This window comes from Ranitomeya imitator, chromosome 3 (assembly GCF_032444005.1).
Source record: "Ranitomeya imitator isolate aRanImi1 chromosome 3, aRanImi1.pri, whole genome shotgun sequence".
NCBI lineage: Eukaryota > Metazoa > Chordata > Amphibia > Anura > Dendrobatidae > Ranitomeya > Ranitomeya imitator.
Genome location: NC_091284.1, coordinates 544,325,741 through 544,397,829, shown reverse-complemented (window position 1 = coordinate 544,397,829; position 72,089 = coordinate 544,325,741).

Genomic DNA, 72,089 nt, shown 5'->3' with positions numbered 1-72,089 from the left:
TCAGGGTTACCACCCTACGTAACTTGCCCCGTATATAAGCACTTCTGCAGGCACCCCACTGGGAGCCCCATCCTGGCCATAGATTGAATTAAATTAAACTGTCACACTCCATTATCATTATGTGTACACCTTACTGTGCCCCCGCAGTAGAATGTAGTAATAAATGTATGTGAATCCTACTGATGTGTCTATTCTATTAAAAATATTCATTTAATATATATATATATATATATATATATATAAGGTCTAGAACCCATACAGATTAACACACCAACCACAAATGGTGTAATGTACCCTAATAACTTCGGGTGAATTATAATACAATATAAAAACTTTCACTAGAAATAGAAATCTACCTTTATTATACCAATAAAATGTGAGAATGCATTCTGATTAAAAAACAACCACACACTTAATAAGTTAATGTATTAGTAAAAAAACAAAGAAAATGTTTATATAAAAATTTATTTTTGGGAAAAAATTTTAAAAAACATTTTTGAATTTTTTGAAAAAAATTTTTGACATTTTTTTTAAATCATTTTAAAAACATTTTTATAATTTTCTAAAAATAAAATTGAAATTTTTTTTAAAAAATTTTTCTAATAATTTTTTAAATAATTTTTCAAAAGATTTTATAAAAACAAATCTAGAAAAGAAGTACCTGGAAGTCTGATTACAGGCTCATTGCAAACACAATGCCTTCCGTTCTCAATATTAAATATTTAATATTTAATATATAGGAAGAGGGGAGAAAATTAATAGTCAAAGTGGCGATGAACTGTTGGATGTCACCTCATGATAATCAGAATGCATGCAATTCAAGTTTGCAGTTTAACCCTTTAGGGTATAAACTGTCTAAGGAAAAAATCCATTGGGATTCTATTCTTGACATTTTCATGAGGAAGTCTCCCCCTCTTTTATCCGGACGCACAGTTTGTATACCACAAAAGTGCATGCCTTTTAGGGATTGCCCGTGTTTGTCCCTAAAATGTCGCGAGAGTGGGTGTCCTGTGAACCCTTTTTGTATGTTTTTGAAATGCTCCTGTATGCATACTTTTAATTGTCACTTTGTACGCCCAACATACAATTTCCTACATGGACATTGAATTAGGTAGATTACTCTGGTGGTGTGGCAGGACATAGAATCTCTAATTGTAAATTGTTTGGTTCCATCCAAGTCCAAAAATGTTAATTGTCTTGTTTTTTTAAAACTAGTGTGCATACATCCATAGCACCCTTTACATGGTAAAAATCCTTCCTTTGAATAATTGGGCACTGTCACTCCCCCTGATTTCTTTGCAAGGACCATTCTAGTAGTGGGGGCTATTAGATGACCTAAGGATTGGGTCTTGCGGTATATAAATCTAGGATTGCTCGGGAGGTGCTCTCCTATCACTTTGTCCTTTTGTAGGACCGACCAGTGCTTACGTATAATGTTGGTAAATTTATTGTGCCTGGCATGAAACTGCGTTATAAATGGTAAATCAAAAATTTGCTGTTGTAGATTTACAACTCCTGTTGTGGTGGTCTTATTGTTGTTATTCTTCAACAAGCTATCCCTTGACAGTGAGGCCACCTCTTCACATGCTTTATCCAACACCTGTCTGGGGTACCCTTTTTCCAAAAATTGCTGTGTTAAATGGTTAGCTTCCTCCTTGTAGTCCAATGTACCAGCAGATTCATCTAGCAGTGGCTGGGCAATGGGCAGGATGAGGAGGAAACACAGATATAGGCCCAAATAATAAAGTAGGCAAAATGCAGTTCAAAATTGTTAACAGGACTAAACAGGTGGCATTGCTTTGTTCAGTGGAGGACAACTGTAATGAGTGGCAGACAGAGTTAGTAGGCCCAAATAATAAAGTAGGCTAAATGTAGTTCAAAATTGGTAACAGGACTAAACAGGCGGCATTGCTTTGTTCAGTGGAGGACAACTGTAATGAGTGGCAGACACAGTGAGTAGGCCCAAATAATAAAGTAGGCTAAATGCAGTTTAAAATTGGTAACAGGACTAAGCAGGCGGCATTGCTTTGTTTAGTGGAGGACAACGGTAATGAGTGGCAGACACAGTGAGTAGGCCCAAATAATAAAGTAGGCAAAATGCAGTTCAAAATTGGTAGCAGGACTAAACGGGCAGCATTGCTTTGTTCAGTGGAGGACAACTGTAATGAGTGGCAGACACAGTTAGTAGGCCTAAATAATAAAGTAGGCTAAATGCAGTTCAAAATTGGTAGCAGGACTAAAAGGCAGCATTGCTTTGTTCAGTGGAGGACAACTTTAATGAGTGGCAGACACAGTTAGTAGGCCCAAATAATAAAGTAGGCTAAATGCAGTTCAAAATTGGTAGCAGGACTAAACAGGTGGCATAGCTAGGTACAGGGGTGGGCTCCTCTGCTGAGTAGCAGACAGTGGCAGTAAGCGCAAAGTATTAAGTGGTCTAAATGGAGGCCAGGGCCCCTGTATATTTTAACTATCATCTATCATTTCAACAAATTTGTATTGGCAGTGCCATTGAAGGATTTAACAGCACAGACTACACAATGGTGGAGCAGGGAGAGGTAAGTATTGCAAGTGGTAGAGCACTGTTCGAGCTGGGGGGAACACTCTCTCGTGGGTGGCGGTACTGGCACAGGGCCCCTCATATTACAACGGTGTGTCTGACGTTGGTTGTGCACCACCACCATCAGAGACACTTCATTGTACTATGAGGGACCCTGTGCCAGTGCTGTCACCCAAGAGTGGGCCCACCCACCTGTCCAGGCAAATGGCACTCGCACGGGTGCTTGCGCCAGGTGGTGACCATGGGCCTGTGGGGGGAGTCAGCCCATTTAAGGAGGTATAAAAATGGCCTATTGTGGACATTTAGCAGCTGCAAATGGAGGAATTGGAGAAGTCAGTATGAGGAGGCCAAAAGCAAGACATTTTTCAGGCAAGCTACGTGTCAGCAGGGGAAGGTGGGGCAAAATAATTTGAAATCCATGATTAGTTCATTTTAATGAAGGTTAGATCATCCGGCTTTAAAAGCTGTTTTCCTACTCCCAGATAAGGGAGCCTTCGAGGCCTTGTGCAGCCAGACGATGACACTGGCTCAACATCTCCAGCCTTAGGTGCTATTGTGCTTTTGCCACTACCACCAGATGCACCACCACCACCATCAGTACCAGCTGGCAACCACCGCCCACGGGCTCTTCAACCAGACTTCCTCATTTTTTGGAAAATCTAACCAAAATTACAACCGTTATATGGTACTGTAAAACAAGGTAGAAGGTGTATATACACTTGTTGAGAATTTAAATCTCCTTTTTTTTGGAGACTGAACAAAAACTCAGGCCCAGTGTATAAATCAACAAAATGTAAGTGGCAGAAAGTGGCTGGCTGACATACGACAAACTAACAAACTAAAGAATATGAGATGTTGACTGTACGGTAACAGCAGACAAACTACTGAAACCATTATACAGTCATGGCCAAAAGTATTGACACCCCTGCAATTCTGTCAGGTAATACTCATTTTCTTCCTGAAAATGATTGCAAACAGAAATTATTTGGTATTATTATCTTCATTTAATTTGTCTTAAATGAAAAAAACACAAAAGAGAATAAAGCAAAAAGCAAAATATTGATCATTTCACACAAAACTCCAAAAAATGGGCCAGACAAAAGTATTGGCACCCTCAGCTTGGTTGCACAACCTTTAGCCAAAATAACTGCGACCAATCGCTTCTGGTAACCATCAATGAGATTCTTACAAAGCTCTGCTGGAATTTTAGACCATTCTTCTTTGGCAAACTGCTCCAGGTCCCTGATATTTGAAGGGTGCCTTCTCCAAACTGCCATTTTTAGATCTCTCCACAGGTGTTCTATGGGATTCATGTCTGGACTCATTGCTGGCCACCTTAGAAGTCTCCAGTGCTTTCTCTAAAACCATTTTCTAGTTCTTTTTGAAGTGTGTTTTGGGTCATTGTCCTGCTGGAAGAGACCCATGACCTCTGAGGGAGACCCAGCTTTCTCACCCTGGGCCCTACATTATGCTGCAAAATTTGTTTGTAGTCTTCAGACTTCATAATGCCATGCACACGGTCAAGCAGTCAAGTGCCAGAGGCAGCAAAGCAACCTCAAAACATCAGGGAACCTCTGCCATGTTTGACTGTAGGGACCGTGTTATTTTCTTTGAATGCCTCCTTTTTTCTCCTGTAAACTCAAAGTGGATGCCTTTGCCCAAAAAGCTCTACTTTTGTCTCATCTGACCAGAGAACATTCTTCCAAAATGTTTTAGGCTTTTTCAGGTAAGTTTTGGCAAACTCCAGTCTGGCTTTTTTATGTCTCAGGGTAAGAAGTGGGGTCTTCCTGAGTCTCCTACCATACAGTCCCTTTTCATTCAGATGCCGACGGATAGTACGGGTTGACACTGTTGTACCCTCGGACTGCAGGGCAGCTTGAACTTGTTTGGATGTTAGTCGAGGTTCTTTATCCAACATCCGCACAATCTTGGGTTGAAATCTCTTGTCAATTTTTCTTTTTTGTCCACATCTAGGGAGGTTCGCCACAGTGCCATGAGCTTTAAAATTCTTGATGACACTGAGCATGGTAGACACAGGAATATTCAGGTGTTTGGAGATGAACTTGTAGCTTTGAGATTGCTCATGCTTCCTCACAATTTGGTTTCTCAAGTCCTCAGACAGTTCTTTGGTCTTCTTTCTTTTCTCCATGCTCAATGTGGTACACACAAGGACACAGGACAGAGGTTTAGTCAACTTTAATCCATGTCAACTGGCTGCAAGTGTGATTTAGTTATTGCCAACACCTGTTAGGTGAAACATGTAAGTTACAGGTGCTGTTAATTACACAAATTAGAGAAGCATCACATGATTTTTCGAACAGTGCCAATACTTTTATCCACCCCCTTTTTATGTTTGGTGTGGAATTATATCCAATTTGGCTTTAAGACAATACTTTTTGTGTTTTTTCATTTAAGACAAATTAAATGAAGATAATAATACCAAATAATTTGTGTTTGCAATCATTTTCAGGAAGAAAATGAGTATTATCTGACAGAATTGCAAGGGTGTCAACACTTTTGGCCATGACTGTAATAATAAAAATTAATACTTACCAATATAAACCCATTATTGGTCGATGAAATGTGATGATTTTGGGGTTTAGATGTCATGCTTGCTTTGTAAAAATTAACATGTTTCCTGATCTTTGACAGCCATGACCTACTGTCAGTGGCGTAACTACAAAGGTTTGGCCCCAGTGCGAACTTTCAAATGGGGCCCCCATGCCAAAATATTTTCCATTTTCCTTTGTTTTTCCATAACAATTGGGTAGTCTCAATAGATTCAGGCCAGGTAAAACCCTGCTATTCTGTTTGTTACCACTATACGCGTGTTGGGTTTCGGTCATTTTTGACCGGACCTAATAAAGTCTTGATTTTTAGCTAATTTCAGCGTTTTAATTGAATAATTTTTGCATTATTATATTGTATGTGAACCTGGTTGTTTATAAACAAATGAAAAATGGAAAGAAAAACTTACTTTTTATGTTTTGTGTAAAAACATTTAACATGGCTTTATTGGAATATTTATGCACATTGCATATTTGCACATACAAAAATAATTATTTATCCAACTGTAAACTATAACTAATAACAATAAGCTAAATGTAATTATATTATTTTCCAACAAAAAAACAAAAAAAATTTAACAGTTCAGTTTTTTTTTATGTAAAATGATAAATAAGTCACGCGGTGCAAAAATTACTCTTTGCAATTGTTACAAGTACAATTGACATGTTTTTTGCATCAATATTTTTCACATCTGTAACATATCACATTTGATTTGTGATTTGGACAGAAGTCACATCGTTTCCGTTTTAGGCTGTTTGCGTTGCTGGTGGCATCCGTGGGTATTGTAGCAGTGCTGGTGGAAGCTGTTAGTTCACTTTCTTTATCTTGCTGTTGGATCCTGTGAACAGTGGCTGCGGCTTCATCAACTCTGGGTGTTACCTTTTGTTCTTCAATATATGGCCTAACCAGTGATTTTTCCAACTCCTCTATAAAAAGTCTTCTCTTAAATAGCTTATTTTTTTTCCAATTTGGGTCTATTTCCTTCCATAGCACGAATGCATTGTATGCTGACACATCAAGCATATTGTAAAAAATCACCATTGGCCACCGATTTGTTTTGCGCTTACAGGTGGAAGTGCCTATCAGTTGATCTAGAGTATCAACAGCCTCTTTTGTAGCATTATAATGTAAAATGATGTCCGGTTTTCTGTCGTCTCTATTACTGATTTCACTATCATGATGAATTGTGCTCATCAGAATTACCTGCTTGTGTTTCTTTGGAACATAAGAAACTACTGTGGTATCCTTAGTAAAATAAAACATAGAACTATAAATGTCTCTCTTAGGCTAAGTTCACATTTGCGTTGTGCGGTGCAGCGTCGGCGACGCAACGCACAACGCAAATGTGAACGCATGCACAACGCAGCATTTTGTGACGCATACGTTCATTTTTTCATGATTTTTGGCGCAGAAAAAACTGCATCATGCAGCGTCCTCTGCACCCTGACAGTTGCGCCAAAGTGACGCATGCGTCACAAAACGCAAGAGCAACGCATGTCCATGCGCCCCCCACGTTAAATATAGGGGCGCATGACCCATGCATCACCGCGGCTGCCCCCGACGCAACGCTAATGTGAACGTAGCCTTACAGAGAATACCTTGCAGCAGTTCTGGCCTATTTTTTCTAATAGTACCTAACATGGTCATTTTTCTTTTCATCAACATCTGCCCCAATTGATATGATGTAAAAAAATTGTCGCATGTGACATTTTAACCTTTGAGTCCCTAGGTCAAATCCAAGACTACTTGCATACCTTGATTTTTTTGGCTTTCTCCAGCTCGTTTTCCTATGTATTCCTGTGCATTTAGAGCGTACGCACCTTTGCTGTCGCACAGAGTCCATATTTTGATGCTGTACTTTGCAGGCTTACTTGGAATATACTGCCTGAATGAACACCAACTTCTGAACGAGACCAATTGCTCATCTACAGTCACATTGTCACCAGGATTATAAAATAGTGGTAGAATTTCTACCCATTTCTACCCACATGAACAGCAGGGTAAAACTAATTGGCACATAACTATACTGGAAGGTAATCCATCAGCAGTATTATAATGAGAAAATGTATGTATGTGTAAATCTGCATGGACCAAAAGGGCCTAAATAAATTGATAAATAGTAGTAGATGTAATATATAGTCCAAAATGAGATTATAGCTCCTTTATTTTACTCATAAAATGGCTGGAGATCCCTATAAAAGGCTATCGGTCATTTTTAACTTAACAGTACAAGTATATAAAAAAATTGTGGAGCAAAAAGTAAACAAAAAAAAAGTACCCATAGTGTTAGGGGTCGAGTTGATGCCTCTGCACAGGGGGAATCTCAGGCCATCTCCGCTGCAGTCTCCCATTCTTCTCCTGCCGCAGTGGAGCCTGCCCAGCAGAGACGTCAGTCCCAGCATCTCGCTCAGTCTGACTCTGTACAAAGAGCATCTGCTTACCGGTGCCCAACACTGCCATTGTAGCCAGTGCTGGGCACCAATAAGCAGATGCTTCTAGGACTAAGTCCTGCTTTTCTCGTTCTGAGCATGCCCAGAGTAAGATCTCTCAGTGGAGATCGAGGGTCACATGTTCAGATACTTCAGCTAAATCCATTGGTCCTCCAGGAAGGTCCTGTAGGTGCTCAGGCTCTGTAGCAGCCTCTCATTGGTCCTTCTAGGAAGGTCCTGTACTTGCTGCAACTATTTAAGGCTCGCATGGCCGCATGGCCATGTGCTAGTATCTTTCTAAGTTATTTGCTTTGCACCAGTGTGGTCATGTAAGATTATGTTCAGGGACCTGGCTGAAATAAGCCCCTAGAATGCTGGCACCTCCGGCGAGGAGATTGTGTGTTTGTATGTATTTGGGGACCTGGCTATAATAAGCCCCTAGAATGCTGGCACCTCCGGCGAGGAGTTTTGTGTGCATGCATGACCACTGACTGCTCTCTGTTGGGCAGTTAGCCTGTGCCTCTGTGAAGTCTAACAGGGTGCAGTGCTTTGCTTTCACAGCTACTCTGTGAAATAACAGAGCTAGTTCATACCGCCATATAGTGCCGCCATTGCTATCAGCAGGATCTCCTGCACGGTGGACCCCGGGCTGCGAGCGCATCAATTACAATAAAACATCTATATTTACTCGGTGCATTCCGCTAGCCCTAACAGAATACTAGCGCCAGGGTCTGGCTAGTAAATGGCAGACATACAGCAGTCCTTGCGGTATATCCAGCAGCTGGAGGGTAGGTTGGCGGCTCTCGAGAGCACAACCTCAGCTGTGGATGTTACCGCAGTTGCTGTACAGGCTGCTAGCATGGCTGCAGCAACATTGTCCACTGCCACCCCTGTTCCGACATTATCTCGCCTCCCGCTGCCAGAAAAATTTTCTGGAGATAGTAAATCTTGTAGGGGTTTCGTGAGTCAGTGCTCTATTTACCTCGAGCTCCTGGCTGCACCATTTCCCACAAAGCGGGCAAATGTGGGATTTATTGTGTCTCGCTTGTCGGACAGGGCGCTGGAATGGGCAACGCCTATGTGGGAGCGTGGCGATCATGTGGTGCAGAGTGCTCTGCTGTTCCTGAGCACTCTGAAACAGGTCTTTTTAGGACCTCGAGTCACCCATGACACGGTGCTCCAACTACTGGCATTGACTCAGGGTTTGTCCTTGGTCAGCCATTTTGCCGTCCACTTCCGTACCTTAGCATCTGAGCTGGAGTGGTCGGATAAAGCCCTTATCCCCATATTTTGAAGGGGGCTGGCTGATCACTTGAAGGACGCTTTGGCCACTAGGGAGATTCCTGCCACACTGGAGGACTTAATAGCTGTCTCCACTCGTATTGACCTCTGTTTTAACGAGCGGAGGCTAGAATGAGCCCAGTGTAGGCAGAGGTTTCAGCTGGCTCCCACCTTCGCCAAACCTCTGGAATCTCCAGTCCTGGTCCCTGAGTCACATGAGGCCATGGAAGAGTCATGAGCGGGTTCTAAGTCCCGGACCGCTAGTGCCCTCAAGGTCTGTCATGTTTGCCAGCAGTCAGGACATCTTGCCACCAGATGTCTCCAGCGGTCGAGGAAACATCAGCGTCTAGTGGTAGTGGGTGGAGGTACACTAGACACGGCGACGTTTGCCTCCAAATTGTCCTTTAAGGGGACAATTACTATAGGCTCATTCCCCCACTCGGTAGAGCTCTGTGTGGATTCTGGAGGGGAAAGCAATTTTATGTATTCTGCCTTCGCCCAACATCACGCAATACCCCTGGTAATGCTAGCTCAACCATTAACGGTACGAGTGGTGAATGGGTTGACACTGCCCTCACAGATAACACACCAGACCATCCCTTTTACTCTGTCCATGCCGCCATCCCATCAGGAGATTATATCTCTGTTCGTCATTTCTGAGGGAATTGATGAGGTTTTGTTGGGGATACCCTGGCTACGGTACCACTGTCCTCATATCGAGTGGTCCTCAGGCAGAATTCTGGGATGGGGTGAATCTTGTGGGGGTAGGTGTAATTTATTACAATAAATTAAAGTAGCTGGAATCCAAGAGCCATCAAGCAATGAATTTACAATAGAGTGACACAAAAAGGACAACAAAATCTTAGGCAGCATTTTATTTATCTATTTCGTTTAGTTTAGCCCACTTTATATGAATTCCTAGTCAAGTCAGATGAATTAATTTTTGGTACTATGGGCAAAACATCTTTAAGAAAATAAAATTATGTCCTATTTTTGCTGTACTGATCCATTAGAACAGGGGTCCTCAAACTACGGCCTGCAGGCCACAAGCAGCTCACCGAGGACATTTATCTAGCCCCATGGCCCGCCCAACATTGAACTTCACTACAGTTCAATGCCGGTGGGCCCTGTAATCGCAGGCAGAACAATGAGGCGGTGAGGAAAGGTGATGCGCGGCCCTTCGTATGCAGCACAGACCACGTGATTGTCATCATGTCATCATGTCATCACGCCGCCTGCGCGGCCTGATGATGTCACGCTGCATATGCCAGAAGAAGATGGAGTCAAGCCTCTTCAGAGCAGCGGTGGGACATAGGTGAGTACTATTATTATTTTCTTTTAAATGCTGGGTCCGGTCTATCATGCCAATTGGGGACTTATTCTGCCTATTGGGACATTTACCTGCCTATTGGGGACATTTACCTGACTGGTGGGGAGTCGGGACATATACCTGCCTATTGGGGACCTATACAGCTTATTGGGAGCATTTACCTTTCTTTTGGTGACATTTACCTGTCTATTGGGGACTATGCTGCTTACTGGGGACCTATGCTGCCTATTGGGGACATTTACCTGCTTATTGGGGACATTTACCTGCCTATTGGGGACTATAATCGAACAAAAATAAAAGATAACATTATATGAAAAACTGGGAAAATAGTGGGTCACAAAAGAATCCAACACCTGAGAAACCTAGATGGTATCCCCAGTGCATACAGTATATGGATAAATGCAGGACTAGCTGCATAGTTCAATAAGACAAAACAAAGCACCAAAAACACAGCTTTTATAGTCCAAGGAGATAAATAGAGTATAATTTATTTGTAATTCTATAACAAACAGGTAAAAGGCATAGCGGGAAACATTGCATAGAAAAAGCAGCACACATAGATGAGGGCAGTTTAACAGCACAGGGAGTCAGTCAAGGCAATACATAACAAACAATTCCACCAGTAGTAATGAAAATCAAGCATGGTCAATATCCGTCTCACACAGCCTACAGTGGGCTCCCATCACAACCTATGCACTATCATATCAGTGAGAGACGAATCACTAGAAGAGGAATTAATCATAGACATACTGTCAGTACAGACTCCAAACCCCGCGCCATCCACCTCCCACCACGACACGCATTTCGGAGTGATTCCTTCCTCAGGGGGCGTGTTAGGGTGGGCAGTGGACAGCGCGGGGTTTGGAGTCTGTACTGACGGTATGTCTATGATTAATTCCTCTTCTAGTGATTCGTCTCTCACTGATATGATAGTGCATAGGTCGATTAAGGCTGGATGAGGGCTCTGTTAGCTGCTGGTCCACCTGCAGAATCCCAGTGAGGTCCAAAATCAAAATTGTAGATGAAGAGATATTTTCAGGTGATACATGAAGCACTGTCGAGAGTCCTCCAGTGACCAATCAAGTTGAAAAACTTGAGTATTTGAAATTGGAAATATTTTTAAAATGTATTGCTATGCGTTTCAGAGCAGTACTTGCTCCTTCATCAAGCAAAATATAAATATCATATTTTGCCTGACGAAGGAGCAAGTACTGCTCTGAAAGTACTGCTCTGCTTTAAAAATATTTTCAAATACTCAAGCTTTTCTTCTTGATAGGACACTGGAGGACTCTGGGCAGCGTTTCATGTATAACCTGAAAATATATTTTCCTCTACAGCTAAAGTCACATGAATATCAATGTAGATTTGGATACCCAAGCAAACATGGCAATTTCTTAATTGAACTTCATGGGCGTTCGGAAAATTTATTACAGATTTCAGTAAAAGAAGTTATTGAAACTTATTTGTGACTCTAAATGTAGGTTTCTACTACCTCTGTGGATTTTAATAGAAGATAGACGAGGCATGCCGTGCTATGTCTTCATTTCATTAGCGTCACCTCAAGCCTCTGATGCCTTACAGTGACTTTTATCTGGGGTCTAAGGGGTATCGTTTCTCCTTATGGAGAGTGACATACCATCTCTGGCTTGTCAAGGTAAGGAGGCTTATTCGCCATGCAATGCTCCTCTGGGAAATATAATATGCAAACTGCCTCTTCTGAGAAAAAGAGGACTTAAACTCTATAGCGCCACCTGTTGGAAGTAGCGATCCTACAAGTCACAATCAACCCTTTAACGAGTCGCGCAATATGACTTAGGATAAAAGCCAAATCAGTATCTCAATTCACAGACACGGTGTTTCGGGCTGTTGGCCCTCGTCACTGCGAAGCATGAGAACTAATTTGGCTAGGTGAGAGGCTCTGGACTGGGGTCTAAGGGGTATCGTTTCTCCTTGTGGAGAGTGACAGACCATCTCTGGCTTGTTAAGGTAAGGAGGCTTATTCGCCGTGCAATGCTCCTCTGTTTTATGCGTGACATATTATGTAATGGAAAAATATATATGTTATGGCTATTACAATCATAGAAAATGTTATTGCTATGGTATTCCATCACTTTCTTATCAATAAGAATGGGTATATTTCCCAATCCTAAACTTTTAGGGGCTGCACTGTGGGTGCTACAAAAAACTGGTCACATATAATTTTTATCTGCACAAAATATACATCTTAAAACACATGGACACTAACCTGTCATCATTTTAACATGAGCATCATATGCCCTGGGCATGCCCTACAAGTACTAGTTACTGTAGTATAGTCCTATGTACTTGCATACAGTGTCATTGTTTTATAAATGCTTACATAAAAAAATTATTTCATTCAAATGTAGAACCATATTTACTCCATCACATCTTTGTGCCAACAAATGTCATAAATCTGTCGTGAATTGTATTATAAATTTAAAAGTAATACCATGGGTACAGTTATTTGCAGTATTGTGAAATTTGACGCAAATAGTTAACCCTTTACATGACCATTATTATTAGTAGGTTTCTAAAAAAAAGCAAGAACAATGCATGTTTCTAATATCATTTTCCATTGGTATAACTTTACTGTATATTTAAAATAAAACAAAAGTATGACAATGTTTCTATATATATTTATAAATTTATGATAATTAGCTTTTAAAGTAAAACTTTAACAGGTTTTCCCCTTTCAACAATATGTTGCATTTAAGCTCAGTTACAATGAAAAAGCGCATGGTACATAGTATACATAGTACATATTTTATAGTTTGGTATTATAATATTGTAGTATATTGTGAAATTGACAATCTTTTCTGGGCTTCAATGGAGGTTCCACTCAGAAGGCTCCCAGCTGCCATAACGATCAGCACCTCACGATCATGTTTTGCACCGTGCTGATGGCCATCAGAAATGTTGGCCGCCATGCTGAAGCCTACTAAATGCTGCTGTCACACATTTAGAAAATTAAATGGATTCAATCTAAGCTAGCTCCAATCGCAACAGTTATTGTCGGCGGTCAGTTTTGTAATACTGTCAGGAGCTGGCTATGTGACCCAACAACGCTGAATGATGAGAGCTCAGCTCATTAGCCTGCCCATGCAACAGAAATTACATGCAATACATAAATGCAGCCAAGAGATCCCAATTTTAACATAAATTATTACATGGATTCTCTTTTGCCACATCAGTTCATGTCATAGTTCAGAAGAGCAACAGCAGTTCAAAAAACACAAAAAACGGCAAGTCCTCCAATCACAGTAACAAACACAGTGAAAAGTTAAAGCACTTTGCCTTAAAGAGGTGTACAGTTTTCTTTTATTGCAAATCTCCCATTAAAGAAGCATCCACAAGTTGTAAATAGGGTTCAGTTCAAGTGAGGAAAGGACTATGTCATTATTCTTTCATCTTTAAGGCCTTTTCTGGCTAGCCAAGCCTTAGAGTACTTCATTGTTTGCAACAGAGCATTATCCTGCATAAAAATCATGGTTTTATTGAAAGATTACGACTTTTTCCTGTACCGCTGCTTAAAGAATATATCTTCTAAAAATGGGCAGTAGGTTTAGGTGTTGAATTTCAGTCCATCATCAAGCCAAAAAGGTTCATCAGTAATAATACTAGCCCATAGCAGTACCCCACATCCACCTTGATCGTATCTTGGTCAACCAGGAGGTCTGTTCCTGTTACTGATGCAATTCATCTGATTTATCAGGAGTCACTCTCATCTTATCAGTCCATAAAACCTTTGTAAAATATCTCCTCAGATATTTCTTGGCCCAGTTGTGATGTTTCGGCTTATGTATCTTGTTCAAAAGGTTTCAGCTTTCCATACTTTGACCAATTCGTTGAGCAATGCACTTCTTGCACTCCTGAGAAGTTGCATTTCTGGAATATGACAGTAATGGAGGATAATGGGTTTCAGCTCAATCAAAGATGACTTTTGATTCTTCTCAAATCTTCAACAGTTAATGAGCTGCAGTGTTGATTGTTCCATGATCACTCCCCAATATCTTAGCTATTACATGAGTGCTGCATCCCACTGTGAGACTTTTAACATTTTTTACTTTTCATAGTAAGATCAAAAATCTTTTTGACCTATAAAAAAAGTGTAAAAGCCATTGAGGTGGGATGATTTTTACACTTTTTTGTCAATACAATGTCAATGAAGTACCCTATTTATATGTACTGTTTATTTACATGTACTATGACTAGGGTTGAGCGACTTTTACTTTTTTAGGGTCGAGTCAGGTTTCGCGAAACCCGACTATCTCTAAAGTCGAGTCGAGTGAAATCGTCCGATTATGGCGAAAAGTCGGGGATTGACCGAAACACGAAACCCAATGCAAAGTCAATGGGATTTTTTTTTTTTATTGTTATTTTTTTTTCTCTCTCTCTCTCTCTCTCTCTCTTTCTCTCTCCCCTCCGTCCCTGAACAGAAAAACTGGTGTTACACATTTCAAATCGCTACAGCGCACAAGCGACAAGATGACGATAAGCGTCCACGCCCCTAAGACCTATGTCATCACTCTGCCCACGCTCCTTCATTGGCTGAAAAAATGGCGCCAAGCGCGTCATACGAAACGCGACTTTGGTGCGAAAGTCGCGTACCGCATGGTTGACCCCACACAGGGATCGGGTCGGGTTTCATGAAACCTGACTTTGCCAAAAGTCGGCGACTTTTGAAAATGAACGATCCGTTTCGCTCAACCCTAACTATGACTATTTACTTACTGCAAGGTATTTGCTCATTTTGTAAAAACAGTGAACCTGCGCTCAGATGTAGGTACACAGGTTAACTATATAGATTTCCTTATAGAGATTGTGGATATGTATAATTATGTTAATTACTATGTGCCAAAGAATAGTATTATATTGTGATGGCAATGTAGGTAAGATCCAATGATGGCCTTGTATTGCCTTAGTTTATTACTGGTTAAAACCATATATTTGTTAGGTGTTATTATGCATATTTTTTTATTTTCTATTCACACTTATGTTGTGGGCATAAACATACAAACAATCTAGTTGTGGTACTGGTCAATTTCAATACAGCAGCTGTTGTATGCACCAGGTCCTGCTCCTTCTTTGCTGGTGACCCCCACTGTAGTGCCCTAAGACTGCAACCAAAATAATTATTACAGGAATATTAAACACCTGTTGCATCTCTATTATGCTCACCTGTTTGGGGCCCCTGGTTTGTGAGTCCCGTTTGGATTCTTCTTTGTTGTTTTTAATTGTTTTATATTCACCTAATTCTTCTTGTTGTTACTTTCTAGTTTTTATTTTCTCTATTCATCTTACTCTGACCTTCAGGACATCATATAAGAGTGGACCGCCTTGAATATTGGAATCCTTACACATGTTATATCCTCTTCAATCAATGTCTTATTCAACATACATATATGGACTTTCTGTATTCTGTGGTACATTGCATTGATGTGTACTTCGCATTGGCATAAATCTATGCAGTGGCCTGAGTGGTCACTAAGTATTTTTGCTATCTAGCAACTTATATATGTTGGCCATGTGAAGCCCTCAGATTTTGTACGCCCGAATTGGATTTATCAATTTTGTGCTATATTTTTATTCATCTTGTTGATATCACCTTATATTATTTGTAAAATATTATACTGTCTCCGGTGCAGCCATGGTGCGCATGCACTGCGTGTGGTCCTCTTTGCTCCCCGTTGAAGCGGCATCATTAGAGTCACGTGCATGCGCTGTGGGTTTCCTTACCCATAGCGGCAGAGCGACACCTGACGCCGTCTCTGACGCGGGGCTGGGTCTACCATGCGCGCATGTGCCATTAACATGGCTGTGACTGGCCGGGACGCACCAGGTGATACGTCACATGCTGCACAGTCCGCCCTATTTGAAGGTTCCTGTCTTGCTCTGAGTTACCTCCCCTTGAAAAAGCTGACACTCGCGTAGGTGAAACGTGCGTCGGGGACATTTCCTGGTTGAATCCTACCCGGTGCACACTGTCCTGCTACATTTCACTGGTAAGCGCCGCTTTTGAATATTATCTGAGGCTGTGGCTGCTTTCCCTTTCTGATATAAAGCATGAGATATAGATATATGGCAGTTTGCACCGGAGGATACTCACTTTCCATTTAACCATCCTCTTGTACTATCTACCTACTTATTATGCACTTTAAGCTTGTTAAATTAATAAAATTTGTTAGATTTTGCACTACTTTTATGCTCCGTTGGTACTCCTTTATTCTAGGAATATTAAACATATAACAGTACCTCCAAAAAGGGGTACTTTTCAAGTACCACTCCACATCAAGTAGTGATCCACTCCTTCCCCATTATACACAGGTGCTGTTCTCCTGTTGCTAGGATTGTTTAGTATAAAGCACACAGTCACTGAATATTTGTCCAGTGGCACTGTAAAGTGCCATGTGCATCCATTATAAATATATTGTCTGTACTCTTTCTCAGTTGCACACAGCAGGAGTAGTAATTATCCACTATGGAGTTTAAGATTTAAAAGTCTATGCCTCCAGTTAATAGTGAGAGCCAAAATTAAGGTTTAACGCTGGTGTTTTTATCAAAAGAGGATTACCTTTGTATGTGACCGCAGTTGTATCCGCTTCTTCCAAAACTATCAAAACAGTGTTTATACAGCAGAGGCACCCCGGCTGGTGATGCATTCTTAGGGAGAAAGACGTACAGCAGAGAGGCAGTGGACGTGTACAGCCATCGGAGCTTGGTGACGTCACTATTTCAGCTTGCAATTAGATTCCACTTTGGAGTTCAGAATGAATCTTGATTACTGATTGATGCATTTCATAAACACCAGCTTTCTTCCTCAGCATTAAGCAATCTACATTGGGTAAGGAACATATTTAGACCCTTTTAAATTTTTCACTCTTTGTTTCATTGCAGCCATTTGGTAAATTCAAAAAAATGCATTTTTTCACATTAATGTACACTCTGCACCAAATCATGACTGAAAAAAACAGAAATGCAGTAATTTTTGTTAATTTAATAAAAAAGAAAAACTGAAATATCACATGGTCATAAGTATTCAGACCCTTTGCTCAGACACTCATATTTAAGTCGCATGCTGTCCATTTCCTTGTGATCCTCCTTGAGAGGGTTCTACTCCTACATTGGAATTCAGCTATGTTTAATTAAACTAATAGGACTTTATTTGGAAAGGCACACATCTGTCTATATAACACCTCACAGCTCACAGTACATGTCATGAGAATCATGAGGTCAAAGGAACTGGCCAAGGAGCTCAGACACAGAATTGTGGCAAGGCACAGATCTGGCCAAGGTTACAACAGAATTTTTGCAGTACTCAATGTTCCAAAAAGCAGAGTGGCCTCCATAATCCTTAAATGGAAGAGGTTTGGTGTTCCTAGACTTGGCCATCCAGCCAAACTGAGCAATCGTGAGAGAAGAGCCTTAGTGAGAGAGGTAAAGAAGAACCCCAAGATCACTGTGGCTGAGCTACAGAGATGCAGTAGGGAGATGGGAGAAAGTTCCACAAAGGCAACTATCACTGCAGCCCTCCACCAGTCAGGCCTTTATGGCAGAGTATCCCTACGGAAGCCTCTCCTCAGTGCAAGACATATGAAAGCCCGTATAGAGTTTGCTAAAAAAAATACATGAAGGACACCCAGACTATGAGAAATGAGATTCTATGGTATGATGAGATGAAGATAGACCTTTTTGGTGATAGTTCTAAGCAGTATGTGTGAAGAAAACCAAGCACTGCTCATCACCTGCCCAATACAATCCCCAGTGAAACTTGGTGGTAGCAGCATCATGCTATGGAGGTGTTTGAATGCGGCCAAGTACAGAGATATCCTGGATTAAAGCCTTTTTCAGAGTGCTCTGAACCTCAGACTAGGCCGAAGGTTCACCTTCCAACAAGACAATTACCATAAGCACACAGCTAAAATAACAAATGAGTGGCTTCAGAACAACTCTTTGACCATTCTTGACTGGCCCAGCCAGAGCCCTGACCTAAACCCAATTGAACATCTCTGGAGACAACTGAAAAAGGCTGTCCGCCAACGTTCACCATCCAACCTGATGGAACTGGAGAGGATCTGCAGGGAAGAATGGCAGAGGATCCCCAAATCCAGGTGTGAAAAACTTGTTGAATTGTTCCAAAAAGACTCATGGCTGTACTAGCTCAAAGGGTGCTTCTACTCTATACTGAGCAAAGGGTTTGAATTAGTGATGAGCAAAGATACTTGTTACTCGAGATTTCCCGAGCACGCTCGGGTGTCCTCCGAGTATTTTTTAGTTTTCATTGCCTCAGCTGAATGATTTACAGCTTTTAGCCAGCATAAGTACATGTGGAGGTTGCCTGGTTGCAAGGGAATCCCCACATGTAATCAAGCAAGCTAGTATCTGTAAATCATCCAGCTGCGGAGGAAAAAAACGAAATCTCCGAGCACTAAAAATACTCGGAGGACACCAAAGTGTGCTTGGGAAATCTCGAGTAACGAGTATATTCGCTCATCACTAGTCTGAATACTTATGACCATCAAGATGGGGTGCAGAGTGTACATTAACCCCTTTCTGACATCAGACGTACTATCCCGTCGAGGTGGGGTGGGCCCCTATGACCACCGATGGGATAGTACGTCATACGCGATCGGCCGCGCTCACGGGGGGAGTGCGGCCGATCGCGGCCGGGTGTCAGCTGCCTATCACAGCTGACATCCGGCACTATGTGCCAGGAGCGGTCACGGACCGCCCCCGGCACATTAACCCCCGGCACACCGCGATCAAACATGATCGCGATGTGCCGGTGGTGCAGGGAAGCATCGCGCAGGGAGGGGGCTCCCTGCGGGCTTCCCTGAGACCCCCGCAGCAACGAAATGTGATCGCGTTGCTGCGAGGGTCTCCATACCTCCCTCCCTGCTCCAGGCCCGAATCCAAGATGGCCGCGGCATCCGGGTCCTGCAGGGAGGTAGGTGGCTTCACAGAGCCTGCTCAGAGCAGGCACTGTGAAGCCTGCAGTGCTGTAAGTCAGATCTGTGATGTCCCCCCATGGGACAAAGTAAAAAAGTAAAAAAAAAATTTTCCAAATGTGTAAAAAAAAATAAAAAAAATATTCCTAAATAATGAAAAAATAAATAAATATTATTCCCATAAATACATTTCTTTATCTAAATAAAAAAAACAAAACAATAAAAGAACACATATTTAGTATTGCCGCGTCCGTAACGGCCCGGCCTATAAAACTGTCCCACTAGTTAACCCCTTCAGTAAACACCGTAAGAGAAAAAAAAAAACGAGGCAAAAAAACAACGCTTTATTATCATCCTGCCGAACAAAAAGTGGAATAACACGCGATCAAAAAGACAGATATAAATAACCATGGTACCGCTGAAAGCGTCATCTTGTCCCGCAAAAAAATGAGCTGCCATACAGCATCATCAGCAAAAAAATTAAAAAAGTTATAGTCCTGAGAATAAAGCGATGCAAAAATAATTATTTTTTCTATAAAATAGTTTTTATCGTATAAAAGCGCCAAAACATAAAAAAAGATATAAATGAGGTATCGCTGTAATCATACTGACCCGAAGAATAAAACTGCTTTATCAATTTTACCAAACGCGGAACGGTATAAACGCCTCCCCCAAAAGAAATTCATGAATAGCTGGTTTTTGGTCATTCTGCCTCACAAAAATCGGAATAAAAAGCGATCAAAAAATTTCACATGCCCGAAAATGTTACCAATAAAAACGCCAACTCGTCCCGCAAAAAACAAGACCTCACATGACTCTGTGGACCAAAATTTGGAAAAATTATAGCTCTCAAAATGTGGTAACACAAAAAATATTTTTTGCAATAAAAAGCGTCTTTCAGTGTGTGACGGCTGCCAATCATAAAAATCCGCTAAAAAACCCGCTATAAAAGTAAATCAAACCCCCTTTCATCACCCCCTTAGTTAGGAAAAAATTAAAAAAATGTATTTATTTCCATTTTCCCATTAGGGCTAGGGTTAGGGCTAGGGTTAGGGTTAGGGCTAGGGTTAGGGCTAGGGTTAGGGCTAGGGTTAGGGCTAGGGTTAGGGTTAGGGCTAGGGTTAGGGTTAGGGCTAGGGCTAGGGTTAGGGTTAGGGCTACAGTTAGGGTTGGGGCTAAAGTTAGGGTTAGGGTTGGGCCTAACGTTACGGTTAGGGTTTAGATTATATTTACAGTTGGGAATAGGGTTGGGATTAGGGTTAGGGCTGTGGTTAGGGTTACTGTTGGGATTAGGGTTTCAGTTATAATTGGGGGGTTTCCACTGTTTAGGCACATCAGGGGCTCTCCAAACGCGACATGGCGTCCAATCTCAATTCCAGCCAATTCTGCGTTGAAAAAGTAAAACAGTGCTTATTCCCTTCCGAGCTCTCCCGTGCGCCTAAACAGGGGTTTACCCCAACATATGCAGTATCAGCGTACTCAGGACAAATAGATCAAGAACTTTTGGGGTCGAATTTCTCCTCTTACCCCCGGGAAAATACAAAACTAGGGGCTAAAAAATAATTTTGTGGGGAAAGTTTTTTTATTTTTTATTTTCACGGCTCTGCATTACAAACTGTAGTGAAACACTTGAGGGTTCAAAGCTCTCACAACACATCTAGATAAGTTCCTTAGGGGGTCTAGTTTCCAAAATGGTGTCATTCGTGGGGGTTTCTACTGTTTAGGTACATTAGGGGCTCTGCAAACGCAATGTGACACCTTCAGACCATTCCATCTAAGTCTGCATTCCAAATGGCGCTCCTTCCCTTCCGAGCCCTCCCATGCGCCCAAACGGTGGTTCCCCCCACATATGGTATATCATCGCACTTAGTACAAATTTGGCAACAAACTTTGGGGTCCAATTTCACCTGTTACCCTCGGAAAAATGCAAAACTGGGGGCTAAAAAAATAATTTTTGTGGGAAAAAATGTTTGTTTTATTTTTACGGCTCTGCATTATAAACTTCTGTGAAGCCCTTGGTGGGTCAAAACGCTCACCACACATCGAGATAAGTTCATTAGGGGTCTACTTTCCAAAATGGTGTCAATTGTGGGGGGTTTCTACTGTTTAGGTACATTAGGGGCTCTGCAAACGCAATGTGACACCTGCAGACCATTTCATCTAAGTCTGCATTCCAAATGGCGCTCCTTCCCTTCTGAGCCCTCCCATGCGCCCAAACAGTGGTTCTCCCCACATATGGTGTATCATCGCACTCAGGACAAATTGGACAGTAAGTTTTGGGGTCCAATTTCTCCTGTTACCCTCAAGAAAATGCAAAACTGGGGGCTAAAAAAATAATTTTTGTGGGAAAAAAATTTTGTTTTATTTTTACAGCTCTGCATTATAAATTTCTGTGAAGCCCTTGGAGGGTCAAAGCGCTCAAAACACATCTAGATAAGTTCCTTAGGGGGTCTACTTTCCAAAATGGTGTCACTTGTGGGGGGTTTCAATGTTTAGGCACATCAGTGGCTCTCCAAACACAACATGGCATCCCATCTCAATTCCTGTCAATTTTGCATTGAAAAGTCAAACGGCGCTCCTTCCCTTCCGAGCTCTCCCATGCGCCCAAACAGTGGTTTACCCCCACATATGGGGTATCAGCGTACTCAGGACAAATTGTACAACAACATTTGCGGTCCAATTTCTTCTCTTACCCTTGGGAAAATAAAAAATTGGGGGCAAAAAGATAATTTTTGTGAAAAAATATGATTTTTTATTTTTACGGTTCTGCATTATAAACTTCTGTGAAGCACTTGGTGGGTCAAAGTGCTAACCACACCTCTAGATAAGTTCCTTAGGGGGTCTCCTTTCCAAAATGGTGTCACTTATGGGGGGTTTCAATGTTTAGGCACATCAGTGGCTCTCCAAACGCAACATGGCGTCCCATCTCAATTTCAGTCAATTTTGCATTGAAAAGTCAAATGGCGCTCCTTCGCTTCCGATCTCTGTCATGTGCCCAAACAGTGGTTTACCTCCACATATGGGGTATCGGTGTACTCAGGACAAATTGTACAATGACTTTTGTGGTCCATTTTTTCCTGTTACCCTTGGTAAAATATAACAAACTGGAGCTGAAGTAAATTTTTTGTGAAAAAAGTTAAATGTTCATTTTTATTTAAACATTCCAAAAATTCCTGTGAAGCACCAGAAGGGTTAATAAACTTCTTGAATATGGTTTTGAGCACCTTGAGAGGTGCAGTTTTTAGAATGGTGTCACACTTGGGTATTTTCTATCACATAGACCCCTCGAAATGACTTCAAATGAGATGTGGTCCCTAAAAACAAATGGTGTTGTAAAAATGAGAAATTGCTTGTAAACTTTTAACCCTTATAACTCCCTAACAAAAAGAGATTTGGGTTCCAAAATTGTGCTGATGTAAAGTAAACATGTGGGAAATGTTACTTATTAAGTATTTTGTGTGACAAATCTCTGTGATTTAATTGAATAAAAATTCAAAGTTGGAAAATTGCAAAATTTTCATAATTTTCACCAAATTTCCATTTTTTTCACAAATAAACGCAGGTACTATCAAAGAATTTTTACCACTATCATGAAGTACAATATGTCACGAGAAAACAGTGTCAGAATCACTGGGATCTGTTGAAGCGTTCCAGAGTTATAACCTCATAAAGGGACAGTGGTCAGAATTGTAAAAATTGGCGCGGTCATTAACGTGCAAACCACCCTTGGGGGTAAAGGGGTTAATGAGAAAAAAATTAACTTTTTTGAATTTCCCAAATGGTTGGAATGAAACAAACATTGAAAAATCTAAAGGGGTCTGAATACTTTCCTTACCCAATGCATATAGTCTACCTCCATCAGAGTGCAGGCATACTGCTTTTATATACAGCTCTGGGAAAAATTTAGAGACCACTGCAAAATATTCAGGTGTGTGAACATGATCATACAGACTTGTTCACTGTGCAAGTAGCCATGTGTTCCTGTTTCCATAATTGTTCTCTTGTGTCTACAAGACTGGGGAGTTCCAGCACTCCTCTTGGGCTATCTGCACAAAAGCTGTTCTACCCTGTATGCACACATGGATTTTTCCTCTCTGAACCCTGTTCACACAGGTTATATACAGATGATCAGGTTTTTAAATACATCAGATAGGGATTGCATACATTAGTTAGGACTGCTCTGATAAGGGTATACCGTGAAGATTGGTAGAGCAGCTTAGTATACATTTTTTGCAAAAAACGTATCAACCAAATACCCTGTTTTTTACATCTTTTACTAGCACTTGCGGATTACTGCAACATTTTTTCAAACTGAGTGTTTTTGGTTTTACTATTCTCTTTTGTGTCTTCAGGTTTCTTGGTGGTGTGTGAACATGATCATACAGACTTGTTCACTGTGCAAGTAGCCCATGTGTTCCTGTTTCCATAATTGTTCTCTTGTGTCTACAAGACTGGGGAGTTCCAGCACTCCTCTTGGGCTATCTGCACAAAAGCTGTTCTACCCTGTATGCACACATGGATTTTTCCTCTCTGAACCCTGTTCACACAGGTTATATACAGATGATCAGGTTTTTAAATACATCAGATAGGGATTGCATACATTAGTTAGGACTGCTCTGATAAGGGTATACCGTGAAGATTGGTAGAGCAGCTTAGTATACATTTTTTGCAAAAAACGTATCAACCAAATACCCTGTTTTTTACATCTTTTACTAGCACTTGCGGATTACTGCAACATTTTTTCAAACTGAGTGTTTTTGGTTTTACTATTCTCTTTTGTGTCTTCAGGTTTCTTGGTGGTGTGTGAACATGATCATACAGACTTGTTCACTGTGCAAGTAGCCCATGTGTTCCTGTTTCCATAATTGTTCTCTTGTGTCTACAAGACTGGGGAGTTCCAGCACTCCTCTTGGGCTATCTGCACAAAAGCTGTTCTACCCTGTATGCACACATGGATTTTTCCTCTCTGAACCCTGTTCACACAGGTTATATACAGATGATCAGGTTTTTAAATACATCAGATAGGGATTGCATACATTAGTTAGGACTGCTCTGATAAGGGTATACCGTGAAGATTGGTAGAGCAGCTTAGTATACATTTTTTGCAAAAAACGTATCAACCAAATACCCTGTTTTTTACATCTTTTACTAGCACTTGCGGATTACTGCAACATTTTTTCAAACTGAGTGTTTTTGGTTTTACTATTCTCTTTTGTGTCTTCAGGTTTCTTGGTGGTGTGTGAACATGATCATACAGACTTGTTCACTGTGCAAGTAGCCCATGTGTTCCTGTTTCCATAATTGTTCTCTTGTGTCTACAAGACTGGGGAGTTCCAGCACTCCTCTTGGGCTATCTGCACAAAAGCTGTTCTACCCTGTATGCACACATGGATTTTTCCTCTCTGAACCCTGTTCACACAGGTTATATACAGATGATCAGGTTTTTAAATACATCAGATAGGGATTGCATACATTAGTTAGGACTGCTCTGATAAGGGTATACCGTGAAGATTGGTAGAGCAGCTTAGTATACATTTTTTGCAAAAAACGTATCAACCAAATACCCTGTTTTTTACATCTTTTACTAGCACTTGCGGATTACTGCAACATTTTTTCAAACTGAGTGTTTTTGGTTTTACTATTCTCTTTTGTGTCTTCAGGTTTCTTGGTGGTGTGTGAACATGATCATACAGACTTGTTCACTGTGCAAGTAGCCCATGTGTTCCTGTTTCCATAATTGTTCTCTTGTGTCTACAAGACTGGGGAGTTCCAGCACTCCTCTTGGGCTATCTGCACAAAAGCTGTTCTACCCTGTATGCACACATGGATTTTTCCTCTCTGAACCCTGTTCACACAGGTTATATACAGATGATCAGGTTTTTAAATACATCAGATAGGGATTGCATACATTAGTTAGGACTGCTCTGATAAGGGTATACCGTGAAGATTGGTAGAGCAGCTTAGTATACATTTTTTGCAAAAAACGTATCAACCAAATACCCTGTTTTTTACATCTTTTACTAGCACTTGCGGATTACTGCAACATTTTTTCAAACTGAGTGTTTTTGGTTTTACTATTCTCTTTTGTGTCTTCAGGTTTCTTGGTGGTGTGTGAACATGATCATACAGACTTGTTCACTGTGCAAGTAGCCCATGTGTTCCTGTTTCCATAATTGTTCTCTTGTGTCTACAAGACTGGGGAGTTCCAGCACTCCTCTTGGGCTATCTGCACAAAAGCTGTTCTACCCTGTATGCACACATGGATTTTTCCTCTCTGAACCCTGTTCACACAGGTTATATACAGATGATCAGGTTTTTAAATACATCAGATAGGGATTGCATACATTAGTTAGGACTGCTCTGATAAGGGTATACCGTGAAGATTGGTAGAGCAGCTTAGTATACATTTTTTGCAAAAAACGTATCAACCAAATACCCTGTTTTTTACATCTTTTACTAGCACTTGCGGATTACTGCAACATTTTTTCAAACTGAGTGTTTTTGGTTTTACTATTCTCTTTTGTGTCTTCAAAATATTCAGGTTGTCTGATTTTCTCTTTTTAGGTATATTTTTGAGTAATATATTAATTGTTCTTTTGGTCTATAAACTTCTGACAACATGTCTCCGAATTTGCAAGCAATAAATTTTGTATTTTTTTCTGAAAAGGAGAAATGGTCAAAATAAAAAAACAACAACAGTGCTTTCAGACCTCAAATAATGCAAAGAAAACAAGTTCATAATCATTTAGAAACAACGATACTAATGTTTCAACTCATGAAGAGTTCAGAAATCAATATTTTGTGGAATAACCATGATTTTTAATCACAGCTTTCATGCGTCTTGTCATCATGATTTAAAATTATTTTACTCAAGAATATGCCTATAAATAAAAAAGGTGACAAACTGAACATTTTGCAGTGGTCTCTTAATAACAAATTACTGATAATGACTAAGTAAGAAAAGATTAAAAAAAAGAGAAAAAAATTGTAGTACAGTGGTTTTCTTTTAATTTTAACATAAAATATGCCACTACACTACAGGCCTGATTAATTATTTGCACATTTTTTGTCTAGTTTTTGGTGTTTTTACCTGTTTTTCATTTAAGCCTCATTTTTCTTTTAATTTGCATCTTTTTTAAAGTTATTATTTACACACATGGGCAAAATTGTGGATACCTTCTGGAAAAGTAAAAACCTACAATGGTCACTGAAATAGAGTGGGGGAAAAACCTAGAAAACCATAGAAAACCTTTGGAGGGAGTTGAAAGTCCGTGTTGCTCAGCAACAGGCCCAAAACATCACTGCTCTAGAGGAGATCTGCATGGAGGAATGGGCCAACATACCAACACTGTGTGCCAACCTTGTGAAGACTTACAGAAAACGTTTGACTCTGTCATTGCCAACAAAGGATATATAACAAAATATTGAGATGAACTTTTGTTAATGACCAAATACTTATTTTCCACAATAATTTACAAAATAAATCTTGCCAAATCAGACAAGGCAATTTTCTGGATTTATTTTCTCATTTTGACTTCCATAGTTGTGGTCTAACTATGATGTCAATTACAGGCCTCTCATCTTTTTAAGTGGGAGAACTTGCACAATTGGTGGCTGACTAAATACTTTTTTCCTCACTGTACCTTGAAATTGACAAAAGTAATTTTTAATTAAAATTTATTGAATGTCAACTAATGAAAATCAGACATAGCTTGAATTGTGCTTCAACAGAAAATGTAAAAAAAAAATTATGAAAATGGCCTGTACAAAAATGATGGTACCGGGCAATCATTGCAAATGTTTTCTTTAACTCTCAATAAGAATTCTGCACCTGTCCTCAGATATTTTGGCCCATGCCTCATAAGCAAACAATTCCAGTTGTCACAGGTGTGAAGAGTGTCTTCTCTAGGCTGCATGTTTCAGCTCCTTCCACAGATGTTCAATAGGATTTAGATCAGTGCTCATAGAAGGCCACTTCAAAACAGTCTAATGCTTTGCTCTTAGCCGTCATTGGATGTTTTTAGTTGTGCGCTTTGGGTCATTATCTTGTTGGAAAACCCATGACCTGCAAATCAGACAAAGCGTTCTGACTCTGAGCAGCAAATTTTGCTCCGGAATGCCTTGATTGTCTTGAGATTTAATTGTGCCTTGCATACACACAAAACGCCTTATGCAAGATGAAGCAAAGCAGCCCTAAAACAAAACTGAACTTCCTTCTTGTTTCACATCTTCCATGAAGTCCACTTTGGCCAAGACAGCTGGTGTGATCTGACACTGATGTACCTTGACCTTGGAGTTCACCTCTAATATTTTTTGAAGTTGTTCTGGGCTCTTTGATTACCATTCATATTATCCAGGTTTTCAATTTGTTGTCATTTTTCCTCTTTGGGTCACGTCCAGGCAGGATGGCTACAGTCCAAGATACATTGAACTTCTGAATAATATGTGCTGCTGTAGTAACTGCAACATCAAGCTGTTTGGAGATGGTCTTATAGTCTTTAGATTAACATGTTTGTTTATAATTTTCTTTTTTAATCTTTTGACAAGTCTTTCACCTGCAGATGAATAACGGCTCTCCCTAGATGCCCACATAAGATAGATCTGTCAATGAAATGGAGTGGGGGGTAAAGGAGAAGCTAGCTAGTGGCTGCAGTGGACTAGTGAGCTCTCTTCTATAGTCCCTGGGCAGCTTTTCAAACTATGTTTTCACATTGCAGCATTTCAGAGCAAATCATGGTTGGCTGCAATTGTGCAGCCAGGATCAGATACATGCTGCCTGTGGTTAAGGCAACAAGAATCTAGAGACAGATTATATATATCTACCTATATAATTGTCTAAGGGTCACTTCCGTCTTTCTGTCTGTCTGTCCTTCTTTCTGTCATGGATATTCATTGGTCGTGGCCTCTGTCTGTCATAGAAACCAAAGTCGCTGATTGGTCTCGGCATAACAGCCACGACCAATCAGCGACGGGCACAGTCCGGAAGAAAACGGCCGCTCCTTACTCCCCATAGTCAGTGCCCGGCGCCCACATACTCCCCTCCAGTCACTGCTCAGACAGGGTTAATGCCAGCGGTAACGGACCGCTTTATGCCGCGGGTAACGCACTCCGTAACCGCCGCTATTAACCCTGTGTGACCAAGTTTTTACTATTGATGCTGCCTATGTGGCATCAATAGTAAAAATATATCTAATGTTAAAAATAATAAAAAAACAATACACCTGCTATACTCACCCTCCGTTGTCCGACGATCCGCTCGCGCCGGCTGCCATCTTCCATTCCCGGCAATGCATTGCAAAATTACCCAGAAGACTTAGTGGTCTCGCGAGACTGCTAAGTCATCTGGGTAATTTCGCAATGTATCCTGGGAACGGAAAATGGCGGCAGCCGCTCGCGTATCGCCGGAGCTTCAGTGGATCCTGCCGGGTGAGTATATAACTATTTTTTATTTTAATTATTTTTTTAACAGGGATATAGTGACCACACTGCTGTATACTACGTGGGCTGTGTTAGATACCACGTGGCTGCTATATACAGTTAGGGCCAGAAATATTTGGACAGTGACACAAGTTTTGTTATTTTAGCTGTTTACAAAAACATGTTCAGAAATACAATTATATATATAATATGGGCTGAAAGTGCACACTCCCAGCTGCAATATGATAGTTTCCACATCCAAATCGGAGAAAGGGTTTAGGAATCATAGCTCTGTAATGCATAGCGTCCTCTTTTTCAAGGGACCAAAAGTAATTGGACAATGGACTCTAAGGGCTGCAATTAACTCTGAAGGCGTATCCCTCGTTAACCTGTAATCAATGAAGTAGTTAAAAGGTCAGGGGTGGATTCCAGGTGTGTGGTTTTGCATTTGGAAGCTGTTGCTGTGAGCAGACAACATGCGGTCAAAGGAACTCTCAATTGAGGTGAAGCAGAACATCCTGAGGCTGAAAAGAAAGAAAAAATCCATCAGAGAGATAGCAGACATGCTTGGAGTAGCAAAATCACCAGTTGGGTACATTCTGAGAAAAAAGGAATTGACTGGTGAGCTTGGGAACTCAAAAAGGCCTGGGCGTCCACGGATGACAACAGTGGTGGATGATCGCCGCATACTTAATTTGGTGAAGAAGAACCCATTCACAACATCAACTGAAGTCCAGAACACTCTCAGTGAAGTAGGTGTATCTGTCTCTAAGTCAACAGTAAAGAGAAAACTCCATGACAGTAAATACAAAGGGTTCACATCTAGATGCAAACCATTCATCAATACCAAAAATAGACAGGCCAGAGTTAAATGTGCAGAAAAACACCTCAAGAAGCCAGCTCAGTTCTGGAAAAGTATTCTATGGACAGATGAGACAAAGATCAACCTGTACCAGAATGATGGGAAGAAAAAAGTTTGGAGAAGAAAGGGAACGGCACATGATCCAAGGCACACCACATCCTCTGTAAAACATGGTGGAGGCAACGTGATGGCATGGGCATGCATGGCTTTCAATGGCACTGGGTCACTTGTGTTTATTGATGACATAAGAGCAGACAAGAGTAGCCGGATGAATTCTGAAGTGTACCGGGATATACTTTCAGCCCAGATTCAGCCAAATGCTGCAAAGTTGATTGGACGGCGCTTCATAGTACAGATGGACAATGACCCCAAGCATACATCCAAAGCTACCCAGGAGTTCATGAGTGCCAAAAAGTGGAACATTCTGCAATAGCCAAGTCAATCTCCAGATCTAAACCCAATAAAGCATGCATTTCACTTGCTCAAATCCAGACTTAAGACGGAAAGACCCACAAACAAGCAAGACCTGAAGGCTGCGGCTGTAAAGGCCTGGCAAAGCATTAAGAAGGAGGAAACCCAGCGTTTGGTGATGTCCATGGGTTCCAGACTTAAGGCAGTGATTGCCTCCAAAGGATTTGCAACAAAATATTGAAAATAAAAATATTTTGTTTGGGTTATGTTTATTTGTCCAATTACTTTTCACCTCCTAAAATGTGGAGTGTTTGTAAAGAAATGTGTACAATTCCTACATTTTCTATCAGATATTTTTGTTCAACCCTTCAAATTAAACGTTACAATCTGCACTTGAATTCTGTTGTAGAGGTTTCATTTCAAATCCAATGTGGTGGCATGCAGAGCCCAACTCGCGAAAATTGTGTCACTGTCCAAATATTTCTGGCCCTAACTGTACTACATAGGCAGTGTTATATACTGTGTGGGCTGTGCTATATATTACGTGGCCACTGTTATATACTGCATGGGCAGTGTTATATACTACGTGGCTGCTATATACTGCGTGGGCTGTGCTATATGTTACGTGGCCAGTGTTATATACTGCATGGCCGGTGTTATATATTATATGGCCGGTGTTATATACTGCGTGGCCTGTGTTATATACTATGTCGCCTGTGTTATATACTGCATGGCTGCTATATACTGCATGGGCTGTGTTATATAGTACGTGGCTGTGTTATATATTGCGTGGCTGCTATATACTGCGTGGGCTGTGCTATATATTACATGGCCAGTGTTATATACTGCGTGGCCTGTGTTATATATTACATGGCCAGTGTTATATACTACATCGCCTGTGTTATATACTGCATGGCTGCTATATACTGCATGGGCTGTGTTATATAGTATGTGGCTGTGTTATATACTGCGTGGCTGCTGTATACTGCGTGGGCTGTGCTATATATTACATGGCCAGTGTTATATACTGCATGGCCTGTGTTATATATTATGTGGCCGGTGTTATATACTGCGTGGCCTGTGTTATATACTATGTCGCCTGTGTTATATACTGCATGGCTGCTATATACTGCATGGGCTGTGTTATATAGTACGTGGCTGTGTTATATACTGCGTGGCTGCTATATACTGCGTGGGCTGTGCTATATATTACATGGCCAGTGTTATATACTGCGTGGCCTGTGTTATATATTACATGGCCAGTGTTATATACTGCGTGGCCTGTGTTATATACTATGTCGCCTGTGTTATATACTGCGTGGCTGCTATATACTGCGTGGGCTGTGTTATATAGTGCGTGGCCACTGTTATATATTGCGTGGCCTGTATTAACACATCGGGTATTCTACAATATGTATGTACATAGCAGCCACATAGTATATAGCACAGGCCACGTAGTATTTGTCTGCTATATACTACATGGCTCCTATATACTACGTGGCCTGTGCTATATACTATGTGGCTGCTATATACATACATAAATACATATTCTAGAATACCCGATGCGTTAGAATCGGGCCACCATCTGGTATATATATATATATATATATATATATATATATATACACACAATTAAAACTAATAAAGTGTTTTGAATAGCTAAACAGAAAAGTTGTACATTTCCTGTACAAAGCCAATACAATAATAAGAGAAGGGGAGAGAGAACATAATAGCCACAACACTTTTTATCCCCTCAAATTAAAATGCTACAATAATCATTGTACCCAGTTACTTGTCCTTAATCAGTGCTCCTTAGCCCATTGTACCATTCATTTTGGATAAAAACAAATGTCGCATTGCTCAAATTGTTTATTAAGTAGTTGCTGCATGAAATAAATAACGGCCTATCCCTGATTGTAGGCTGGCTGTCTCATTGGTATTACCACACTTGTGCAGTTGCCATCTTTACTTGGGTCCGCTGCACTATGATAGTGCATTTGATTCAAGTAGGGTTGAGCGAAACGGGTCGTTCATTTTCAAAAGTCGCCGACTTTTGGCAAAGTCGGGTTTCATGAAACCCGATCCGACCCCTGTGCGGGGTCGGCCATGCGGTACGCGACTTTCGCGCCAAAGTCGCGTTTCAATGACGCGAAAAGCGCCATTTCTCAGCCAATGAAGGTAAACGCAGAGTGTGGGCAGCGTGATGACATAGGTCCTGGTCCCCACCATCTTAGAGAAGGGCATTGCAGTGATTGGCTTGCTGTCTGCGGCGTCACAGGGGCTATAAAGGGGCGTTCCCGCCGACCGCCATGTTACTGCTGCTGATCTGAGCTTAGGGAGAGGTTGCTGCCGCTTCGTCAGAAGCAGGGATAGCGTTAGGCAGGGTCCATTAACCACCAAACCGCTTGTGCTGTAGCGATTTCCACTGCCCAACACCACCTTCGGTGTGCATGGACAGTGGAAGCTACTTTTTTTTTTTTTCCCTCAGCGCTGTAGCTCATTGGGCTGCCCTAGAAGGCTCCCTGATAGCTGCATTGATGTGTGTACGCCGCTGTGCAAACCAACTGCTTTTTTCAAAGCACAAATCCTCTTGTTCCTTCCTTTCTGCACAGCTATCTTTTTTGTTTGTACACACTTTTTATTTAATTTGTGCATCAGTCCACTCCTTATTGCTGCCTGCCATACCTGGCTGAGATTACTGCAGGGAGATAGTAATTGAAGGACACTCCCTGTTTTTTTTTTTTTTTGTGGGAGATTAAGATTGACATTTCTGCTAGAGTGCCATCCCTGTGTGTGCCATCTCTCACTCAGTGGGCCATAGAAAGCCTATTTATTTTTTTGCTTGATTTGGGTTATAAAATCTACCTGAAAAAATCACTACATCAATCAGTGGGAGAAAAATATTGGCCTCAGGGCTTGTGTGCCACTCCTGACTCCTGTGTGCATCATCACTCACTCAGTGGGCCATAGAAAGCCTATTTTTTTTTTTTTTTTGCTTTATTTGGGTTCTAAATTCTACCTGAAAAAATCAATAAATCAATCAGTGGGAGATTAATATTGGCCTTTGGGCTTGTGTGCCAGTCCTAAGCGTGCCATCTCTCTCTCTCAGATAGTGGGCCATAGAAAACCTATTTATTATTTTTTTTATTGGGTTTATAAATTTTCCCTGGAACAAAAAAAAAAAGTGGGAGATTAATATTGACCTCTGGGCTTGTGTGCCAGTCCTGAGCGTGCCATCTCTCTCACAAATAGTGGGCCATAGAAAACCTATTTATTTTTTTGCTTGATTTGGGTTCTAAAATGTACCTGAAAAAATCACTACATCAATCAGTGGGAGAAAAATATTGGCCTCAGGGCTTGTGTGAAACTCCTGAGTGCATCATCACTCACTCAGTGGGCCATAGAAAGCCCATTTTTATTTTTTTTTGCTTTATTTGGGTTCTAAATTCTACCTGAAAAAATCAATAAATCAATCAGTGGGAGATTAATATTGGCCTTTGGGCTTGTGTGCCAGTCCTAAGCGTGCCATCTCTCTCTCTCAGATAGTGGGCCATAGAAAGCCTATTTATTATTTTTTTTATTGGGTTTATAAATTTTCCCTGGAAAAAAAAAAAAAAAGTGGGAGATTAATATTGGCCTCTGGGCTTGTGTGCCAGTCCTGAGCGTGCCATCTCTCTCACAAATAGTGGGCCATAGAAAGCCTATTTATTTATTTTTTTTTGGTTTTATAAATTCTCCCTGAAAAAAAAAGGGAGATTAATATTGGCCTTTGGGCTTGTGTGCCAGTCCTAAGCGTGCCATCTCTCTCTCTCTCTCAGATAGTGGGCCATAGAAAGCCTATTTATTATTTTTTTTATTGGGTTTATAAATTTTCCCTGGAACAAAAAAAAAAAGTGGGAGATAAATATTGGCCTCTGGGCTTGTGTGCCACTCCTGACTCCTGTGTGCGTCATCTCTCTCAGTGGGCCATAGAAAGCCTTTTTTTGTTTTATTTGTTTTCTAAATTCTCCCTGAAAAAATCATTTTATTTTATTTGGTTTCTAAATTCTTCCTGAAAAAATCATTTTATCCTATTATTTTTTTTTCCTAAAGTCTCCCTGAAAAAAAAAAAAAAAACAAATCAGTGGGAGATTAATATTGCCCTTTCTGCTTGTGTGCCAGTCTTGACTCCTGGGTGTGCCATCTCTCTCTCTCTCTCCAATTGTGGGCCATAGAAAGCCTATTATTTTTTTAGCTTGATTTGGGTTCCAAAATCTACCTGAAAAAATCACTACATCAATCAGTGGGAGATAAATATTGGCCTCTGGGCTTGTGTGCCACTCCTGACTCCTGTGTGCGTCATCTCTCACTCAGTGGGCCATAGAAAGCCTTTTTTTGTTTTATTTGTTTTCTAAATTCTCCCTGAAAAAATCATTTTATTTTATTTGGTTTCTAAATTCTTCCTGAAAAAATCATTTTATTCTATTTTTTTTTTTCCTAAAGTCTCCCTGAAAAAAAAAAAAAAAAAATCAGTGGGAGATTAATATTGCCCTTTCTGCTTGTGTGCCAGTCTTGACTCCTGGGTGTGCCATCTCTCTCTCTCTCTCCAATTGTGGGCCATAGAAAGCCTATTATTTTTTTTAGCTTGATTTGGGTTCCAAAATCTACCTGAAAAAATCACTACATCAATCAGTGGGAGATAAATATTGGCCTCTGGGCTTGTGTGCCACTCCTGACTCCTGTGTGCGTCATCTCTCACTCAGTGGGCCATAGAAAGCCTTTTTTTGTTTTATTTGTTTTCTAAATTCTCCCTGAAAAAATCATTTTATTTTATTTGGTTTCTAAATTCTTCCTGAAAAAATCATTTTATTCTATTATTTTTTTTTCCTAAAGTCTCCCTGAAAAAAAAACAAAAACAAATCAGTGGGAGATTAATATTGCCCTTTCTGCTTGTGTGCCAGTCTTGACTCCTGGGTGTGCCATCTCTCTCTCTCTCTCTCCAATTGTGGGCCGTAGAAAGCCTATTATTTTTTTAGCTTGATTTGGGTTCCAAAATCTACCTGAAAAAATCACTACATCAATCAGTGGGAGATAAATATTGGCCTCTGGGCTTGTGTGCCACTCCTGACTCCTGTGTGCATCATCTCTCACTCAGTGGGCCATAGAAAGCCTTTTTTTGTTTTATTTGTTTTCTAAATTCTCCCTGAAAAAATCATTTTATTTTATTTGGTTTCTAAATTCTTCCTGAAAAAATCATTTTATTCTTTTATTTTTTTTCCTAAAGTCTCCCTGAAAAAAAAAAAAAAACAAATCAGTGGGAGATTAATATTGCCCTTTCTGCTTGTGTGCCAGTCTTGACTCCTGGGTGTGCCATCTCTCTCTCTCTCTCCAATTGTGGGCCATAGAAAGCCTATTATTTTTTAGCTTGATTTGGGTTCCAAAATCTACCTGAAAAAATCACTACATCAATCAGTGGGAGATAAATATTGGCCTCTGGGCTTGTGTGCCACTCCTGACGCCTGTGTGCGTCATCTCTCACTCAGTGGGCCATAGAAAGCCTTTTTTTGTTTTATTTGTTTTCTAAATTCTCCCTGAAAAAATCATTTTATTTTATTTGGTTTCTAAATTCTTCCTGAAAAAATCATTTTATTCTATTATTTTTTTTCCTAAAGTCTCCCTGAAAAAAACAAAAAAAAACAAATCAGTGGGAGATTAATATTGCCCTTTCTGCTTGTGTGCCAGTCTTGACTCCTGGGTGTGCCATCTCTCTCTCTCTCTCCAATTGTGGGCCATAGAAAGCCTATTATTTTTTTAGCTTGATTTGGGTTCCAAAATCTACCTGAATAAATCACTACATCAATCAGTGGGAGATAAATATTGGCCTCTGGGCTTGTGTGCCACTCCTGACTCCTGTGTGCGTCATCTCTCACTCAGTGGGCCATAGAAAGCCTTTTTTTGTTTTATTTGTTTTCTAAATTCTCCCTGAAAAAATCATTTTATTTTATTTGGTTTCTAAATTCTTCCTGAAAAAATCATTTTATTCTATTATTTTTTTTCCTAAAGTCTCCCTGAAAAAAAACAAAAAAACAAATCAGTGGGAGATGAATATTGCCCTTTCTGCTTGTGTGCCAGTCTTGACTCCTGGGTGTGCCATCTCTCTCTCTCTCTCCAATTGTGGGCCATAGAAAGCCTATTATTTTTTTTAGCTTGATTTGGGTTCCAAAATCTACCTGAAAAAATCACTACATCAATCAGTGGGAGATAAATATTGGCCTCTGGGCTTGTGTGCCACTCCTGACTCCTGTGTGCATCATCTCTCACTCAGTGGGCCATAGAAAGCCTTTTTTTGTTTTATTTGTTTTCTAAATTCTCCCTGAAAAAATCATTTTATTTTATTTGGTTTCTAAATTCTTCCTGAAAAAATCATTTTATTCTATTATTTTTTTTCCTAAAGTCTCCCTGAAAAAAAAAAAAAAAACAAATCAGTGGGAGATTAATATTGCCCTTTCTGCTTGTGTGCCAGTCTTGACTCCTGGGTGTGCCATCTCTCTCTCTCTCTCCAATTGTGGGCTATAGAAAGCCTATTATTTTTTTAGCTTGATTTGGGTTCCAAAATCTACCTTAAAAAATCACTACATCAATCAGTGGGAGATAAATATTGGCCTCTGGGCTTGTGTGCCACTCCTGACTCCTGTGTGCGTCATCTCTCACTCAGTGGGCCATAGAAAGCCTTTTTTTGTTTTATTTGTTTTCTAAATTCTCCCTGAAAAAATCATTTTATTTTATTTGGTTTCTAAATTCTTCCTGAAAAAATCATTTTATTCTATTATTTTTTTTCCTAAAGTCTCCCTGAAAAAAAAAAAAAAAACAAATCAGTGGGAGATTAATATTGCCCTTTCTGCTTGTGTGCCAGTCTTGACTCTTGGGTGTGCCATCTCTCTCTCTCTCTCCAATTGTGGGCCATAGAAAGCCTATTATTTTTTTAGCTTGATTTGGGTTCCAAAATCTACCTGAAAAAATCACTACATCAATCAGTGGGAGATAAATATTGGCCTCTGGGCTTGTGTGCCACTCCTGACTCCTGTGTGCGTCATCTCTCACTCAGTGGGCCATAGATAGCCTTTTTTTGTTTTATTTGTTTTCTAAATTCTCCCTGAAAAAATCATTTTATTTTATTTGGTTTCTAAATTCTTCCTGAAAAAATCATTTTATTCTATTATTTTTTTTCCCAAAGTCTCCCTGAAAAAACAAAAAAAAACAAATCAGTGGGAGATTAATATTGCCCTTTCTGCTTGTGTGCCAGTCTTGACTCCTGGGTGTGCCATCTCTCTCTCTCTCTCCAATTGTGGGCCATAGAAAGCCTATTATTTTTTTAGCTTGATTTGGGTTCCAAAATCTACCTGAAAAAATCACTACATCAATCAGTGGGAGATAAATATTGGCCTCTGGGCTTGTGTGCCACTCCTGACTCCTGTGTGCGTCATCTCTCACTCAGTGGGCCATAGAAAGCCTTTTTTTGTTTTATTTGTTTTCTAAATTCTCCCTGAAAAAATCATTTTATTTTATTTGGTTTCTAAATTCTTCCTGAAAAAATCATTTTATTCTATTATTTTTTTTTCCTAAAGTCTCCCTGAAAAAAAAAAAAAATCAAATCAGTGGGAGATTAATATTTACATTTGTGCTTCAGTGACAGTCCTGCGTGTGTGGCATCTCTCTCATTTGTTGCCACCAACAACAGAGTGTGTAACATTGTGCCTGATTTTCGTTGTGGTCTCACTCACCTGTAAAGGGGTAGCTAAATCATACTGAAGTTATAGCTCACCGTGTAATTTGTGTGACAGCAACAAATACCGTTAGTTTGTTTACGTTTTTAAAACAATGAGGAAGTCTGGTGGAAGAGGTCGTGGCCGGGGGCGTTCATTGTCAGCTGGTAATGAGGGTAGTGGTAGTGGTGGAGCATCAGCTGGTCGTGGGAAAAAAAATATTGCACCTAAGTCTGGAGCTGTGGAGCCAGGTTCGTCGTCTGGCTACACAAGGCCTCGAACGCTCCCTTTTCTGGGAGTAGGAAAACCGCTTTTAAAGCCGGAGCAGCAAGAGCAAGTTTTGGCTTATCTTGCTGATTCAGCCTCTAGCTCTTTTGCCTCCTCTCATGAAACTGGTAAATGTCAAAGCAGCGCGTCGTTAGTGGATGTTCACGGTCAGGGACAAGTCGCTTCCTTGTCCTCTTCAGCAAAAACAACAACAGAGAAGAATGCAGCAGGCGACACAACGGGTTACTCCATGGAGCTCTTTACACATACCGTCCCTGGCTTAGAAAGTGAAGCAGTTAACAGTCCATGCCCATTACAAGTTGAATCTGACATGGAGTGCACTGATGCACAGCCACAGCCAGACTACTATGCTGGTCCTTTGACTCAGACCACAACATTGCCCTCGCAGGGTAATGATCAAGAATCAGACCCTGATGAGACTATGTTGCCCCATCACGAACGCTATACCACCGACCGACACGGTGACACAGACGAAGTTGCACACGAGCTACAAGAAGAGGTAATAGATGACCCAGTTCTTGACCCCGATTGGCAGCCATTGGGGGAACAGGGTGCAGGCGGCAGCAGTTCTGAAGCGGAGGAGGAGGGGCCGCAGCAGGCATCAACATCGCAACAGGTTCCATCTGCCGGGCCCGTATCTTGCCCAAAACGCGTGGCAAAGCCAAAACCTGTTGGAGGACAGCGTGGCCATCCGGTTAAAGCTCAGTCTGCAATGCCTGAAAAGGTATCCGATGCTAGAAAGAGTGCAGTCTGGCATTTTTTTAAACAACATCCAATTGATCAGCGCAAAGTCATCTGTCAAAAATGTTCAACTACCTTAAGCAGAGGACAGAATCTGAAAAGTCTCAATACAAGTTGCATGCATAGACATTTAACCACCATGCATTTGCAAGCCTGGACTAACTACCAAACGTCCCTTAAGGTTGTAGCACCCTCGGCCAATGAAGCTAGTCAGCAACGCAACATCCCTTCCGGCAGTGTAGGGCCACCATTTTCCGCACCACCTGCAGTATCTGTGCAGGTTTCTTTGCCAGGCCAAAGCAGTCAGGGTCAGGGAATCACCAGTTTCGTAGTAGGAAACACTGCATCTAGGGCACCGGCGGCAACAACACCATCTCCCACCGTCTCTCAGTCTGCCATGTCCACCGGCACCCCCGCTAGTTCCACGATCTCCAGCTCTCCAGTCCAGCTCACCCTACATGAGACTATGGTTAGAAAAAGGAAGTACTTAGCCTAGCATCCGCGTACACAGGGTTTGAACGCACACATAGCTAGACTAATCTCGTTAGAGATGATGCCCTACCGGTTAGTTGAAAGCGAAGCTTTCAAAGCCCTGATGGACTACGCTGTACCACGCTACGAGCTACCCAGTCGACACTTTTTTTCCAGAAAAGCCATCCCAGCCCTCCACCAGCATGTTAAAGAGCGCATCATCCATGCACTCAGGCAATCTGTGAGCACAAAGGTGCACCTGACAACAGATGCATGGACCAGTAGGCATGGCCAGGGACGTTACGTGTCCATCACGGCACACTGGGTAAATGTGGTGGATGCAGGGTCCACAGGGGACAGCAAGTTTGGGACAGTTCTGCCTAGCCCACGGTCTAGGAAACAGTTGGCTGTAGCCGTTCGCACCCCCTCCTCCTCCTCTTCGTCCTCCTGCAGAAGCGAGAGCTCGTCCACAGACCGCAGTCGCACAACCACTCCATCCGCAGCTGCCACTGTTGCACACCAGGTCTCCCATTATGGGGCAGCTACTGGCAAACGTCAGCAGGCTGTATTGGCTATGAAGTGTTTGGGCAACAACAGACACACCGCGGAAGTTCTGTCCGAGTTCTTGCAGAAAGAAACGCAGTCATGGCTGGGCACTGTAGATCTTGAGGCAGGCAAGGTAGTGAGTGATAACGGAAGGAATTTCATGGCTGCCATCTCCCTTTCCCAACTGAAACACATTCCTTGCCTGGCTCACACCTTAAACCTGGTGGTGCAGTGCTTCCTGAAAAGTTATCCGGGGTTATCCGACCTGCTCCTCAAAGTGCGTGGACTTTGCTCACATATCCGCCGTTCGCCCGTACACTCCAGCCGTATGCAGACCTATCAGCGTTCTTTGAACCTTCCCCAGCATCGCCTAATCATAGACGTTGCAACAAGGTGGAACTCAACACTGCACATGCTTCAGAGACTGTGCGAACAGAGGCGGGCTGTTATGTTTTTGTGGGAGGATACACATACACGGGCAGGCAGTAGGATGGCAGACATGGAGTTGTCAGGTGTGCAGTGGTCGAAGATTCAAGACATGTGTCAAGTCCTTCAGTGTTTTGAGGAATGCACACGGCTGGTTAGTGCAGACAACGCCATAATAAGCATGAGCATCCCCCTAATGCGTCTGCTGATGCAAAGTTTGACGCACATAAAGGATCAGGCGTCTGCAGCTGAGGAAGAGGAAAGCCTTGATGACAGTCATCCATTGTCTGGCCAGGGCAGTGTACAGGACGAGTTAGCGGGCGAAGAGGAGGAGGAGGACGAGGAGGATGATGGGGATGATTATATTTTTAATGAGGAAGCTTTTCCGGGGCCACTGGAAATTGGTGGCGCGGCAAGGCCGGGTTCTGGTTTTGGAGGGACACAAGTGACGTGGATTTGCCTGAAACTGCCCCTCAACCAAGCACAACTGCAGATTTGAGAACTGGAACTTTGGCCCACATGGCGGATTATGCCTTACGTATCCTCAAAAGGGACACACGCATAACTAAAATGATGAACGATGACGATTACTGGTTGGCCTGCCTCCTTGATCCTCGCTATAAAGGCAAATTGCAAAATATAATGCCACATGAGAACTTGGAACTAATATTAGCAACCAAACAATCAACTCTTGTTGACCGTTTGCTTCTGGCATTCCCTGCACACAGCGCCCGTGATCGTTCTCACACGAGCTGCAGGGGCCAGCAGACCAGAGGAGTTAGAGGGGCAGAAATCAGAAGTGGCGTTGGCCAGAGGGGTTTTCTGACCAGGTTGTGGAGTGATTTTGCTATGACCGCAGACAGGACAGGTACTGCAGCATCAATTCAAAGTGACAGGAGACAACATTTGTCCAGTATGGTTACAAACTATTTTTCATCCCTTATCGATGTTCTCCCTCAACCGTCATTCCCATTTGATTACTGGGCATCAAAATTAGACACCTGGCCAGAATTGGCAGAATATGCATTGCAGGAGCTTGCTTGCCCGGCAGCTAGTGTCCTATCAGAAAGAGTATTCAGTGCTGCAGGTTCAATACTAACAGAAAAAAGGACTCGTCTGGCTACCCAAAATGTAGATGATCTAACCTTCATTAAAATGAACCACAACTGGATTTCGAAATCATTTGCCCCACCTTGCCCGGCTGACACCTAGCTTTCCTATGAAAAGGTCTTGCCTGTGGACTATTCTGAATGCCTTTTCCAATCTCGTAATTTTCTGCACCTGATTGTCCAGCATACGACATGTTTACACCTCACTAAATGGCCAAACTCCCCACACGGGGCCGTGGTATCGACACTTGGCGACAGCACCCGTGAGAGTGCTGTTTGTCTGAAGAGGTGGGTGTGCCCGCTTTTGGTCGACGGCACTGCCACTGGGTCCCTCCTAGTACAATAAAGTGTCTCTGGCGGTGGTGGTGGGCACCCAACGTCAGACACACCGTTGTAATATGAGGGGCCCTGGGCCTGTACCGCCGGCCACAAGACAGTTCCCCCCCCCAGCTCAAACAGTGCTCTACCACTTGCAAAATTATCTCACAGCTCCACCAATGTTTAGTCTATGCGCTGACATCCTTCAATGCCTGCCACTGACAATACCATTGTATTGACATTTTTGTTATGTTAGGCCTTCGAAGCCTGTCTGCGGTCACTCCTTCCACTATGCCTCCACTGACCACACCACTGCTGCCCGTGTACCCCTGGAACCAATTTAAAATTGCCTACAGCCAGCCCCATTTTTTTATTTTAGGCCTTCGATGCCTGTCTGCGGTCCATTCTTTCTACTACTACTACACTGACCAGGCCACTGCTGCCCGTGTACCCCTGGAACCAATTTAAAATTGCCTACAGCCATGTGTTATTATTTTAGGCCTTCGATGCCTGTCTGCGGTCACTCCTTCCACTAGGCCTCCACTGACCACACCACTGCTGCCGGTGTACCCCTGGAACCAATTTAAAATTGCCTACAGCCAGCCCAATTTTATTACTTTAGGCCTTCGATGCCTGTCTGTGGTCACTCCTTCCACTAGGCCTCCACTGACCACACCACTGCTGCCCGTGTACCCCTGGAACCAATTTAAAATTGCCTACAGCCATGTGTTATTATTTTAGGCCTTCGATGCCTGTCTGTGGTCACTCCTTCCACTAGGCCTCCACTGACCACACCACTGCTGCCCGTGTACCCCTGGAACCAATTTAAAATTGCCTACAGCCATGTGTTATTATTTTAGGCCTTCGATGCCTGTCTGTGGTCACTCCTTCCACTAGGCCTCCACTGACCACACCACTGCTGCCCGTGTACCCCTGGAACTAATTTAAAATTGCCTACAGCCATGTGTTATTATTTTAGGCCTTCGATGCCTGTCTGCGGTCACTCCTTCCACTAGGCCTCCACTGACCACACCACTGCTGCCCGTGTACCCCTGGAACCAACATCAGAAAATATAAAAATAAGTATTTTGCTTATAAAAAAGAAAATACTGGAGAGATATCAAATGCAGACATTTTAACATTAAAAACAAACACATACAACAAAAATCTGGTACAGTACTAAAAATGGCCACCAGCTACAATAACTTTCTCCTGCAAGTAGTTAACTGAAAGTTTTTTTCAATTTAAAACACAGATATGGCATCCACCGAGTTTTGTCCTGTCGCGTCTTCTTTATATTATTGCCAAGAAGATGCAAAACAATGAAAATAATAAAATCATTATTTACCAAAAAAATAGAGTAAGTCAAAACCACATTGCAAATAAACATTCATTACAAATAAAGAAGCAGGGCGCGTCCGAGGGTGAGTATATACCTAATAAGAATATAATCACCCTCGGACGCGCCCTGCTTCTTTCCGACAGCCTTCCTTCCTAAGAATCAGCCCTTCCGTGGTGTAGAGAGAGGGTTTGTTACACTCCAAGGTGTTCCCCAGGTTTCCTTGCCATTGCTTCGGTCTTTCGACTCTCGTTTAGTAGTTGTAGAAAACTACACTGCATTAGGCCTACAAAATGGGTATCGGGTGGAGAGAGATGGTGTGTTACACTCCAAGGTGTTCCCCAGGTTGCCTTTCCTGAGCTTCAATCTTCCGGCTCTCGTTTAGTAGTTGTTGGAAACTACACTGCATTAGGCCTACAAATTGGGTATGGGGTGTAGAGAGATGGTGTGTTCCACTCCAAGGTCTTCTCCAGGTTGCCTTTCCTGAGCTTCGATCTTCCGGCTCTCGTTTAGTAGTTGTTGGAAACTATACTGCATTAGGCCTACAAATTGGGTATGGGGTGTAGAGAGATGGTGTGTTCCACTCCAAGGTGTTCTCCAGGTTGCCTTTCCTGAGCTTCGATCTTCCGGCTCTCGTTTAGTAGTTGTTGGAAACTACGCTGCATTAGGCCTACAAATTGGGTATGGGGTGTAGAGAGATGGTGTGTTCCACTCCAAGGTGTTCCCCAGGTTTCCTCGCCAATGCTTCGATCATCATGCTCTCGTTTAGTAGTTGTTAGAAACTACGCTGCATTAGGCCTACAAATTGGGTATGGGGTGTAGAGAGATGGTGTGTTCCACTCCAAGGTGTTCTCCAGGTTGCCTTTCCTGAGCTTCGATCTTCCGACTCTCGTTTAGTAGTTGTTGGAAACTACGCTGCATTAGGCCTACAAATTGGGTATGGGGTGTAGAGAGATGGTGTGTTCCACTCCAAGGTGTACCCCAGGTTTCCTCGCCAATGCTTCGATCATCATGCTCTCGTTTAGTAGTTGTTGGAAACTACGCTGCATTAGGCGTACAAATTGGGTATGGGGTGTAGAGAGATGGTGTCATCCACTCCAAGGTGTTCTCCAGGTTGCCTTTCCTGAGCTTCGATCTTCCGGCTCTCGTTTAGTAGTTGTTGGAATGTACGCTGCATTAGGCCTACAAATTGGGTATGGGGTGTAGAGAGATGGTGTGTTCCACTCCAAGGTGTTCCCCAGGTTTCCTCGCCAATGCTTCGATCATCATGCTCTCGTTTAGTAGTTGTTGGAAACTACACTGCATTAGGCCTACAAATTGGGTATGGGGTGTAGAGAGATGGTGTGTTCCACTCCAAGGTGTTCCCCAGGTTTCCTCGCCAATGATTCGATCATCATGCTCTCGTTTAGTAGTTGTTGGAAACTACGCTGCATTAGGCCTACAAATTGGGTATGGGGTGTAGAGAGATGGTGTGTTCCACTCCATGGTGTTCTCCAGGTTGCCTTTCGTGAGCTTCGATCTTCCAGCTCTCGTTTAGTAGTTGTTGGAAACTACGCTGCATTAGGCCTACAAATTAGGTATGGGGTGTAGAGAGATGGTGTGTTCCACTCCAAGGTGTTCCCCAGGTTTCCTCGCCAATGCTTCGATCTTCATCCTCTCGTTTAGTAGTTGTTGGAAACTACGCTGCATTAGGCCTACAAATTGGGTATGGGGTGTAGAGAGATGGTGTGTTCCACTCCAAGGTGTTCTCCAGGTTGCCTTTCCTGAGCTTCGATCTTCCGGCTCTCGTTTAGTAGTTGTTGGAAACTACACTGCATTAGGCCTACAAATTGGGTATGGGGTGTAGAGAGATGGTGTGTTCCACTCCAAGGTGTTCTCCAGGTTGCCTTTCCTGAGCTTCGATCTTCCGGCTCTCGTTAAATAGTTGTTGTTGGAAACTACGCTGCATTAGGCCTACAAATTGGGTATGGGGTGTAGAGAGATGGTGTGTTCCACTCCAAGGTGTTCCCCAGGTTTCCTCGCCAATGCTTCGATCTTCATGCTCTCGTTTAGTAGTTGTTGGAAACTACGCTGCATTAGGCCTACAAAGTGGGTAGGGGGTGTAGAGAGATGGTGTGTTCCACTCCAAGGTGTTCCCCAGGTTTCCTCGCCAATGCTTCGATCATCATGCTCTCGTTTAGTAGTTGTTGGAAACTACGCTGCATTAGGCCTACAAATTGGGTATGGGGTGTAGAGAGATGGTGTGTTCCACTCCAAGGTGTTCCCCAGGTTTCCTCGCCAATGCTTCGATCATCATGCTCTCGTTTAGTAGTTGTTGGAAACTACGCTGCATTAGGCCTACAAATTAGGTATGGGGTGTAGAGAGATGGTGTGTTCCACTCCAAGGTGTTCTCCAGGTTGCCTTTCCTGAGCTTCGATCTTCCGGCTCTCATTTAGTAGTTGTTGGAAACTACGCTGCATTAGGCCTACAAATTGGGTATGGGGTGTAGAGAGATGGTGTGTTCCACGCCAAGGTGTTCCCCAGGTTTCCTCGCCAATGCTTCGATCTTCATGCTCTCGTTTAGTAGTTGTTGGAAACTACGCTGCATTAGGCCTACAAATTGGGTATGGGGTGTAGAGAGATGGTGTGTTCCACTCCAAGGTATTCTCCAGGTTGCCTTTCCTGAGCTTCGATCTTCCAGCTCTCGTTTAGTAGTTCTTGGAAACTACACTGCATTAGGCCTACAAATTGGGTATGGGGTGTAGAGAGATGGTGTGTTCCACTCCAAGGTGTTCTCCAGGTTGCCTTTCCTGAGCTTCGATCTTCCGGCTCTCGTTTAGTAGTTGTTGGAAACTACGCTGCATTAGGCCTACAAATTGGGTATGGGGTGTAGAGAGATGGTGTGTTCCACTCCAAGGTGTTCTCCAGGTTGCCTTTCCTGAGCTTCGATCTTCCGGCTCTCGTTTAGTAGTTCTTGGAAACTACACTGCATTAGGCCTACAAATTGGGTATGGGGTGTAGAGAGATGGTGTGTTCCACTCCAAGGTGTTCTCCAGGTTGCCTTTCCTGAGCTTCGATCTTCCGGCTCTCGTTTAGTAGTTGTTGGAAACTACGCTGCATTAGGCCTACAAATTGGGTATGGGGTGTAGAGAGATGGTGTGTTCCACTCCAAGGTGTTCTCCAGGTTGCCTTTCCTGAGCTTCGATCTTCCGGCTCTCGTTTAGTAGTTCTTGGAAACTACACTGCATTAGGCCTACAAATTGGGTATGGGGTGTAGAGAGATGGTGTGTTCCACTCCAAGGTGTTCTCCAGGTTGCCTTTCCTGAGCTTCGATCTTCCGGCTCTCGTTTAGTAGTTGTTGGAAACTATGCTGCATTAGGCCTACAAATTGGGTATGGGGTGTAGAGAGATGGTGTGTTCCACTCCAAGGTGTTCCCCAGGTTTCCTCGCCAATGCTTCGATCTTCATGCTCTCGTTTAGTAGTTGTTGGAAACTACGCTGCATTAGGCCTACAAATTGGGTATGGGGTGTAGAGAGATGGTGTGTTCCACTCCAAGGTGTTCTCCAGGTTGCCTTTCCTGAGCTTCGATCTTCCGGCTCTCGTTTAGTAGTTGTTGGAAACTACACTGCATTAGGCCTACAAATTGGGTATGGGGTGTAGAGAGATGGTGTGTTCCACTCCAAGGTGTTCTCCAGGTTGCCTTTCCTGAGCTTCGATCTTCCGGCTCTCGTTTAGTAGTTGTTGGAAACTACGCTGCATTAGGCCTACAAATTGGGTATGGGGTGTAGAGAGATGGTGTGTTCCACTCCAAGGTGTTCTCCTGGTTGCCTTTCCTGAGCTTCGACCTTCCGGCTCTCGTTTAGTAGTTCTTGGAAACTACACTGCATTAGGCCTACAAATTGGGTATGGGGTGTAGAGAGATGGTGTGTTCCACTCCAAGGTGTTCTCCAGGGTGCCTTTCCTGAGCTTCGATCTTCCGGCTCTCGTTTAGTAGTTGTTGGAAACTACGCTGCATTAGGCCTACAAATTGGGTATGGGGTGTAGAGAGATGGTGTGTTCCACTTCAAGGTGTTCCCCAGGTTTCCTCGCCAATGCTTCGATCATCATACTCTCGTTTAGTAGTTGTTGGAAACTACGCTGCATTAGGCCTACAAATTGGGTATGGGGTGTATAGAGATGGTGTGTTCCACTCCAAGGTGTTCTCCAGGTTGCCTTTCCTGAGCTTCGATCTTCCGGCTCTCGTTTAGTAGTTGTTGGAAACTACGCTGCATTAGGCCTACAAATTGGGTATGGGGTGTAGAGAGATGGTGTGTTCCACTCCAAGGTGTTCCCCAGGTTTCCTCGCCAATGCTTCGATCTTCATGCTCTCGTTTAGTAGTTGTTGGAAACTACGCTGCATTAGGCCTACAAATTGGGTATGGGGTGTAGAGAGATGGTGTGTTCCACTCCAAGGTGTTCTCCAGGTTGCCTTTCCTGAGCTTTGATCTTCCGGCTCTCGTTTAGTAGTTGTTGGAAACTACACTGCATTAGGCCTACAAATTGGGTATGGGGTGTAGAGAGATGGTGTGTTCCACTCCAAGGTGTTCTCCAGGTTGCCTTTCCTGAACTTCTATCTTCAGGCTCTCATTAAATTGTGGTTAAACGGAACAACTGCATTTGGCGTACTAGTTGGTTTGGGGCCTACTATCAGTGTCTGCCACTCCTTGCTGTTCTCCTGGTTTCCTGTCCTGAAATTCCGTTTTCAGGCGCTCGTTAAGTAGTTGTTAATGTTAGACTGCATTTGGCCTACTAGTTGGGTTGGGGCCTACTATCGGTGTCTGCCACTCCTTGCTGTTCTCCTCCACTGAACAAAGCTGTGCCGCCTGTTTACTACGGTTGCCAATTTTGAACTGCATTTCGACTACTTACTGATTTGGGCCTACTCTCTGTGTCAGCCTCTCATTCCAGTTGTCCTCCACTGCAATGCCCCCTGGTTATTCCTGTGTTACCAATTTTGAACTGCATTTAGCCAACTTTATTCTTTGGGCCTATATCTGTGTTTCCTCCTCATCCTGCCCATTGCCCAGCCAGTGATAGATGAGTCTGCTGGTACATTGACCCATAACACAACATTCCCCGTGCACGTTACACAACAACATTGTGACCCTGCTGAAAGTCAGATTGCTCTTCCCGCATACCATACCACCTTACACGGGGACAAAGAGGAAGGTGCAGATGAAAGTGCAGGTTCCTTCATCAGGTGGGGGGAGGAATACTAGTTAGCGACGTCACTGGCACAGGGCCTCTCATAGTACGCAAAAGTGTTGCTGCCGGTGGGAGGCGCCCCCGCCGTGCAAACACACCGCTGTACTTTGAGGGGCCCTGTGCCAGTGCCAATGCCAACGAGTGGGCCCCCCCTGCTTGCTCAGGTTCACAGCACTTGCAAAGTTGAAATACTTACCTCTCCCTGCTCCACTGCCGTGACGTGTTCCAGATTTCCTGGGCCCACTAATTACTTGAACCAGCCCTACCCACCACAACTTTAGCCAAATGACCCCCAATTTCAAATGCCTTCCAATTATTATAAGGTAAATTACGCTTGTCAAGCTTCATTAAGAAGAATGGATGGTTTTGACATTAAAATGGGCACTCTAGGTGTTTTCCTGGCCCCCACTCACTGCCGACTATGCTGCCCCATTGACTTGCATTGGGTTTCGTGTTTCGGTCGATCCCGACTTTACGTCATAATCGGCCGATTTCACTCGACCCGACTTTTGAGATAGTCGGGTTTCGCGAAACCCGGCTCGACTCTAAAAAGGTCAAGGTCGCTCAACTCTAGATTCAAGGCCTAGACAGGTAAGCACCTTTGCCTGTTTTTTCTAGACTAGTGGAGGTTTTATCCTCTTTTCCCTCCTTTTAAGGTTTTTGCTGTTAAAGTAGGATTGGCAAGTGTGAGGACCCTTGACGTGGGTTGCCAGCTTACATATTGTGGTTACAATATTAACTAATACCTTACATATTTTGATATGTTTTGTGCACTTTATTTATTTTTATTTGTATGGGTGCAGTTGGGCCCAGATGGCTTTGTAGACTGTGGCCTCTGTTCACACAGGACGCATTACAGTTAGCGCTGGTCAGCCCGCCACATGGCGTTACTAATAGGCTAGGATCCAGTTGCTGCGCATACTCTGTGTGAACACTGCTGCAGATTATTTGTTTGCACTTGTGTGCCAAACAGCTAATCCCTGATTGTAGGCTGGCTGTCTCATTGGTATTACTGCACCTGTGTAGTTGTTATCTTTAATTGGGCCCGCTGCACCATGGTAGTGCATTTAATTCAAGGCCTAGACAGGTAAGCACCTTTGCCTGTTTTTCTGTTGTTTTTTCTATGAAATAAATGTGTGCTGACTAACATAACTTGTTACCCAATGTGGCTTTGACCACTGGAACCTGGAATATTGGCAGAATGGAGTACTTTTATACACATTATAATGGAGAGGGAAAGCAAAATTTCACCTCAGCTTCATTTATTACCTATGGGGCTTTCAAGCTTTGTGCTCAGCTTTTTCTGGCAGCCTTAAAGAAAGTGAATATAACTGGAATAAAAGTTCCATATTGAGAACCACAATGATACATTTGGTGCAAATTAAAGTTTGGCTTACATGTGGCAGAACCGTGACATTACCTAGAAATGGATGTTCCTCTAAAACTAATGAAAAGATAATAAGAAAATTTGTCCGGGAGGCTTTCAAGAGGCCTAGAGCACCATTAAATAAGCTAAAGTGTCATAATCCAGGCGCATTTTGTACCTTTGGTGGAACTACCTAATGCTGAAACACTTTCTAGGTTGTTTGTTGAGCGCATGGTGCGATTGCATGGTGTGCCTTTGAGTGTTGTTTCTGATAGAGGGGTACAATTTGTGTCCAAATTCTGGAGGGCTTTTTGTAAAAGGTTAGGTATTACTTTGGCCTTCTCCTCTGCCTATCATCCTGAAACCAACAGTCAGACTGAGAGGACCAATCAGTCTCTTGAACAAATTTTGTTGTGTCTTGCCATGTCCCACCAGGATGATTGGTGTTCTTTGTTACCAGTGGCTGAGTTTGCCTTTAATAATCTTAATCAGTCCACGGGCACCTCTTTGTTCTTTTGTAATTATGGCTTTCATCCCCATTTTGGTTTGTATTCCAGGATGGACTCGGGGTGTCCAGGGGCTGATTCAGCCTTTCAACGATTGAGAGAGGTATGGATTGAGGTCCAGATGAACATTGGGGAATCTCAGGGTAAACATAAACTGTGGATAAGCGACGATCTACAGGACCTATTTTCCTGGTATGGGATTAAGTATGGTTGTCTCCAAAAAAAACATTTGTCTGAAAGTTCCTTCCGCTAAGCTAGATCCCAGGTTCACAGGTCCTTATGAGGTAATTAAGCGTGTCAATCCAGTTGCCTTTCGCTTACGCCTACCTCCATCGCTTTGGATCCCCAATGTGTTCCATAAGTCTCTCCTGAAGTCATTTGTACCTTCCTCTGATGGGTCTCCATCTCCTCCGCCTTCGGTTTCTGTGGACAGGCAAATGGAGTATGAGGTGGAACGGATTGTGGATTCAAGCATGGTCTGCAGTTCTCTGCAGTATTTTATCCATTGGAGGGGTTACGGTCCTCAGGATCGATCCTGGGTCCTGGAGCGCAGTTCTTGCTGATCGATTAGTTAGGGCGTTTCATACGTGTTATCCTAGGAAACCTTGGGGTCCAGTGGCCCCCCCCTTGACAGGAGGATGCTGTCATGATCCAGACCAGGTTTTGAGTCCTGTTTTCCCTTTTTCCCGGTCTGGTCTTGTCAAGAGTTAACCTTACCCAGCCTCATTCTGGGCTCAGGTTGGCTATTTATCTCCGCTGCTTCCTTTAGGTGATGTCAGTTATAGTTTTTGCCTAGGGCTGCTGTAGCTGACTCCGATTGCTCTGATATGTCCTGCTGCGTTTACTGTCTTCACCCGTGTCTTTGTTTTCCCCTATTCCCGTCTTGACTCAATGTTTCCATTTATTGTGCTGACTCCCTGGTTTTGACTTTGCTTGTTTCTTGACCTGCTTCTGTCTTTTGTCTTCTGGCTTATCCGCTCCTTACCGTTACTGATCCCCTCGCTTGTCTCTGACCGTGAGTTTGCTTATTCCTTTGGTACTACGCTACAGTCTAGGATCTGACCCGGCTTGTTTTACTATTCTGCTGCCTCTTGTGGTAGCCTCACTGCTTCACTGCAGGCCAGCTCTGATTAGGTGCAGTCCTGCTTCCACTCTACTGCCATCTAGTGGAGCCTGCACTTACCGGCATTGCAGCAGCGTGACAATAAAGGAAGCTTTGGCAGGCACTGTTTGTGTAATGCATGTATAAAAATCTTGAATATTTTTCATATTTCTGGCCTGTGTGGTAGGGTGGCAAGATGAAAGTCTTTTATTGCAAAGAAAAATATCCAAGTCCATTGTTGGGTCTGGTGTCTCTCATCTTACTCTTGACTATACCCCATAAATTCTCTATGGGGCTAAGGTCAGGCAAGTTTGCTGGCCAATCAAGCACAGTGATACTGTTGTATTTTTACTGGTAATTGATACTTTTGACAGTGTGGACAGGTGCCAAGTCCTGCTGGACAATTAAATTTCCATCTCCAAAAAGCTTGTCAGCAGAGGGAAGCATGAAGTGCTCTAAAATTTCCTGGCGGTAGATGGCTGCAGTGACTTTGGTCTTGCTAAACACAGTGGACTTACACCAGCAGATGACATAGCTCCCCAATCCATCACTGATTGTGGAAACTTCACACTAGACCTCAAGCAGTTGGATTATGTGCCTCTCTACTCTTCCTCCAGACTCTGGGACCTTGATTTCCAAATGAAATGTAAATTTTGCTTTCATCTGAAAACAATACCTTGGACCACTGAGCAACAGTCCAGTTCTTTTTCTCCTTGGTAAGATGCTTATGACATTTTCTATTGTTTATGAGTGGCTTGACTGTTATGATTAGGTAATTCAGTACCACAATGGACATAGAAGTCAGAGCACATACAGTGACCTGACAATAACCCAAAAACATAGAACGAGCTCTGAGACGTGGGAACTCTGCTGACCGCAATCCCTAATCCTCTCCAACCACACTAAAGGCAGCCGTGGATTGCGCCTAACGCTCCCTATGCAACTCGGCACAGCCTGAGAAACTAGCTAGCCTGAAGATAGAAAATAAGCCTACCTTGCCTCAGAGAAATACCCCAAAGGAAAAGGCAGCCCCCCACATATAATGACTGTGAGTAAGATGAAAAGACAAACGTAGAGATGAAGTAGATTTAGCAAAGTGAGGCCCGACTTTCTGAACAGAGCGAGGATAGGAAAGGTAACTTTGCGGTCAACACAAAACCCTACAAACAACCACGCAAAGGGGGCAAAAAGACCCTCCGTACCGACTAACGGCACGGAGGTACACCCTCTGCATCCCAGAGCTTCCAGCAAGCAAGAAAAAACCAAATAAGCAAGCTGGACAGAAAAAATAGCAAACAAAAATAACAAAAGCGGAACTTAGCTATGCAGAGCAGCAGGCCACAGGAACGATCCAGGAGGAAGCAAGTCCAATACTAGAACATTGACTGGAAGCCAGGATCAAAGCACTAGGTGGAGTTAAATAGAGCAGCACCTAACGACTTCACCACATCACCTGAGGAAGGAAACTCAGAAGCCACAGTACCACTTTCCTCCACCAACGGAAGCTCATAGAGAGAATCAGCCGAAGTACCACTTGTGACCACAGGAGGGAGCTCTGCCACAGAATTCACAACAGTACCCCCCCCTTGAGGAGGGGTCACCGAACCCTCACCAGAGCCCCCAGGACGACCAGGATGAGCCATATGAAAGGCACGAACAAGATCGGGAGCATGGACATCAGAGGCAAAGACCCAGGAATTATCTTCCTGAGCATAACCCTTCCACTTAACCAGATACTGGAGTTTCCGTCTTGAAACACGAGAATCCAAAATCTTCTCCACAATATACTCCAACTCCCCCTCCACCAAAACCGGAGCAGGAGGATCAACAGATGGCACCATAGGTGCCACGTATCTCCGCAACAATGACCTATGGAATACGTTATGGATGGAAAAAAAATCTGGAAGGGTCAAACGAAAAGACACAGGATTAAGAACCTCAGAAATCCTATACGGACCAATGAAACGAGGTTTAAACTTAGGAGAGGAAACCTTCATAGGAACATGACGAGAAGACAACCAAACCAAATCCCCAACACGAAGTCGGGGACCCACACAGCGTCTGCGATTAGCGAAACGTTGAGCCTTCTCCTGGGACAAGGTCAAATTGTCCACTACATGAGTCCAAATCTGCTGCAACCTGTCCACCACAGTATCCACACCAGGACAGTCCGAAGACTCAACCTGCCCTGAAGAGAAACGAGGATGGAACCCAGAGTTGCAGAAAAACGGCGAAACCAAGGTAGCCGAGCTGGCCCGATTATTAAGGGCGAACTCAGCCAAAGGCAAAAAGGACACCCAGTCATCCTGATCAGCAGAAACAAGCATCTCAGATATGTTTCCAAGGTCTGATTGGTTCGTTCGGTCTGGCCATTGGTCTGAGGATGGAAAGCCGAGGAAAAAGACAAGTCAATGCCCATCCTAGCACAAAAAGCTCGCCAAAACCTCGAAACAAACTGGGAACCTCTGTCAGAAACGATATTCTCTGGAATGCCATGTAAACGAACCACATGCTGGAAGAAGAATGGCACCAAATCAGAGGAGGAAGGTAATTTAGACAAGGGTACCAAATGGACCATCTTAGAGAAGCGATCACAAACCACCCAAATGACTGACATTTTTTGAGAGACGGGAAGATCTGAAATAAAATCCATAGAGATATGTGTCCAAGGCCTCTTCGGGACCGGCAAGGGCAAAAGCAACCCACTGGCACGAGAACAGCAGGGCTTAGCCCGAGCACAAATCCCACAGGACTGCACAAAAGAACGCACATCCCGCGACAGAGATGGCCACCAAAAGGATCTAGCCACTAACTCTCTGGTACCAAAGATTCCAGGATGACCAGCCAACACCGAACAATGAACCTCAGAGATAACTTTATTCGTCCACCTATCAGGGACAAACAGTTTCTCCGCTGGGCAACGATCAGGTTTATTAGCCTGAAATTTTTGCAGCACCCGCCGCAAATCAGGGGAGATGGCAGACACAATTACTCCCTCTTTGAGAATACCCACCGGCTCAGATAAACCCTGAGAGTCGGGCACAAAACTTCTAGACAGGGCATCCGCCTTCACATTTTTAGAGCCCGGAAGGTACGAAACCACAAAGTCAAAACGGGCAAAAAACAGCGACCAACGAGCCTGTCTGGGATTCAACCGCTTGGCAGACTCGAGATAAGTCAAGTTCTTATGATCAGTCAAGACCACCACGCGATGCTTAGCTCCTTCAAGCCAATGACGCCACTCCTCGAATGCCCACTTCATGACCAGCAACTCTCGATTGCCAACATCATAATTTCGCTCAGCAGGCGAAAACTTCTTGGAAAAGAAGACGCATGGTTTCATCATCGAGCAATCAGAACTTCTCTGCGACAAAACAGCCCCCGCTCCAATCTCAGAAGCATCAACCTCGACCTGGAATGGAAGCGAAACATCTGGTTGACACAACACAGGGGCAGAAGAAAAACGATGCTTCAACTCTTGAAAAGCTTCCACAGCAGCAGAAGACCAATTGACCACATCAGCACCCTTCTTGGTCAAATCGGTCAATGGTTTAGCAATACTAGAAAAATTACAGATGAAGCAACGATAAAAATTAGCAAAGCCCAGGAACTTTTGCAGACTTTTCAGAGATGTCGGCTGAGTCCAATCATGGATGGCTTGGACCTTAACATGGTCCATCTCGATAGTAGAAGGGGAAAAAATGAACCCCCAAAATGAAATCTTCTGAACACCAAAGAGACACTTTGATCCCTTCACAAACAAAGAATTAGCACGCAGGACCTGAAACACCATTCTGACCTGCTTCACATGAGATTCCCAATCATCCGAGAAGACCAAAATATCATCCAAGTATACAATCAGGAAATTATCCAGGTACTCTCGGAAGATGTCATGCATAAAGGACTGAAACACTGATGGAGCATTGGCAAGTCCGAATGGCATTACTAGGTACTCAAAATGGCCCTCGGGCATATTAAATGCAGTTTTCCATTCATCACCTCGCTTAATACGCACAAGATTATACGCACCACAAAGATCTATCTTGGTGAACCAACTAGCCCCCTTAATCCGAGCAAACAAATCGGATAACAGCGGCAAGGGGTACTGAAATTTAACCGTGATCTTATTTAGAAGGCGGTAATCTATACAAGGTCTCAGCGAACCATCCTTCTTGGCCACAAAAAAGAACCCCGCTCCTAATGGCGACGATGACGGGCGAATGTGCCCCTTCTCCAAGGACTCCTTCACGTAACTCCGCATAGCGGCGTGCTCAGGCACAGATAAATTAAACAGTCGACCTTTTGGGAATTTACTACCAGGAATCAAATCGATAGCACAATCACAATCCCTATGCGGAGGTAGGGTATCGGACTTGGGCTCATCAAATACATCCCGGTAATCAGACAAGAACTCTGGGACCTCAGAAGGGGTGGATGACGAAATAGACAGAAATGGGACATCACCAGGTACCCCCTGACAACCCCAGCTTGACACAGACATGGATTTCCAATCTAATACTGGATTATGGACTTGTAGCCATGGCAACCCCAACACGACCACATCATGCAGATTATGCAACACCAGAAAGCGAATAACCTCCTGATGTGCAGGAGCCATGCACATGGTCAGCTGGGTCCAGTACTGAGGCTTATTCTTGGCCAAAGGCGTAGCATCAATTCCTCTCAATGGAATAGGACACTGCAAGGGCTCCAAGAAAAACCCACATCGCCTAGTATACTCCAAGTCCATCAAATTCAGGGCAGCGCCTGAATCCACAAATGCCATGACAGAATAAGATGACAAAGAGCAGATCAAGGTAACGGACAAAAGAAATTTTGACTGTACCGTACCAATGGTGGCAGACCTAGCGAACCGCTTAGTGTGCTTAGGACAATCAGAGATAGCATGAGTGGAATCACCACATTAGAAACACAGCCCATTCTGACGTCTGTGTTCTTGCCGTTCAACTCTGGTCATAGTCCTATCGCACTGCATAGGCTCAGATTTATGCTCAGATAATACCGCCAAATGGTGCACAGATTTACGCTCACGCAAGCGTCGACCGATCTGAATAGCCAAAGACATAGACTCATTCAGACCAGCAGGCATAGGAAATCCCACCATGACATCCTTAAGGGCTTCAGAGAGACCCTTTCTGAAAATAGCTGCGAGCGCACCTTCATTCCATTGAGTGAGTACGGACCACTTTCTAAATTTCTGACAATATACCTCTATCTCATCCTGACCCTGACACAGAGCCAGCAAATTTTTCTCTGCCTGATCCACTGAATTAGGTTCATCGTACAGCAATTCGAGCGCCAGGAAAAACGCATCAATATTACACAATGCAGGATCTCCTGGCGCAAGAGAAAATGCCCAGTCCTGAGGGTCACCACGTAAAAAAGAAATAATGATCCTAACTTGTTGAACTGGGTCACCAGAGGAGCGAGGTTTCAAAGCCAGAAATAGTTTACAATTATTTTTGAAACTCAGAAATTTAGATCTATCTCCAAAAAACAAATCAGGAATAGGAATTCTTGGTTCCAACATAGAATTCTGAACCACAAAGTCTTGAATATTTTGTACTCTTGCCGTGAGCTGATCCACACATGAAGACAGACCTTTAATTTCCATCGCTACACCTGTGTCCTGAACCACCCAAATGTCTAGGGGAAAAAAAAAGGCAAAACACAGTGCAGAGAAAAAAAAATGGTCTCAGAACTTCTTTTTTCCCTCTATTGAGAATCATTAGTACTTTGGGCTTCCAGTACTGTTATGATTAGGTAATTCAGTACCACAATGGACATAGAAGTCAGAGCACATACAGTGACCTGACAATAACCCAAAAACATAGAACGAGCTCTGAGACGTGGGAACTCTGCTGACCGCAATCCCTAATCCTCTCCAACCACACTAAAGGCAGCCGTGGATTGCGCCTAATGCTCCCTATGCAACTCAGCACAGCCTGAGAAACTAGCTAGCCTGAAGATAGAAAATAAGCCTACCTTGCCTCAGAGAAATACACCAAAGGAAAAGGCAGCCCCCCACATATAATGACTGTGAGTAAGATGAAAAGACAAACGTAGAGATGAAGTAGATTTAGCAAAGTGAGGCCCGACTTTCTGAACAGAGCGAGGATAGGAAAGGTAACTTTGCGGTCAACACAAAACCCTACAAACAACCACGCAAAGGGGGCAAAAAGACCCTCCGTACCGACTAACGGCACGGAGGTACACCCTCTGCGTCCCAGAGCTTCCAGCAAGCAAGAAAAAAACAAATAAGCAAGCTGGACAGAAAAAATAGCAAACAAAAATAACAAAAGCGGAACTTAGCTATGCAGAGCAGCAGGCCACAGGAACGATCCAGGAGGAAGCAAGTCCAATACTAGAACATTGACTGGAAGCCAGGATCAAAGCACTAGGTGGAGTTAATTAGAGCAACACCTAATGACTTCACCACATCACCTTAGGAAGGAAACTCAGAAGCCGCAGTACCATTTTCCTCCACCAACGGAAGCTCATAGAGAGAATCAGCCGAAGTACCACTTGTGACCACAGGAGGGAGCTCTGCCACAGAATTCACAACACTTGACATAAGAAATGCGATACTTGTAGCCCATGTCCTGGATACGTCTGTGTGTGGTGGCTCTCGACGTAATGACCCCAACAGCAGTCCTCTCCTTGTGAATCTCCCCAAAATGTTTGAAAGGCCTTTTCTTAACAATCCTTTCAAGGCTGCTGATATCCCGTTGCTTGTGCAGCTTTTTCTACCACACTTTTTTCTTCCACTCAACTTTCCATTAGTATGCTTGCATATAGCACTCTGTGAACAGCCAGCTTCTTTAGCAACAACCTCTGTGGCTTACCCTCATTGTGGAGTGTGTAAAGGACTGTCTTCTGGATGTCTGTCAAGTCAGCAGTCTTCCCCACGTGTCTTGCTTTTGATTTGTTCTCCTGTGTATTTAGGGCTGGCATTTGTTCATTTGCAATAACGTTTGACAAAGAACGTGTTAGGTGCCGAGTTCCCACTGTTGCTCAAGGGGAATCTCGAACCATGTCCGTTGCGGTCTCCCATTCTCCTCCAGCCGCAATGGAACCTGCTCAGCAGGGATGTCGATCCCAGCGTCTAGCTCAAGCTGATACTTTGCGCTTGGTTACTGCTGCCTTTCCAGACTCAGCCGTTGTAGCCAGCACTGATCAATGGCGAGCAGACGTTCCAGGGACTATGTCCTGCTTTTCCCCTACTGGCCATGCCCATGGGTCGACGCCGCATTGGAGGTCAGGGGTCACATGCTCAGGTCCTGTAGCGGCTTCTATTGGATCACTAGGATGGTCCTGGAGAGCTATAGCTATAAAAGGTTTGCATGGCCGCACGGCCATGCGCTAGAATAAACTTGTTAACTTGTGTGTGTGGATATATGCCTGTCGATTGATGAAAGCTCCAAATCATTCCCATTCCTAGTGCTGTTGACTGTTCACGAATAGTGGAATTACCTAGTTCCTGATAGTGCTATCCTGCACATTTAGCACAAGTTACTGTATCTAATTAGCAGCGATGCCGTGAGCATATAGTGTGCTTTCCTGGCCCAAGTTTGGGTGGTTAGTGGCATCTGCCAGAGCTGCGCTGTATGCACTCCTGTGCAGTTAATTCTATAGTTCAGATTAGTTTCTGACACCCCAGTAGCAGTGTCAAGCGCAAGTGGTCTAACATAAGTTCTGTGACTTTTTGCTTGCGCTCTTTGTGCGGTACCACGGCCCTGTGACTCAACAGGGTTAGCTTCCTTCATACCAGGTGAAGCTAACCTGTGTGTGCATCCACATTATACCGCCACATAGTCCGTCATTACCAAGCAGCAGGTGTCTTAGCTGCACGGTGGACCCCAGACTGCGAACGCACCTTATTTCATCTCTATTATTTGGTGCGTTCCGCCAGTCCTAACAGAACGGCTGTGTATATTTGAAACACATCACTTCTGCACATATCTGCCTTGGATACAAGTTTTGAATTTTAATATGAAACAAAGTCTTGACAATGTTTTACCAGGAGCTGGAATCTCCTGCTTCATGTTTCTCTACTTGCCGCATGAATTGTGTTTTCTGTGTAGTCTGGACTACTATTGTTGGTGAGCTGACATTTCCTTTTTTCTTTTTTCAAAACTTGCATAAAAACCTTCAGACATTTGGTAAAATGCGAAAGATGAAGAATTTCACCTTTCAGAATGACAGCAACACAATGCACACCTCCTCATCAACAAAAAATGGCTTCAACAGAAGAGCAAAGTTTTGGAATGGTTTTGGAAAGGCCCATCCAGCACTCATACTAGCATCCAATTGAAAATCCGTGCGGTGACCTGAAGAGGGCTGTACACAGGAGACGCCTTCACAATCTGACAGATTTGGAATGCTACTGCAAGGTAGAATGGGGAAAGATTTTCAGTTCTAGATGTGCCATGCTGAAAGAATTTAATATATTTAGGTAGAAGTATATAATAAATTCAAAGGGTATTAATTTATGGGTATGCTTATTTATGTAACCATATTATTTTAGTTCTTCATTTTTATTTTTCTACTCGAAAAAGTTTCAGTATATTTTTCAATTGATTTGTACAGATTATAGGTAATATTAACCCCTTAGTGACAGAGCCAATTTGGTACTTAATGACCAGGCCAATTTTTGCAATTCTGACCACTGTCACTTTATGAGGTTATAACTCTGGAACGCTTCAACGGATCCTGCTGATTCTGAGATTGTTTTTTCGTGACATATTGTACTTCATGTTAGTGGTAACATTTCTTCGATATTACTTGCGATTATTTTAAAATTTTGCAATTTTCAAACTTTGTATTTTTATGCCCTTAAATCAGAGAGATATGTCACGAAAAATAGTTAATAAATAACATTTCCCACATGTCTACTTTACATCAGCACAATTTTGGAAACAAAATTTTTTTTTGTTAGGGAGTTATAAGGGTTAAAGGTTGACCAGCAATTTCTCATTTTTACAACACCATTTTTTTTTAGGGACCACATCACATTTGAAGTCATTTTAAGGGGTCTATATGATAGAAAATAATGAAGTGTGACACCATTCTAAAAACTACACCCCTCAAGGTTCTCAAAACCACATTCAAGAAGTTTATTAACCCTTTACGTGCTTCACAGGAACTGAAACAATGTGGAAGGAAAAAATGAACATTTAACTTTTTTTGCAAACATCTTAATTCAGAACCATTTTTTTTATTTTCACAAGTGTAAAAACAGAAATGTAACCATAAATTTTGTTATGCAATTTCTCCTGAATACGCCAATACCCCATATGTGGGGGTAAACCACTTTTTGGGCGCACCGCAGAACTTAGAAGTGAAGGAGCGCCGTTTTACTTTTTCAATGTAGAATTGGCTGGAATTGAGATCGGACGCCATGTCGTGTTTGGAGAGCCCCTGATGTGCCTAAACAGTAGAAATCCCCCACAAGTGACCCCATTTTGGAAACTAGACCCCCCATGGAACTTATCTAGATGTGTGGTGAGAACCTTGAATGCCCAAGTGCTTCACAGAAGTTTATAATGCAGAGCCGTGAAAATAAAAAATATTTTTTTTTCCACAAAAAAGATTTTTTAGCCCCCAAGTTTTTATTTTCACAAGGGTAACAAGAGAAATTGGACCCCAAAAGTTGTTGTCCAATTTGTCCTGAGTATGCTGCTACCCCATATGTGGGGGTAAACCACTGTTTGGGCGCATGGCAGAGTTCGGAAGGAAGGAGCGCCGTTTTGGAATGCAGATTTTGATAGAATGGTCTGCGGGTGTTATGTTGCGTTTGCAGAGCCCCTGATGTACCTAACCAGTAGAAACCCTCCACAAGTGACCCTTGGAAACTAGACCCCCCAAGGAACTTATCTAGATGTGTGGTGAGAACTTTGAATGCTCAAGTGCTTCACAGAAGTTTAGAATGCAGAGTCGTGAAAATAAAAAATATTTTTTTTTCCACAAAAAAGATATTGTAGCCCCCAAGTTTTTATCTTCACAAGGGTAACAGGAGAAATTGGACTGTAATAGTTGTTGTCCAATTTATCCCGAGTACGCTGATGCGCCATATGTGGGGGTAAACCACTGTTTGGGCGCACGGCAGAGCTCGGAAGGGAAGGAGCGCCTTTTTGGAATGCAGACTTTGATAGAATGGTCTGTGGGCATTATGTTGCGATTGCAGAGCCCCTGATGTACCTAAACTGTAGTAACCCTCCACAAGTGACCCCATTTTGGAAACTAGACCCCCCAAAGAACTTATCTAGATGTGTGGTGAGAACTTTGAATACCCAGGTGCTTCACAGAAGTATAGAATGCAGAGTCGAGAAAATAAAAAATATTTTTTTTCCACAAAAAAGATATTGTAGCACCCAAGTTTTTATTTTCACAAGGGTAAAAGAAGAAATTGGACTGCAATAGTTGTTGTCCAATTTATCCCGAGTACGCTGATGTGCCATATGTGGGAGTAAACCACTGTTTGGGCGCACGGCAGAGCTCGGAAGGGAAGGAGCTCCTTTTTGGAATGCAGACTTTGATAGAATGGTCTGTGGGCATTATGTTGCGATTGCAGAGCCCCTGATGTACCTAAACTGTAGTAACCCCCCACAAGTGACCCTATTTTGGAAACTAGACCCCCCAAGGAACTTATCTAGATGTGTGGTGAGAACTTTGAATGCCCAAGTGCTTCACAGAAGTTTAGAATGCAGAGTCGTGAAAATAAAAATTATTTTTTTTTCACAAAAAAGATATTGTAGCCCCCAAGTTTTTATTTTCACAAGGGTAACAAGAGAAATTGGACCCCAGAAGTTGTTGTCCAATTTATCCTGAGTACGCTGATGCCCCATATGTGGGGGTAACCCACTGTTTGGGCGCACGGCAGAGCTCAGAAGGGAGGGAGCACCATTTGACTTTTTGAGCGCAAAATTGGCTGTCGTGTTTGGAGACCCCCTGATGTATCTAAACAGTGGAAACCCCCCAATTCTAGCTCCAACCCTAACCCCAACACACCCCTAACCCTAATCCCAACCTGATCCATAATCCTAATCACTAACCCTAACCATAATCACAACCCTTACCCCAAAACAACCCTAATGTCAACCCTAACCATAACCCTAATCAAAACCCTAAATCCAACACACCCCTAATCCTAATCTCAACCCTAACCTCAAACCTAACCCTAATCCCAATACACCCCTAATCACAACCCTAACCTTAACCCTAATCCCAAACCTAACCCTAATCCCAAGCGTAACCCTAATGCCAACCCTAACCTAATACCAACCCTAATCCAAACCCTAACCCTAATCCCAGCTCTAACCCTAACTTTAGCCCCAACCCTAGCCCTAACTTTAGCCCCAACCCTAACCCTAGCCCTAAGGCTACTTTCACACTTGCGTCGTTTGGCATTCCGTCGCAATCCATCGTTTTGGACAAGAAACGGATCCTGCAAATGTGCCCGCAGGATGCGTTTTTTGCCCATAGACTTGTATTGCCGACGGATCGTGACGGATGGCCACACGTCGCGTCCGTCGTGCACTGGATCAGTTGTGTTTTGGCGGAGCGTCGGCACAAAAAAACGTTCAATGAAATGTTTTTTTGTACGTCGCATCCGCCATTTCTGACCACGCATGCGTGGCCGTAACTCCGCCCCCTCCTCCCCAGGACATAGATTGGGCAGCGGATGCGTTTGATAAACTACAGCTGCTGCCCACCTTGTGCACAATTTTCACAACGTGCATCGGTATGTCGGGCCGACGCATTGCGACGGCCCCGTACCGACGTAAGTGTGAAAGAAGCCTAACCCTAAATTTAGCCCCAACCCTATCCCTAAATTAAGCCCCAACCCTAACCCTAAATTTAGCCTCAACCCTAGCCCTAACCCTAGCCCTAGCCCTAGCCCTAACCCTAGCCCTAACCCTAGCCCTAACCCTAGCCCTAACCCTAGCCCTAACCCTAACCCTACCCCTAACCCTAACCCTAACCCTACCCCTACCCCTAACCCTACCCCTACCCCTAACCCTACCCCTAACCCTAACCCTTCCCCTAACCCTACCCCTACCCCTAACCCTACCCCTACCCCTAACCCTAACCCTACCCCTAACCCTACCCCTAACCCTACCCCTAACCCTAACCCTAATTTTAGCCCCAACTGCTGTTCTCCTGCCGGCCGGCAGATGGAGACAGATGGCGGTCGCACTGCGTATGCGCCCGCCATTTTCTTCTGCCGGCGGCCAGGAGGAGCAGCAAGAGGATCCAGGGACACAGGTGAGTATTGTAGGGTCCCCGAATCCCCCTATTTCTCTGTCCTCTGATGTGCGATCACATCAGAGGACAGAGAAATTACACTTTACTTTTTTTTTTTTCTTTGCGGTCGCCGGTAAACAGTTAATTACCGGCGATCGCAAAACAGGGGTCAGTAAAACCGACCCCGATCATGCCCTTTGGGGTCTCGGCTACCCCCGGCAGCTGAGACCCCAAAGATTCTCGCGGCGCCCACCGGGAGACACGAGGAGCATCGGGGGAGATAGGTGAGTATTGGGGGGCTACCTGGGACCCCTTTTCTCTGTCCTCCGATGTGCGATCACATCGGAGGACAGAGAAATTAAAAATAGATCGCGTTTTTTTTTTTTTTTTTTGCGATCGCCGGTAAACGGTTAACGGACCCCGGAGAAAATCGGCCTCTGGGGGGCGATATTCACTTTTTCCACAGCGCCGTTAATTAACGGCGCTGTGGTTTAAGTACCCTTAGCGGCCGCCGTTAAAAGGCGTATCGGCGGTCGCTAAGGGGTTAAAGCTGGAAAAAGTTGGAAATTACTCTTTTTTATTTGATTTCTTTTTACATGATAAAATCTTAGCAATTTAAAAGGGGTATGTACCTTATTTTTTGGATTATAAGACACACTTTTTTCTCCCAAATTTGGAGGGAAAATGGGGATGCGTCTCATAAGCCGAATGTAGCTTCCCAGGGGCAACTGTTATGGAGCAGGGTTACAGTAGGCAGGATTGCTGCTTTAAGAATCAGGTGGTGGTGGCAGGAGTAGGGAGATGCTGCGGGCCCTGAGCTGGGAGGAGTGGGTGTTTGGCAGTGCGAGGCTGTGGCAGGCTCTGTGCTTGCAGAGAATGTTGGAGCAGTCCATGCATTGGACTTTGTTAAATGGACGCTCGCCGCTTGCAAAGATTGAGATCTTGGCTCCCAAGATCTCTATCTGAACATGTCCACATCCCCAAAGTCCACAGCAGTGAAAATGCGATGAGAAGTGCGGAAACTCTGAGGACATTTTCTGCAAGCCCAAAGCTTGCCGCATCACACCCTCTCCACCCAGCCAAGGGCCTGCAGCATTGCCCCACTCCTGCGCCGCCAGCTTGCAACAGAAGCAACTCTGCCTCCTGAGCCTCCACTACACCGCAGAAGACCCCAGTAAGCAACTGTAAAAGCTGACTATAAAATGCACTACATTTCAGTGGTATACAAGACTCTAAAAAGAGTTTAAAAATTTGTCTGAATTCAATTAGTCACTCTTATAGAATTTAGTGCTTTCTGTGACATTTCGGTAGTATACAAGATTCCAAAAAAAGCGTTTAAATATTTGTGTGGAAACAATTAGTATTGGTACGTTCTGTGACATTTCGGTTGTAAATAAGACTCCAAAAAAAGTTCAAAAATTTCTTATGGATTCAATTACCATACAGTTTCACGCAGTTCTTGCAACATTGCGGTGGACTTTAAAACTTGAAAAAGCCTTCCAAAACTTTTTATGGATGCAATGATTCATCCATACACACTGTTAGGGCTAGCGGAATGCACCAAGTAATAGAGAGATTGATACGTGGTGCGTTCGCAGCCGGGGTCCACTGTGCAGAGATACCTGCTGCAATGTAATGGCGGATGGACACTGAGCTCACACGTGGGTTAAACTTCACCCCGTGTGAAATTCCTAGAATTAGGAGTTTTTGTGAATGAGAATGATGTCGCGGCTTCTGATTGGTCGCGTGCCGGTCACATGGGCGGCACGCGACCAATCAGAAGCCGCGACGTCATTCTCATTCACTAAACTCCTAATTCTAGGAATTGAGGACCTGCGAATGACGTCACGGCTTCTGATTGGTCGTGTGCCGGTCACATGGGCGGCACGCGACCAATCAGAAGCCGGGACGTCATTCGCAGGTCCTAAAGGCGCGCATTTTAAACAAAGAAGCCTCCCGGTTAGCAGCGTGATGTCCAGGGGCCGCCGGAGAGGTGAGCATATCAATATTTTTTATTTTAATTCTTTATTTTACACATCCCTATTGATCCGATACCGATACCCGATATCACAAAAGTATCGGATCTCGGTATCGGAATTCCGATACCGCAAGTATCGGCCGATACCTGATACTTGCGGTATCGGAATGCTCAACACTATTCGTGTTACATTATGGTGGTACATAAAAATGTTAAAAACCTTCAAAACATTTTATGAATTGACTGATTCATCCATGTACTGTAATGCAGTTCTTGTTACATTACGGTGGTATATAAAACTGAAAAAAAAAACTTCAACATTTTTTTCAAATGTAATAATTCATTCATACACTGTAGACCGATTCTTGTTATAGTATGGTGCTATACAAAACTTGAAAAACCCTTTCAAAATGTTGTATATTCAATGTTTCATCCATACACTGTAAAGCAGTTCTTGTTACATTACGGTGCTATATAAAACTTTGAATAAACCCTTAAAACATTTTTTATGGATTCAATGATTCATCCATACACAGTAATGTGGTTCTTACATTACGGGGTATATAACACTCCAGAAAAGCATTGAAACATTTTCTGGCTTCAGCTAGTCATTCATACTGTTTAACATGGTTTGTGTAAAATTACAGTGTTTTAAAACCTCTTGGTCTGATACAGTTCACAAAATATTTTTGTTCCAAAAATGTACATTTGTCATACATACTCTATAACCTGCTTTGTGCGTAATTTTATTTGTTTGAAATAAAAGAAAAATTGGCCTGCTACAGGTCTACAAATTAGGTTATTCAAAAATTGACTATTGTCATATGTACAATCTGCTTTGTGCGAAATTTTGTTGGTTTGAAATAATTAGAAAATATGCCCTGCTTCAAGTGTACAAATTTGGTTGCTCAAAAACTGACTATTGTAATAAAAAAATTTAGAACTTGGCTTGTGTAAAATTTGATTGGTTAAAAATAAAAACAAAAAATGGCCTCCTACAGGTGTAAACATTTGGGTCCTCAATACTTGATCTCCACTATTTCTCCCAATGTGGCATCCCAACCTTGTACTAGCACGTGTCCAGGAACATCACCCATCCCCTTACCAAAGTGGTTACTGTGATTGTCCACTTAACAACCGATATGTAGACAAGCGCTTATGACCAGTGATGCTACATTTTCCTGAAGGCACAATGGGTGAACATCATAGAGACAGTGCCCAAATCCCACCCTGGCACGGCACATATGCTACCGACGCCAAATATTGCTGGTCGTACTTCTATCAGGGTTTCCTCGACTTCATAAACCAGTTCCTGCACCCCCTCCTGCTCATCCTCCATCTCCGATGTGCTATCTTAGAGCACTATTAGAAAACACGGCACTCGATAGATGTAGAGATTGGAGGTGCTCAAGTAGGATGTCCACCCCGTCGAATAAAGATGAATAAAACTTGGCACTCAATGTGAGAAGAAAAAGCTTCTTAATAAATTGATGCATCCAGACAAACAAAACTGCTAAATGTTTTCGGGCCACACCGGACCTTCGTCAGAGCGTTTCTTTGACATTGACTATGAAATATATAAATAAATATAGTATCACATGATGCAGAAGTACATGTCAAATAATGCAAACAAGAGTGATATATACTAGTGAATTTAGCACAAAAATATATATACGTGATGCTCCATCTGGTTAAAGGAACATGTGTCGGAGAGATGAATCTATCCAGAAAAACAGGTGCTCCGTGCATGGTGGAGATGTAGTCCGTGCTGAGTTGCTGGATAAGGGATGTCTGGCATTTGTGCTGTTATCCAAGATTTTGAGGACTCCACAAAGATGATGAGTGGCTATGGTGCCATTATCAGCACAATCCCACATCTGTGCTTACTTAAACAGTCATTGTTAACAATTAAATATGAAGCTTTGCATGTGAACCAGGTGGACATGAGACAGGGAGATTCCCACCCCAGCTTCATCTCAACTGCTCAGTGCAGATTGGGTAAAAATGAAGAGGTGAAAGAGGAACAAGAGCTGGCTGATAGCACAACAGAGGCTAATACATACACAAGCTTCGTCTTGTCTCTCCTACATGGATTGGCTGAGGATGGTAATGAGTAGGAAAAGATGGAGGAGGAGAAGATGGAGAGTAGTCATCATCGTGGACAGGGGAAGGTGCTGTATAGAGCTGCCTTTCCTGTGTCCCTAGCATTACATTGATCTTGACCAAAAAAGAGTACTAGTTGCTCACCCTGCAAGATCCATGCTACAAGGAGAACTTTGCATTTCTCCATTCTGAGGTGGACAGGTTTTCTAAAATGGTGCTATACCAGAAGGCCATTGTAGAAAATATGTGGAAAAAATTCCCATCAGACAAAAAATAGCGGCAGGGGGCAAGCTTCCTTGCCTGAACAAGGAGAAGAGGCGAAGGAGACACAAACCAGGTACAGCAGAAGCAGGGGTACAATGTCAAAGGCCTGGGCCAATTCCATGATACCTTTCCACCAACCAGACCCTGATGGCCAAGCATTTATGACAAGGAAGCAAAAGTTTTTAAAGATGGTAACCAGCGTACTTCTTAATTCCTCTGTGACCTTCAGCTATTGGTCTTAAAGCTTGACACTTGGCATGATGAGCTGTCCCTCTCTGCCTCAGAGATGTTGTGCTGCCCTGCCATTAGAGTCCTGTTTGAGAGGTTTTTTAGTGGGGGAGGGGGGGTCGTAGCAGACATGCACTTTTGCCAGTCAACAGAAAGTGCTGACAGGCTCACTCTGATAAAAATGAACACACCACCTGGATTTTCCACACCACCAGATGACAGCAGCACATAAAGTGTTTTTAATCTTCAATATTTGATTGAGGCCTGCCAGTTCTTGCCTTCAAGGTTCTATGGATGACCAGATGACTCTACTTAGAATTTTTTCCTGGCTTTGCACTTTGTGCAAAGCCTGTAGGAGCATATTAAATACACTTTAAAAATATTTTAATTAGGCCCTCAAGTTGTCGCCTTCAAGGGTCTATGGATTACTGTGTTACAATCTGTATCAATTTCTGCTGGCTTTGCACTGTGTGCAAAGTCTTTATGAGTGTAGAAGTGCCACAACTGTACTTTGTTAAAAATATTTAAATGAGGCACTACAGTTGATGCCTTGAAGGGTTTATGGATTGCCAGCTGGTAATTTTTGGCAGGCTTTACACTTGAATAGCCTTTGAGTCTAGCAGTACCACTATGTGACAATTGGAACAGAATGTGCATGAGACCCCCCATTATTTCTAATACATAGTGTATCTGAGTCCCTCTTTCATCAAATTTTTGGCAGTTATTGCTTCCTTTATAAATTACTCTGAAATTTCCAATTCTTTATTGAAAATTTCCATCTTGATTTAATTAAATGATAAGTTTTTAAAATCCTTTTAAAATTTAGACTTACAGTGGGTACGGAAAGTATTCACACCCCTTAAAATTTTTCACTCTTTGTTTCACTGCAGCCATTCGGTAATTTAAAAAAAGTTCATTTTTATCACATTAATGTACACTCTGCACCCCATCGTGACTGAAAAAAGACAGAATTGCACACATTTTTGCAAATTTAATAAAAAAGAAAAACTGAAATATCACATGGTAATAAGTAGAGTTGAGCGACATTTACTTTTTTAGGATCGAATCGGGTTTTGCAAAACCCGACTTTGTCAAAAGTCCGGTCAGGTGAAATCGACCGATTATTACGAAAGTCGGGGGGCCAACTGAAACACGAAACCCAATGCAAGTCAATGGGGAATCAAAGTCGGCAGTGAGTGGAGGCCAGGAAAACACCTACAGTGCCCATTTTAATGCCAAAAACATCAATTCTTATTTCTTAAGCTTGTCAATTTTAATTTACTTTATAATAATAGTTAGGCATTGAAAACAAGGGGTCATTTGGCTAAAGTTGTGGGGGGTAGGGCTGGCTCAAGATTTTCGTGGGCCCAGGAAATGCGGAATACGTCACGGCGGTGGAGCAGGGAGAGGTAAGTATTTCAACCTTGCAAGTGCTGTGATCCTGAGCAAGCAGGGGGGGCCCACTCGTTGGCACTTGGCACTGGCACAGGGCCCCTCAAAGTACGGCGGTGTGTTTGATGGCGGGTGGCGCCTCCCACTGCCAGAGACACTTTTGTGTACTATGAGGGGCCCTGTGCCAGTGGCGTCTCCAATGAGTATGCCCCCTGTTATGCTAGGCAATTCAGTAATACAATGTACATAGCGATCAGAGCACATACAGTGACCGCATACTGTAGACCGCAATTCCTGATCCTCTCCAAACACAACTAGAGGCAGCTGTGGATTGCGCCTAAAGCTCCCTATGCAACTTGGCACAGCCTGAGAAACTAACTAGCCTGAAGATAGAAAAATAAGCCTACCTTGCCTCAGAGAAATACCCCAAAGGAAAAGGCTGCCCCCCACATATAATGACTGTGAGTAAGATGAAAAGACAAACGTAGGGATGAAATAGATTCAGCAAAGTGAGGCCCGATATTCTAGACAGAACGAGGATAGGAAAGATAACTTTGCGGTCTACACAAAACCCTAAAGAAAACCACGCAAAGGGGGCAAAAAGACCCTCCGTACCGAACTAACGGCACGGAGGTACACCCTTTGCGTCCCAGAGCTTCCAGCAAAACAAATAGACAAGCTGGACAGAAAAAATAGCAACAAATAGCAAAGAAGCACTTAGCTATGCAGAGCAGCAGGCCACAGGAATGATCCAGAGAAACACAAGTCCAACACTGGAACATTGACAGGAAGCATGGATCAAAGCATCAGGTGGAGTTAAGTAGAGAAGCAGCTAACGACCTCACCAGATCACCTGAGGGAGGAAACTCAGAAGCTGCAGTACCACTTTTCTCCACAAACGGAAGCTCCCAGAGAGAATCAGCCGAAGTACCACTTGTGACCACAGGAGTGAACTCTGCCACAGAATTCACAACAGTACCCCCCCTTGAGGAGGGGTCACCGAACCCTCACCAGAGCCCCCAGGCCGACCAGGATGAGCCACATGAAAGGCACGAACAAGATCGGGAGCATGGACATCAGAGGCAAAAACCCAGGAATTATCTTCCTGAGCATAACCCTTCCATTTAACCAGATACTGGAGTTTCAGTCTTGTAACACGAGAATCCAAAATCTTCTCCACAATATACTCCAATTCCCCCTCCACCAAAACCGGGGCAGGAGGCTCATCAGATGGGACCATAGGTGCCACGTATCTCCGCAACAATGACCTATGGAATACGTTATGTATGGAAAAAGAATCTGGAAGGGTCAGACGAAAAGACACAGGACTAAGAACCTCAGAAATCCTATACAGACCAATAAAATGAGGTTTAAACTTAGGAGCGGAAACCTTCATAGGAATATGACGAGAAGATAACCAAACCAGATCCCCAACACGAAGTCGGGGACCCACACGGCGTCTGCGATTAGCGAAAAGTTGAGCCTTCTCCTGGGACAAGGTCAAATTGTCCACTACCTGAGTCCAAATCTGCTGCAACCTGTCCACCACAGTATCCACACCAGGACAGTCCGAAGACTCAACCTGTCCTGAAGAGAAACGAGGATGGAACCAAGAATTGCAGAAAAACGGCGAAACCAAGGTAGCCGAGCTGGCCCGATTATTAAGGGCGAACTCAGCCAAAGGCAAAAAGGACACCCAGTCATCCTGATCAGCAGAAACAAAGCATCTCAGATATGTTTCCAAGGTCTGATTGGTTCGTTCGGTCTGGCCATTAGTCTGAGGATGGAAAGCCGAGGAAAAAGACAAGTCAATGCCCATCCTACCACAAAAGGCTCGCCAAAACCTTGAAACAAACTGGGAACCTCTGTCAGAAACAATATTCTCTGGAATGCCATGCAAACGAACCACATGCTGGAAGAATAAAGGCACCAAATCAGAAGAGGAAGGCAATTTAGACAAGGGTACCAGATGGACCATCTTAGAAAAGCGATCACAGACCACCCAAATGACTGACATCCTTTGAGAAACGGGAAGGTCAGAAATAAAATCCATAGAGATATGTGTCCAAGGCCTCTTCGGGACCGGCAAGGGCAAAAGCAACCCACTGGCACGAGAACAGCAGGGCTTAGCCCGAGCACAAATCCCACAGGACTGCACAAAAGTACGCACATCCCGCGACAGAGAGGGCCACCAAAACGATCTAGCCACTAACTCTCTGGTACCAAAGATTCCAGGATGACCAGCCAACACCGAACAATGAAGTTCAGAGATAACTCTATTCGTCCACCTATCAGGGACAAACAGTTTCTCCGCTGGGCAACGATCAGGTTTATTAGCCTGAAATTTTTGCAGCACCCGCCGCAAATCAGGGGAGATGGCAGACACAATTACTCCTTCCTTGAGGATACCCGCCGGCTCAGACAAACCCGGAGAGTCGGGCACAAAACTCCTAGACAGAGCATCCGTCTTCACATTTTTAGAGCCCGGAAGGTACGAAATCGCAAAGTCAAAACGGGCAAAAAACAACGACCAACGAGCTTGTCTAGGATTCAAGCGCTTGGCAGACTCGAGATAAGTCAAGTTCTGATGATCAGTCAATACCACCACACGATGCTTAGCTCCTTCAAGCCAATGACGCCACTCCTCAAATGCCCACTTCATGGCCAGCAACTCTCGGTTGCCCACATCATAATTTCGCTCAGCAGGCGAAAACTTCCTGGAAAAGAAAGCGCATGGTTTCATCACTGAGCAACCAGAACCTCTCTGTGACAAAACAGCCCCTGCTCCAATCTCAGAAGCATCAACCTCGACCTGGAACGGAAGAGAAACATCTGGTTGACACAACACAGGGGCAGA